Below are 72,089 nucleotides of genomic sequence, written 5' to 3'. Positions count from 1 at the left end.
TGTGTCTTGCAAAAATTATAATAAAACGAGATTTCAGAATTTTGGCATAAAGTTTATATAATCGGAAATTAGACATCTGGGGCTTTACGTGCATATAAATTATGTCTCAATCGGAGATCTGTAGCCCCAGAAACAGAACTCGCAAGTTGCTCGCTAAATCAGTTTCAAAAATCCGAATTTAAAGACAGACAAAAATTGTTTTCGCAAACGAGTCCAAAATTTCGCAATTTGCAAATAGTACTAAAGTCCCAAAATACAGCAAGATAAAATATGTCCCAACATTTTTCCAATCTTCCTAAATATTACATCAACGTCAAATAATTCATGCGCATTCAACAGAATCAGCAAACACACAGCATAATTTCCAAATAGCAGCATGTAAACAGAATATCTCCAATACAAGTACATCATCAAATGTCTTTTCGTCCTCCTGCAATTTATAAAAATTGAGCCCCAAAATGGGGTGAGAGAAATCCCAATAGTGTGATAGTAAAACCAGTATTGCCACAATATTAGTCTAGGTACAAAATTCTAAAACAGTCGCATCAACATTTAAATTCAGAATAGATGCTACAACAGAATCAGAATACGGATGTAACGTCAGAATACTAATCAGAATGCGTATATAATGCCAGAGTACTAATCAGAGTGCGTATATAACGCCAGAATATTGTACGTTCATAGCACTGCAGTGCACGTACTACTAACTAACACAGTGGATATTCCATTTTTGGCTCCATCAGAGGGGAATTCCAACTGTGACCTATGCAGACTGAAGCCAAGTGTCCCATACCCTGGTACCTGAGGGATGCCTATATGATGCGTGCTCAGACAAATGTTTCTTTTATCAAATATTTCAGTTTCCAAACTGCATATTAATGGATGCATGCGATGCTATGTTTTGCTTCACACACAGATGACAGAATGTGATTTAATGATGTTCATGAGTATATATATATATATATATATATATATATATATATATATATCTAAAACCAAAATCAGAATCATAGCTAAAATCAGAATTAGAAATATAGCTAAAATCAGAATCAGAATATAGCTAGAATCAAAATCAGAATATAGTTAAAATCAGAATCAGAGTTCCATATATCTCAAGGGTTTTTAATACCAATATATCGAATAACAAATACTTTCAAAACAGAAATTCCATCATGTCAAGTCCAAAGTAGATTGCAAATACTATTTAACAGAGTTCGAATCCAAGGCACATGTGAGCAACAGATCAAAATTCTATACACTAGCTAATAGTCACAATAGGTCTCACCACCAAACACATACCTCGCGTGCCACAAATATTAATTAAACAGCAGCCATAATCAGTCCACACTCAAGGGTTATGCACACCTAAGCAAGAATATACACGTTAGAATTATACGTCACATAAAATCCCATATGCAGCATATGTTTTCACTCATTTATACCCTTAGTTCCCAATTGGATTACATGGGTCTTTTTCTAATAATTTTTTGACTTCAAATATATATATTATCCACTTGTTAACAGTGACAAAATCCTAGGTTTCTCAAGTCACCAATTCGGATTTCATACAAAAAGGTCTCATGATTTTTATTCATATATTTTCCACTTTCCTAGGCCTATTGTGCGCTAAGGGGAAAATATATCATGCTCTCCTATTAATTTAATTCGAGCAAAACTTGATACAGCAGCATATAGCAATTATACCAACACCTCATTCTAGTCTAATACATGCAAACACCTAATTAATTTGGTTAGTCAAAGGGGCAGTCCAACAAAATGTAAAGAGAACCATTTTCCAATTTCACAAAAATTCAGCTTAGACCCACAATCAATAAATTCTAGGCTGTTCATAAGAACCGAACTGAAGGAAGAGCAAGGACCAAAATAAGTTATTCTCCTAACATGCAAGTAAGGGCCGAACATGTAAAGAACGAGGGGTTTTTTTATGCTAGACTTACATCTATTTGTAGGACACCCAAGGTGTACAATTCGGCTGAAGAAAACAGTGGCCCAATGATGCTCAAATTTTCTCCTATTCTACTCTTCCAGGTACGATTTTTAGGCTGCATGCAAGGGGAAAACCCCAATTAGAATCAATTCATGAACAAGGGGACAAGGAGATAAAGAAATACCCCCCTCCTTGCCGATTACTTCACGATAGAACAAGAGAGGAAGAAGGATGAGCAGTCGTTAAACTCTGCATGCAAGAGAGGATCTCCACCAATTCGTATGAAGCACAACGAGCAAGAACATGGAGAGCACAATACCTCCTCTGGTTGCAACTCGGTCGAATAATAAAGGGGAGGAGGAAGGAAGCTTGGATGTTGATTTCCTCTCTTAGGGAAAGCTCACGGTATTTTGTGTAGAGAGAGGAGACTGAGATGGGATTTGTTTCTTGGTGCTCTTCCCCTCAGGATGACGGTGTAGGAAGAATGATAGTGGCAAGCACACAGCTTTGGGGGTTCCACCACCACACTGTTATTAGATAAACTTAAATGTACGGTTTTTAGATTAATGGGTCTCTAGAAGTTTTATGTTTAGGAATTAATGTTGGTTAAGTGTTATGGGGGTTTGGTTTTGATATTTGTTAAATGGCTGTAAGTTTTCTACGGTTTATGTTTTATTGCGTTTAATAGCTTTTAATAGGTGTTTAAGTTATTTTTAGCAAGCTACCATATAAGGAGATGTAATCGTCATAGAAAGTACAGAGCAAGAAAAGAGAGTTTGATAATAAAGAAAAACTTTCGTAGATTATTCGTTTGGTTGTCTCTTGCATCTGTGTGTTGATACCTTAACAAATTGGTATCAGAGCTATGGAAAGGGGGAGTGATATGGCACTACCTAAGTTGACAAAGGAGAACTACGAGAATTGGTGCATCCAGATGAAGGCTCTTCTCGGATCCCAGGACGCTTGGGAGAATGTTCAAGCAGGTTTTGTAGAACCACAGGACACTGGAGGCTATTCGGCGGCTCAAACTAAAACGTTGAAAGAGACGCGTGCAAAGGACAAGCTGGCGTTATTCATGTTCTTCCGAGCTGTGGACGAATCCGGGTTCGAGAAGATAGCAAATTGTGAGACCTCAAAGGCAGCCTGGGACACCTTGGCAAATGTCTATAGAGGAGCTGACCGGGTTAAACAAGTCCGGCTTCAAACCCTTCGTGCCGAGTTGGAGGGAATAAAGATGAAGGACACGGAAGGAGTATCCGGGTTCGTTTCCCGGGTTCAGGGAGTTGTGAACCAGTTGAAACGGAATGGAGAAGTTATACCTGACACCAGAGTGGTGGAGAAAATCCTGAGATCTTTGACAGACCAGTTCGAAAACGTGGTTTGTGCGATAGAGGAGTCCAAGGATCTGTCTACACTCACTATTGATGAGTTGGCGGGTTCTCTTGAAGCGCATGAACAAAGAAAGAAGAAGAAGGAGGAGACTCTTGAACAAGCGCTTCAGACCAAAGCAACAATTAAAGATGAGAAGGTTCTCTATTCTCAAAACTTTCGAGGTAGAGGACGTGGCCGCGGTGGACGAGGTACTAGCCGTGGTGGTAGGGGCCGAGGCCGAAGTCAAGAAGGTTGTAATGATGAGGTAGGACAATCAAGTCAACAGAACTGGCGTGGAAGAGGACGGGGTCGTCGAGGAGGTCGGTCACATTATTCAAACATTGAATGCTACAAGTGTGGCAAGTATGGTCACTATTCAAAAGATTGTAACTCGGACAAATGTTACAATTGTGGCAAGGTTGGACATTTTGCAAGAGAATGCAGAGAAGAGAAAAGGGTGGAGGAAACATCTAACCTAGCCACAGAAGGCGAGATGAAGGATGGTGTCTTGTTAATGACACACAGTGAAGGAAGGTCAGACGATGACATGGAGTGGTATCTTGACACGGGTGCGAGCAACCACATGTGCGGACATAAGCACTTATTCAAGGAGATGAGAAAGGTGGAAACCGGACATGTTTCATTCGGGGATGCCTCGAAGGTTGAGGTAAAAGGCCGAGGTACGATCTGTTTTTTACAAAAGGACGGGTTAATTGGCTCAATTCGAGATGTGTACTATGTACCCGACCTAAAAAGCAATATTTTAAGCATGGGTCAATTGATGGAGAAAGGTTACTCGGTTATTATGAAAGACCGGGTATTGTATTTGAAAGATGAGCGAGGTCGGGTGATAGTCCGAGTTCAAATGGGTAAGAATCGTATGTATAAACTGAATTTGAAATGTGTACAGGTTGAATGTTTACAAGCCGAGGTAGAAGATAAGGCGTCACTGTGGCATCTCCGGTTTGGTCACCTACATTATGGTGGTCTAACCGAGTTGGCAAAGAAGAAGATGGTGGACGGGTTACCTGACATAAACTTTGAAGGAAAATTTTGTGAGAGTTGTGTACTTGGCAAGCATGCCAGGACTACGTTTCAGAAGACGGCAAGGTTTCGGGCTAAGCAACCTCTGGAATTAATACATACCGACTTGTGTGGACCCATCAATCCGGGTTCTTTTAGCGGTAAGAAGTATTTTCTCTCTTTTATTGATGATTTCTCACGGAAAACTTGGGTCTATTTTCTGAAGGAGAAGTCCGAGGTGTTTGATGTGTTCAAAAAGTTCAAGGTGATGATTGAGAAGGCAACATGAAGCTATATCAAATCGGTGCGTTCTGACCGAGGTGGGGAATATACCTCGACAGAATTTCTGACATTTTGTGAGGAACAGGGGATAAGGAGGTTTCTAACAGCACCATACTCACCACAACAGAACGGTGTGGCTGAAAGGAAGAACCGAACTATTCTTGACATGGTTCGGTCAATGCTCAAAAACAAGAAGATGCCGAAGGAGTTTTGGGCGGAAGCTGTGCAGTGTGCTGTGTATGTGCAGAACCGATGTCCACATTCGAGTTTAGATGACAAAACACCACAAGAAGCTTGGAGCGGTCAAAAGCCATCAGTGGAACATCTTAGAGTATTTGGTAGTGTGGCCTATGCACACGTACCAGACCAACTCAGAACTAAGCTCGAGGACAAAAGCAGGAAATATGTTTTTGTGGGATATGATGAAAAAACAAAGGGGTATAAGCTGTTTGACCCCGTCAACGAGAAGGTTGTAGTGAGCCGAGATGTAAGGTTTAATGAAGCAAATGAGTGGGACTGGAGCAATTCATCCGAGGTGAATTTTGAAGGCAGAATCTCAACACAAATTATCAACCCGGCAAGCCCTGAAGTTTCTGATGATGAAGACGAGGTACGACAACCCAGGATGCGGAGCATACAGGACATATATGAGTCAACAAGTGAGGTACATTTTGTTTGTCTTCTTGCAGACTCTGAAAACATAAGTTTTGAAGAAGCCATCCGAGATAAGAAATGGCAAGATGCCATGGATGAGGAGATAGAAGCCATTGACCGAAATAACACATGGGAGTTAGCCGAGCTACCAAACGGAAGTCGGCCCATTGGAGTGAAGTGGGTGTTCAAGAAGAAGATGAATGCTAAAGGGGAGATAGAACGAAATAAAGCTCGGCTAGTTGCAAAAGGTTATAAGCAGAAGGCTGGAATTGACTATGACGAGGTGTTTGCCCCTGTTACAAGGATGGAGACAATTCGGCTACTCATCTCACAGGCTGCTCAATACAGGTGGCCAATACATCAAATGGATGTAAAGTCGGCATTTCTGAATGGTGTTCTTGAAGAAGAAGTCTATGTGGAACAACCGCCGGGCTACATGAAGGCAGGAGAAGAGAAGAAGGTGCTGAGATTGAAGAAAGCACTTTACGGGTTGAAGCAAGCACCACGGGCATGGAATGCTCGTATTGACAAATATTTCAAGGAGAATGGACTTGAACAATGTCCATATGAACACGCTGTTTATGTTAAGAAAAATATAGGAGACTTGTTAATTGTAGCTCTTTATGTTGACGATCTCATTTTTATGGGAAACAATGCCAAGATGATACAAGAGTTCAAGAGCACAATGACAAGAGAATTCGAAATGACAGATCTTGGTCTGATGAAATATTTTCTTGGTCTGGAAGTCAGACAAGACAACTCGGGTATCTTTGTCTCTCAAGAGGCATATGCAAAGGAGATTCTCAAAAGATTTAAGATGGCAGATTGCAAGCCGGTTTCAACTCCTATGGAACCCGGTTCAAAACTCTCAAAGTATGATGGTGGAGATCTAGTTGATGCAAGCAAATACAGAAGCTTGGTGGGAAGCCTACGCTATCTCACATGCACGAGGCCGGATATCTCGTTGAGTGTCGGCGTAGTAAGTCGGTTCATGGAGGAGCCAAGATACACACATTGGAAGGCGGTAAAGAGAATTTTGAGGTATGTTCAAGGTACAATTTCACACGGGTTACACTACCCGAGTTCAGCAAAACACAAGTTGATTGGATACTCTGACAGTGATTGGTGTGGAGACGTAGATGATCGAAAGAGCACGGCTGGTTATGTGTTTTTCATGGGCAACACGACATTCACTTGGATTTCGAAGAAGCAACCCATTGTAACCTTGTCTACCTGTGAAGCTGAATATGTAGCAGCATCTTGGTGTGTTTGTCATGCAGTATGGCTTAGGAATTTACTAAGCAAGTTGGAGGAAAAACAAGTCGGCCCAACCGAGATTCGAGTTGATAACAAGTCGGCTATAGAGTTAGCCAAGAACCCGGTGAATCATGAGAGAAGCAAGCATATTGACGTCCGATTTCACTTCATCCGGGATCAAGTAAAGGAAGGAAATGTGGAGTTAACACACGTGACCAGTCAAGAGCAAGTCGGGGACATTTTCACAAAGCCACTGCCGACGTTGCTGCTCAACAATTGCAAGAAGATGCTTGGGATGAAAGATGGAAGAAGCATTTAAGTTTATGGAGGAGTGTTATTAGATAAACTTAAATGTACGGTTTTTAGATTAATGGGTCTCTAGAAGTTTTATGTTTAGGAATTAATGTTGGTTAAGTGTTATGGGGGTTTGGTTTTGATATTTGTTAAATGGTTGTAAGTTTTCTACGGTTTATGTTTTATTGCGTTTAATAGCTTTTAATAGGTGTTTAAGTTATTTTTAGCAAGCTACCATATAAGGAGATGTAATCGTCATAGAAAGTACAGAGCAAGAAAAGAGAGTTTGATAATAAAGAAAAACTTTCGTAGATTATTCGTTTGGTTGTCTCTTGCATCTGTGTGTTGATACCTTAACACACACGCATAGGAAGGAGAAGGAAGACTAAGGTGAGGCTGAGTTTGAGTCAAGGATAAGCACCCAGCTTTGAGCTCCACCACAAAACGTATAGGGAAAGGAGAGTGCGATGAAGACAAAATGATATTCTGAATAAAAAATACAAACAGATTGTCTATACCCCTATTAGGCGCACCAGGGGAGAAATAAGGAGGAAGTGTGTGTATAGTTTTTGGACCAGTAAAAAGACATGCAAGTAGATTACTTTTCCCCCCATTGGTTGCATGTGGCGGCTGGGGCAGATTTGAGTGTTGCTACTAAAGCAAGGGATCTGAATTTCTCCTCTACTCATGCGCATGAAAAGTGACAAAGGGTAGATGAGGATTACCAAATGGTACTACTTGACCAAGGTGGAGTGGGCATGAAATTTTCTCAAAATAAAGCGAGGCTTAGCTAAAAAGATCATGTGTAGGAATTCTAGGACTAACTTACCTCACTTGAGAGGCTTGGGTCGACGCCCTTAATGGTCTTATGGCCCACAAATTAGCTTCCTAAAGATCACCTATTACATGTAATATTCTACTACTTGTTATGTCATGCACCCTCTAGGTATTATCTAAGATTTGTACACGTAATAAGTAAATTAATCATATCCTTTAACTAGTGTTTCACACTCCTAACACATTCTCACCCAAAATCATAATTAACATGGTTTCCATGATTTAATTTAAGTCCGTTCTATATATATATATATATATATATATATATATATTTCGAGTTCAAAGCAAGCTTCTAAGTCCCTAGGCAACATTTATATAACTTCCTAAATTTGCGGGATGTTACATAGGGTCCATGTTTTATTTTTCTATTTTTTCTTTTCATATGGAATCCTCACACTTTTATATATATGTAGAAGATAAATTCTTGAAAAATTTTCGGGGCATAGGTAAACCGCCTCGAAGAGGGATTAGTCTCACTTTTCTTCCAATAACAGTGGTCCAATTCACCCTATGTTTCAATGAGAAGTTAGCCTTAGGACAATATTCCGAGAACAAGATGGCTGAAGGAGATTGTGTGGGAATACCTCCATGTTATCTTAAAAAAAGTATCTAGAGAAACATTAATACCTAAAACTTGTCAGGAGAATTTACTGTTGAAATGTTTTGTCAATTGATAAAATTGCTTATGCTGACTAAATTAACGGTTCAAGATTTTATGACCCTAAACCCTAAACATAAGAGCATAGAGTCACAAAAGGCCAATGATTTGGTGCATGAATCAGCGAACGTAGAAGGGCAACAGGAAAGCAACCTGAAAGAAGGAGGGTCAGAGACAAAAGTGAACAATGAGGTGTTTGCTGCATGGATGGTAGTTTAGAGATGGGAAAGGAATCGACGGTAGAGGACAGCTCCGGCGAGCCATTGAGGGGTTCAACATCCCAATCGAAAAACATGACCCGCCAAGGTCAACGGGCGACAGACAGATCTAGGGAAGCCCTAACAAAGCCTAGCATGAAGACTCAGAAGCCTAAGGTTAATGAATCGAAGGAAACAACTGCCTCGAAGAAGATATCCTCATATATTCAGAATGAAGGAACGAGTCTTATGTTAGTGTCAAATGTGAAAACAACAAACCAGCCTCAACAAAACTTGATGTCAGAAGGAACATGGAAAAAGAATGGAGGGGAAAATAAAGGAAAGGACAAATATGGAGTTACAAGCTCCAACACTGTCCAAGTGGTCCCAACCGAATGCAAAAGGAAGGAAAGAGGAACCGTGGTGACAAAAGTTCAACATGTTGCATCTCAACGTAAAGAGTTGCATAGGAAAGTGCAACACTTCATTCTAAAACCAGTTTGTTAGCATTGTTTATGATATTAAGCGCGGTTTCAATCATAATGTTCAATTACAATTAATGAATAATTTTTTTTCTTTTTATACTTCCATCATTATCTAATTACATCATGTGATTATGTATCCTTTGCTACAATATGTTATTGCAATATCTTAAAGATGCGAAATTACTTGATAATAGCTTAATACCATACTCTAAACAATTCCAAAACTCAATTAATTTTATTAATTCCAAAAACCTAAGTCTGGTACTGCTTGCTAACCAGCTCGCTATAGCGAGCGACATCAGTGAGCTATTTTTCCCTCGCTGACCAGCTCGCTCAAGCTAGGAGGTATGTAACACCTCGTTCTAGAACCAATTTGATAGCATTGTTTATGATATTTAGCCCGGTTATAATCACAATGTTCAATTACAATTAACAGATATTTTTTTTTTCTTTTTAAACTTCCATCATTATCTAATTACATCATGTTATTATGTTTCCTTTGCTACACCATTCACATTTGTGATTGCAACATCTTAACGATGCAGAATTACTTGATAATAGCTTAATACCATACTCTAAACGATTCTCAAACTCAATTAATTTAATTAAATCCAAAAACCTAAGTCTGGCACTGCTCGGTAACCAGCTCGTTGTAGCGAGCGGGATCAGTGAGTTATTGTTCCCTCCCTGACCGGCTCGCTCAAGCTAGGAGGAATGTAACGCCCTATTCTAGAATCGGTTTGTTAGCATTGGTTATGATATTAAGCGCGGTTGCAATTACAATGTTAAATTACAATAAACAGATAATTTTTTTTTAAAACTTCCATCATTATCTAATTACATCATATTATTATGTTTCCTTTGCTACACCATTGACATATGTGATTGCAACGTCTTAACGATGCAGAATTACTTGATAATAGCTTAATACGATACTCTAAATGATTCCCAAACTCAATTAATGTAATTAATTCCCATGTGGACCAAGTTACGACGTGATTTGGAAGTGGGATAAACCTAACCGTATTAGGTTCTTCCTCTGGCAAGCTAAAAATGAGATTCTTAACGAATGCTACGAGAATAGAGCATAAGTTGTCTACTTTAGATAAATGTCCCAAATGCCAAAATCACATGGAAAACTGCTTGCATGTCCTCAGTGACTGCAGTTGGAGTAAGGGATTATAGGAAAGGCTTCTCCACTATGCCTTGTATCCCAATTTCTTCACCCATCCATTCCAGGTATGGCTGAAAGATATTCTCACAAAATGAACGAACTCGCATTTAGTTCAGAACTAGCACCTAATATTTGGGGTTGCTTCCTGGTACATATGGAAAGCAATGAATGGGCTGATTTTAATGGCAAGAGCCTGCACGAAAGAGGGACTAGCTTAGCAATAGAAAACTATGTGTGCAACATCCTAACTGTCGAAAAGCTCCTCTCCTCAGATGGTCTTTCAAATGCGCAAAAGACAATTCAAGATATAACATGGAAACACCAAAGATAAGGCTGGATTAAAGTGAATGTCAACAGTTCAAGTACTAATAGAAGGTTAAGCTCCAATTTTGGAGGAGTCTTGGGGGATGATACGAGAAAATGGACCATTGGCTTCTGTGGGAGATTAGGACATGGAAACTTATTAACTGCAGAAACTTATTTCTCAAGGGGGTGCGCAAGCTAGAAAGGAAGGATACAAGAATGTTTGGGTTGAGGGGGACTTATTGGTTGCGGTTAACCTGATATATTGAGAGGTTAACATGTTTGCTGATTGGTTAGCCTGCTATGCTCACCAGTTTGATCTCCTTTAGGATGTAAAAGTTTAACAGGTAGATATTATATGTATACAAGTTGCCCAAGACTTTATAGATTGTAGTTGTTTTATTTTCGCGAGACCAGTGACAGAAGTAGGGGCAGGAGTCTTGACCAGTGGAGTAGAGGCAAGAGTACCCTTGTCAGCGACCAAAACTTGAGAATAGGTATGGCACCCTTATTAGCCGGGGTTCCCTTGACCTTGTCGCCAGCAACAAGCTTCTTGGCCTTCGGGTCAGGAGCTTTTTTTTTTTTTTTTTGATAACAAGGAGCTTTTCTTTTCTTGGTAGTCAAGTTGACAACCACGTCCTTTTTACCCTGGCTAAGGACAGTCAGGAAGCTGGATTGTTCATTCTGCTAATTCTCCATACCTGGAACTGCAAATTAAAGATATGGAACCGGGTTATAAAGGCACATTATAACAAAATATATGTAAATGCCCAAACAAAATTCATACTTATTTCAGAGTCAAGTTTCTCTTGAGACTTGAAAATAAAGGATGCAACACTGGCATTGCCATATAACTTGATATATTCGCCCATGGCAATAATAGTGTCGACATCAGTAGAACTCAACTCGATTTCTTTAAAATGGTAACACGAGGAAGCAAAATTATAATGGTCAGACGACCAATCCAAGGGAAACTTCCCTTTCACATCTTCAGAATGAGAAGCTTTGAGAAACCAAGCTTCTTTTTCGAGTTGTGCAGAAACCTTAAAGAACTCCTCCTTAAAGTTCTTAAACAACTCAGAATAAACATGAAAATGCTTTTGACCAGCGATACCCCGGAGAGTGACCCAACCCTTCAGTTCCAGTGGTTTGCGGCCAGTTCAGGGTGTAATGGCTTGGAAAAAGAAAAAGAAGACAGAAACAGAAAAAGGTAAGGTGAGATAGGCACAAAAACGTTCAAAGGCTTTAACGAAACCCCACCCATTAGGGATGAAATTGGTAAGGAGCTATATGGAGATTGTTTAAAACAAAAATCTAGAACTCGGTCAAGGGAAACCTAATGCAAAGTTGAGTAACCAGATTCCGGTAGAAAAAGAAAAAGCAAGGTTCGTCCGAGTTCCTCCCAGAACAAACTGGCTCATCTTCACGCGGAGGAACTATATCATAATTCTCCAACTTCTCGACAGGGAGCCCAGACACATCATCCACACTTATCTCGGAGGTAGTGCTCAAAACCTCATAAGTTACCCAGGAAAACTGAGCTATTAAGGTGGCAGGAAGAGACTAAGAATCTGACTCAGCAGAATGAGACTCTTCTACAATTTTTGGTGGAGATGAAGCCATAAATACCTAAAATAAGAAAAAACTTAATCAGAAGGACAGAATGGGCATACCTGAATTAATAAAGCTACTAGAGGTAGAATAGCTAGAGGATGAAGAAGTGGGTTTGTCCGAGATTGCAATCGGATCATCTGCCTCACCAGAAGCTGAGGTGGATCCCGGAACATCTCCATGATGGCAACTAGCCAAAGTGGACTCGGCTAAGGTGTCACATCCCTTCTTAAAGAGTTTAGAACTCAGAAAGACACAAGAATAACATGGACCAACTTGCTTAGGCAGGGAGGACTTTGAAAGAACTCGGGTGGCTGATGACACATTGAGATCCGGGGTGGAAACGACACTGGAAGGGTCCAAACCAGTTTGGGGAAAATACTAGGGAACACGTCTGTTTGCAGAAGGATGACCCTTCCCTCGCTTGGAAGAACCACGACCCCGACCAGTAAGATTCTCATTTAAACCACGACTTGACAACCCGAATCTCTTTTTAGATCTCCCACCACATAACCACGAAGCATGACTTCGCGTTCCTCTTCTTCAATTCTCAGAATCCCCCAAAACCAAAATTGAACCCTAAAAGGGGCCTTCCTCAACAAGTCGGATTCATCCTCTTTCTCTCCCTCACAACGCAAAACTGAAGAAGGAGGTTTTTTCTCTCTCATTACGATAAAATACTGGAAACGACACCAAATTCAAAATAATGATGAAAGAAACGACGGATAGTGGAGAACAATGCAACTTAAATATCAAAGGTCAAACAACATGCATTCCTCTAGAAAGACAAATCACTGACGAAACTAAAAAACGCAACCAGCAAATGATTTACCAGAATGACATATCAAGAACAAAAATTCAAAGGAAAAATATTTAGAAATAAAATAGCCAAATGCAAACTACTGAAGAGGAGAAGAAAAGAAGTTGGAAGATAAAAAATGATACCTGAGTAGAAGAAATGAAGTTGAAGAGTGTATGAAAGCATGTTTGCAAATGCTAGCACTCAAGAAATTGCGCAAAAAAGAACTTATGCAGAATGACTAAGGTAAAAGAGAAAGAATGAAAACCAGGCACGTTTATATGCTGGTAGTGGTAACCGCAACAGTTACAAATTGCAAAGGTCAGAGGCATTGCAGTTATTACATCCTAAAAAGTAATGATTAGATGACTGAAATGACTCGTTCAATAAATGCGCACGAAATGCAAAAACGGCACAAAACGACTGCAACACCTTAATGCAGACGACAAGTAGCACGTGTCAAAATGAAATGATTGCCGACATAAAAGTTGCCAGAATCTTGAAAGGATCATCACATATGTAACGGGGATAATAAGAACTAGTAATAGGGATCCAGGAAATGGACACCCAGACATAAGGATGCCAAGCCGGGTTGCAGGAGCGATGTGCTTGGGGGCAACTTGCCAGTTGGATCCTAACAACTCAAGTCCATCCATAACTCGGTCAAAATAAATATGTATAGTATCTCATTGGTTGCATACTCAACCCGACGAGATAAGGGGCAATGAAGTACTATTCCCCGTTCCAGAAATTTCGAAGCTCATAACATATGCGAAAGGAGATCACAAGAACCCGAGCATTCTCGACAAAAACTCGGATTAATGCAAAAAGAAATTCACCCCGGCAGCCCGGACATCCAGGCAGCCTGGCTGAGGGGCAACTGTTATGGACCCATATAAGGGGCCCATTGGTTGACAGGCCCAACAAGGGACAATCTAAGATTTAAATCAAGCATAACTACGGAAGGATATCCATGAAGGATACCACTCCTAATATGAAAAAAATGATATATGGGCCTGGGCCACCATCAGAGGCACTAAAGGTCCAGAATCTACTCACCACAGGTAAACTCTATAAATAAGAGGTAAAATCTACAGGTACGTTATGCTTTCTCTCTAACTGTTATGCTATCACTGTGGGCACACACCCTCCCCTTGTCAAAGTCGTTATCGTTTTTTTATGTACAGTGATCTGCTTGACTCAAGGGTATATCCTCCATAGATATCTTAGAGAGGGCGCTAGATCCAAGATCAACATACTAGTCCACTGACAAGATCAATGGTCATAATTATATGTCAAAATTTATAGAAAAAGTAACATTCAAAATTAATTTCTAATTGTTGACTATTAATTGCTAACTCTTAATTTGTCATTGAAAGATTAAGATTCATATGACCTACATGTTAAAGGTAAACATGAGAGAATTGATACTTTTTTAAATCTTTTTCTTTTTTATTAAATAAAATAACAAATAATAAACTCTCGAAATTTGTTTTTAAGCCTTTATAATTAGGTAACTTTTTTAATTTTTATAATTTAATTAAATTTTAAACAGTCTAATATAATTTAAAAACTTTTAAAAGGATTTTTTTGTTTCTAGTTTTTTTTTTAATTCAACTAAGTTTTCAATTAAATATTACTAATTATAAACTTATAATTAAGTTTTAAAAACCAACAATAACAATACAAAATAGCTTCTATAATTATAAATATCCCTTATACTTTTTATGCAACTATCATTCTTTCCTTTGACGGTTACATGTTGCTTATCCGTTCCATTAGTTTTATTTTCTACAGAAAACTAGAAAAATAGGAATGTCACTTATGTGAGCATTGTATATATAAAAAAGGTTACATTTCTGTTATTGCTATATAATTTAAGCCAACAAAATGTCAAACAATTAAGCAACAACTTCTAGAGTTCTGGTTTTTTTTGTTATGAGATTATTGAGAGAATCAAGCAAAATGATTATGTTAGAAACATTTACATGTAGCTAAAGCAATTATTTCACCAGAAATGACAACATTTACAAAAAATTTATCATCTTAGGAATTTTTTTTATTTTTATATTAAAAACAGATGTTATATTTTTAACGATCATTTACACACTTATTAATATAAACTGATATTCATTACAATATGAATATGTCATAAAATAAGAAACATTTGGTAATTATCAAAACACGAATTTGGATTGAAATCAACAATTTTAAACATGATACAAATTCTAATATTATGGAGTAATACAAAAAAAATCATCAAATTATCATCTTCTCCACCTTCATGATGTTTAAATGAAAGTAAGCAAGCACCTAGCTAGGATTACAAGGTTTATTCATAACAGTTGGGAGACATGGTTTCATAATATTTTGGGAGACATATATTTAACCAAATTAAATAGATTAGAAAGCATCACATAATTTTACAATCAACAATACACAAAGGAACACAGATTGCACGACTCACATAAGGATTACATAGTTTCGTAACAATTGGGAGACAAACGCGGTTTAACCATAATCTCAAGTGGAGAAGCTTTGACATTGCTCAATCCAAAGGATTCAGTCATGTCAATAGGTTCAGAAGATGGGTTCAAGATTTCAAAGGAATGCAAAAAACTGGCCAGAGTTAAATGAACAATGTGTAGGCCAAAGGATATTCCAGGACACATCCTTCTACCACTTCCAAATGGTAACAACTCAAAATGATGACCCCTAACATCAATATCTTTATGAGTTGTAAGGAACCTTTCTGGTTTAAATTCCATTGGATCTGACCACACATTAGGGTCAGTGTGAATCTTCCAAAGATTTGTGATTAATCGAGTTCCCTTTTTAACATCATAGCCACCCAATGTGCAATTGTTTATGAATTCACGAGGTCCCGATAGAGGAGCTGGTGGATACAATCTTAGTGTTTCTTTGACTATAGCTTGGAGATATACTAGTTTACTTATATCTGACTCACTAACACTTCTCTCTTTCCCAACTTGTGTGTCAAGTTCTGCTTTTGCCTTTTCCAATATAAGAGGATTTCTCAATATCAAAGATAATGCCCATGTAAGAGTAACACTGCTTGTGTCAGTTCCTCCCACAATTAATGTCTGCAAATTAAGTACAAATTTCGTAAGAAAAATATTCCAATTATCTTCGGGAAACTTTATATTAATGTAGGTTTAACTAGAAATAATAGACTCAGCTTTTGTAAAGCAAGAAATAAAGCAAACAAACATGTTATTTGCACGTTAAAATAATTTGTTGTAATTTTCACACCGCTTGAATCTCTCTCATTTTTTTCTTTATTAGTTTAGTATTAACACTTGAGTTTAAAATGTTTGGAGGTGAACAAAGAATATTTAACTGGGAAGCAAGTAATTGTATCTACGGAATGAAGACTGAAATAGCTGGCAATGAGAAGTGGACTATCTTAAACCAATGGTCCAATGGTATGAATATTAGGAGTGTGTGTACATTTGGAGATGATAAATGCTCTAGGGCTCAGATATGCAATATGATGAAGATGGTCTCCCGTTGATCACTATTAATAAATCTTTAATTCACTATGTATTAAGGGCTAAATTAAGCAATTAATTAATTTAAATTCAGTCAAAACACATGAAAATTATAATTTATTTATTGATTTATTCTCAGGAATACTTTTATAAAATTATTGTATTTTGTAGGAATTTTTCTAATTAAAAAATACCTAGACTAAAGACCAAAGGAAGTAACAAGAAGAGGAATTGGTGTTGGAGCTTTTAGCGCTAATCTCTCTCACAAGATGACGCTAGAAGCACCAAATTCTTTTTATTTGTTCATGCTGTGAGTAAAGTCAATTCCAGCGACACCTTTTGAACCAAATTCACTCACAAGATGGCACTTTAAATGCCAAGAGTCTACTTTTAGTTATTTTGCGCCACTGTTGCCACGTCCTCAAGCTTGAATTTTGAATCAAATAATTGGATCACAAATCTTGTTGAAAATTTAATTGGAGATTTTAAAGGGAATTTTCTCTTCAATATAAAAGGGAAATATTTTGAAAACAAAAGCATTATTCTGGAAAGAGAGATATTCGAGCACAGAGGCAGAGAGCAAAGAGCAACAAACGGAACTCAGAGATTAGAGATAGTGAACGAATTGAAAGAGGATCGAAGCGAAAACGTGGAGATTCAACATCGTTTTTCATCCAGGAATTTAGTTTAATTGTCCTTTATTTTCTTTTGACACTTTGTTAAAGCCAGATATGTTTATGTTTGGCTAATTTTTTTGGTAGTTAGGGATATGGATCCAATGATTACTCTTATGATGATTTAAAATATTTTTCAATAAAACTTTGTCTCAATTGTTATATATTTATCCTGATTTATTTGTTCAAATTTCTTATATAACTTGATTAACCATATAGGAATAAAGAAGGTAAAATTCTAAATAGAAATATTTAGAATTTTAATCGAACTAGGATAAATATCAATTTTTGCTTGTTCTAGACATAAACTGGTGAGAGTTGGAGACATGTGAAATTCATCGCGTTTAAGGCTTAATCTAAAAAAGGTCTATAAGAAATTAGGATTCTAATTAAGTTAAAGGGTTAAATAACTAAGACATTAGAAATTTAACTAATTAATAATTAGATGATGAATCATTTGATAACAAGAGGGTTAGAATTTTCTTGAATTAATTTATTTCACTTAAGGGGAATAAGAGGTGAAGTATACCCTAGCTGCCTTTTTCTTCTCGATCTTAAAACTCAATTCTTGATTTCAAACTTGTCTTTTAATTAATTTCTTCTACTGTCACTATTCTGTTATTTATAAGGCCCCGAGAGGGACGATTGTAGAGATGGAAAGTGACCCTAAAGCAGTTATCTTACTGATGGCTATATAGGATCATGGGTTGCAAACCCATGTTATGGGTTTGCAGGATCATGATATGGCCGGTGGTGGCTTCCTTAGACAGAAGCTCCAACCTAGTGCCGGGTTGGACTAAAGAGCCCTAATGTCACCTGGGATTCTCCGCAAACAAAAAAACACTATGACATTAGGGCATTTGGTAGAGGAGATATATATTTTTTATCGAAAAAAAAAATATTTTCGGAAATATGGTGGGAATTTTTTTCTCGGGTAAGTTATAAAAAGATGTTTGGTAGGCCAAAATTTTTTCAAAAAATTGGGTTAAGTTTACTGATGCTATATTTGATTGATAGTAAAATATTGATAGAAATATGAACTGAAAGGACAAAATTATCTATTTTTCACATATATTGATATATTGTATGAAGACATTTTTGTCTCAAAAAGTGAAAATGTGTTTCCTAGTTGGTGGGAAAAAAATAATACCATGGGTGGGATGAGATTATTTTTTTTCCAAGTGTAGTTAAAAACGTAAATGATAGGGAAAAAAAACTATCTTGGGATAATTTTACTATTATTCATACCAAAGAAGATAAAAAAAAAAATCCTTACTCCACTTTAGCAGGATTTCCCCCAAAATATTCGTATCAAACACCCCTAAAAAAATTATAATTTTGGTAAGGGTTTTAACATGTGAATACTATAGGAAAAGCTCTGCATATATGTTTTGAGGAAATAACATTTTTTAATAGGGAACTAAGTCTATATATACATACCCATATTGTGGCTTTGATTACGGTATTAGTATCAAACTCATCAATTGTTGTTCCATCAAACACTGAAAGCATCACGTCCATCAAATCTTGATCACGATCAACCTTTTCATCCAAAGTCCTGTTCTTGCAGTGTTCCTCTAACCACTCACCTAAAATTCTATCGAATTCCTTTGCAGTTTCCTTCATAGCCTTCTCATGGCCACCGAAATCAAACCATCTCAGATAAGGAATAGCATCTCCCACAGTGAATTCCCCCGTCAAACGCATGAACTCTCTCAAAGCCTTTATACATCTCTGTCCTTCATTCTCATCAACACCAGTCTCATCACCAAAATATCTCTTCCTAACGGCCATTCGAAGAACCATGTTGAAAGTTAACTGAAAAAACCACTGCTTCATATCCACCAACACATAGTTACATTCGTTCCTTCTTTTGCACCAAACATTGAAAAGCTCTTTAATCGATGTTTGAACTTCCAACACACGAAAATCTCGTAGTTGATCAACTCTGCGACTTGAGAAGATCTCTAGAGTTGCAACCTTACGCAGTTCACGCCAATAAGGACCATAGGGTGCAAAACTAAACACGGCTTGGTTGTAACTCATGTGTTCAACTGCAACAAGTTTTGGTCGAGATGAAACGGCCATGTCGTTTGTGGTGAAGCATTCTTTAGCCATTTCCCAATTGCTGAGTACCAAAGTTGGTGTGGAACCAAGCTTTATGGTGAATAGTGGTCCACATTTGTCAGCCATGGCACCCAATGTTCTATGGGGTGTCGTTGAATTTGAACCACTCAACATTAATGGAAGATGACCAAATATAGGCCATGCACCTTCCACTATTGGAGCCTCTCTACTATGATCAACTTTGGAAGGACGACATAGTATGAACAAACGCAAGATGATTAGAGAAAGGAGTCCAATTATTGTAGTGTTTAGGTAATTTAGAACTAAATCCATTTGAATTGGTTTGAGGATAAAGAATAAGGTTGTGTATATATTGCTGGGTCTGGAGAGAGATAAATATCTGAAAGGCTTTGATACATGGTTTTGAGTATAGCTCTTCCAAGTATATCGACATATGTTTTTTGTGGCCAAAATGAATTTGTCTGGTAGTGTCCATTTTTTTTATTTATAAATTACATGTTAGGAGATAATTTTATTCGAGGCAAAAATATCTACATCATCATAGTATGACTAACTCTTCCAATTTTTTGTTTTCGACATTCACCTTACTTAAATGAAATATACCACTTGAACTAGCTCCATTTGATCTAATGACTAATGGTGTCTATTGACTATTATATAACCTGACTTTTTTTATTGAATAAATATAATTTAAAGACTTTTATTATTATTATATGTCAAATTTAAGGAAATATTTTCAGTATTCGCGAAGTACTCGATACTCTTTTTATCGAATATAACAAAAAAAAAAAAAAATTGTTACATTATGCTTGGTTTTATATTTATTTCCGTTCATATCCCACTTTTTTTTTCTGTATTTGGGGGGACCATGTGGGAAAACTGAAAAGTTCTCCAATTTTTTTTTTTTTTGGAAATATCTCTTTACCCGTTCAAATAAGCATATGTAAAGTATTTTTATTATTATTTAAAGCTAGTGGGGAAATTTACTGTTGAAATGCATTATCAATTGATAAAACCTCTTATGCTGAGAAATCCAACAGGTATGTTTATTTGGAAAGAAAAGAAGATCAGATGGTAGCTATGAGGGTAGAAGATCGGGTGACGGCGGCTGTGGTATTTGGGTAGAAAAGGAAAGATAGGGTAACAGGCGAATTCAGTTTAGGTTGTTTCTTAGGTGGTGTTTGGTTGGGGATAAGTAAAAAATTTGATGGGTAAGTGTATGTGGGTATCTGTCTTCACCATGTTTGGTTGAGGATTTTCAATAGATTTTCCCATCTAACTCACTTGGCTAGGAAACGAGAAAGAGGACCAAAAACTGGAGAAATGCACTGTTCAGAATCCTTTTGAAGATGTGGAATTGTTGTTCAAAATCGGATAAATGAAAAAGGTGATGAAATGTTGGTCAAGTTTACCCCTGCTTCAGTTTACTGCGTTTACTGCATAAGAAAAAAAAATAGGTTCTGAACCGTATAACACGGAGGTGTTTTTTCGAGGATATTTTTGTAAATTTCATTAAATTTTCTCATCAATATTTTATCTTCAACCAAACACACATTCAGAAATTTAATTCAATTTTCCTGGTAAAATTTTGCCCAACCAAACAACTTTTTTACAACTTTCCTATCTAACTCACTTTTCCTCGAGATCCCTAGTATTTACATTTCCCTAGTATTAAAAAATTTATCCCCAACCAAACACTACCTTAGTCTTTCACATAGAGATGTGTAAATTAACCAAAAAAAAAATTGAATTCAACTATGAAATCAAATTGAACTGGATTTAAAATTGATTTTTAAAGAATTAGAACCAAATTGATTTTTAAAATTAATTTAAAATCGAACTGTTTTCGAACCGAACCAAATTGATTTTTATAACTTATTTTTAAAATTTTTAATTTTCTTTTCTTTTCAAAGGTCAACCCGAATTGATTCCGAACCGAATCATTTCTAACCGAATCGAATCAGTTTTGAATCGAATCGAATCATTTTCAAACCAAATCATTTAAACCAATTCGATTCATTTTTTTTAAAAATTCAATTCGATTCGACTCATGAACATTCCACCTGTAAGTGAATTGGTGTCTTCACATTTTTGCCCCACTACAGAGTTCTTGAAATATTTTATTTGGTGTCTTCACATTCCTCCTGGGGCATGTAATGTTTTGCCCCACTACAAAGTTCTTGAAATATTTTATTAAATATTTGATCAGTAAAATAGTTTATATAAGCCAATAAGTTAGCTATCAAAGAAAGAGAAATACGCTGTACAAATTGAGAACAACTCTTAAAAAAAATGTATTTATATTATGAAATTTAAATATTTGATTAACCATATAATTTATTATGAATTGTTATATGTATTAAATGTAAATTATATTAATAATATTTAATATTAAAATGTGTCCTAACGTATTAAAATTTGACATTTTTCTGGGTAATGAAATTTAACATTTTTTAAGATTAATGTCCCGTCATTTGTGTCGTGTCCTATATCAGTATCGGTGCAACATAGACTATTAGTCACTCACTATATATCTGGCTAAAGCACCCTTCTAAAACTGTTGGATAAAAGAATTGTTCAGTTAGAGCTGATTAGATAAGTTTTTTCAAACTAATGCAGCCAAACACGTCACTGTTACTGATGGGACTAGTCTCGTCAATGATCCCCACGGGACTGATGACATGTCAGTGCCACGTTGGCAGTCCTATCATCATAAAATTTCGGAAGGCAATAACTCTTAACTCGGGTATCCCAATCAGGTTTTTTTTATTTATTTCACTTAACTTTTCGAGGTCTACGCAATGACACTTCATTTGACATATAATATCTCCCACAAACATAGTTCAAATTTGCAACAATAGTTCCACAATCATAAGAGCATTTAAACCTAGAAGCTCATAAGTTCTTTCCAAACCGACACCTTGAGCTGGAGCACGTGCAATCAATTTCTTGGCCTAGTTTTCCCACAACTAGCCTCTGAGGCAACGATTTTTTTAGCAACAAGATTAATATTTTAGGGCTTTTCATACGAAGAAACATTGTTATCTGTTGTTGCCTATGCACATTGATGGAAAGGAAACCACTGTTATTATTTGTTATTGTTGAATAGTTGATAAATAAGAAAAAGGATTAAATAACATCATTCACATAGATAAAACGTGTCAATCGATGACATGTGTTGTAGCTCATGACGTTGGTTCAAAAAGAACTCTGGATTTTCTGGATTTAAACGCTCTTGTGATTGTGGTACCATTATTACAAATTCAAACTATGCTTGTGAAAGATAAAATATTTCAAATGATGTGTCATTACGTGGGACTCAAAAAATTATGTGAAATAAAAAAATTCATTTGATTTGGACACCTAAGTCAAAAATTATCGTCTTCCAAAGTTTTATAGTAATGGCATTGCCTACATGGCGCTGACATGACATTATTCCCGTTAGGATCATTGACGAGACTATTTTCATCAATACCAATGACATGTTTGACTACATTAATTTGAAAAAACTTATACAATCAATTTTAATTGGACAATTCTTTCATCTAACAATCTTAGAAGGGTGCTTTTGCCCTATATATCTACATGACAAATATGCAAAAGCATCTAAGCAATTTTAGCATCCTCTTCTACCACACAGGAAAAAAACTATCATCATAAAGATTTGAAAATTTGAATGGCAAAGTTAACAAGTTCGGAATCATTTGACATTTGATCTTTGCCAATCATTTCATTTACAATGATTTTTTCTTTTTCTTTTTCTTTTTACTTTTTTAAGAGTAGAAAAGGGAGTTATGATGTTCCTCAAACAACCAAATGATGTCCTTTAACACCTCGTGTTAACCCGGTTTGTTAACATGTCATTGTATTAAGCCACACTTAATTAAAAAATGCGGAATAACTTTCTACTTTCATTTATGACGTCATTATACTTAGCCAAGTTGATTACTTAATCAATTTTCATAAAACATCGCCTGTATGTAAATTGCGAAAGACAGCTAACTGAAATACCTCATAAATAAATAAGTGAGTATCTAAGTCACAGATCTACAACACGTAGTCCGGACATAATCCTGATACAATTATGCAACTCGAAACAAGTAAAAACATAAAGTCAAGTCATGGTGGCATGGACAATCCCTATGCTCACCAAATAAGGCAACAAAGCCCAACCAGATTCTCAAATCAAATAGCATAAGCATGATAGAAAACATAAACAACATCCAATATCCAGTCATGTCAGCATACAGCATAAAATAATCAACTAAGCTCTGGCCTCCTACCGCCAGAGGCATCTGCCCCCAAATTACCTGAACCTGAAATAAGTGTCCCCAAACATGGGGTGAGATCTCTAAACAAGAAATCTCAGTAAGACAAGGGGTCCTCAAGGATCTTCCACCCCAAGCTCACTTACATGTGCAATATAAGTTCTAAAAGCAGTTAATCAATATAAGTTCCAAAATAGTGCAATGCAGCAGATAATCATGTCATGTGTGTTCTAACAATTCTAGTGATCAGATAAGTGCAGGAATACGTCTATTACCCACACAGTATCAGCATGTTGTACCCGCCCACAGGACCACCCCATGGCCTCTTGTTTAGGCGTAACACCACATACATATCATAAGCAAATTGCACTTAACAACTCAATAGCATTTCAATAAAATAATACATGAAAACAACATCATGCATATAAACCATCCCCCATAGGACATGGTAGAACAAACAATGGCTAAACCGAGGACACGAAAGCTTACCTTGCATGCTAGCTATCCAAGCCAAGAGTCCACACAATCTCAAAGTCCAAACACAGCAGGATCACAATCTGTTTCGGACTAACAATATATCAATAATCATACTTAACAATCATATAGAACAAAGAAAGCGCCTTTCCTTTACGTTTTACGTCTTTAGGCTCCTCACAAAGCGACAAGCCCTTAATCACTTAGATTCTGACTTAGATTAGTTATAACAGAAGTCCCCTTGGACCAAACATGGGTCCACAAACTTAGAATATCATTCTGTATGAACAGTACCTTCACTGTCCACGAAAACCCAGAATATCCGGATATTCCTCGGGGACATATTCGGATATCCATATCCAGATATTTCCATACCCCATATCCGGATATCCAGAAGCCCATATCCGGATATCGATATTTGGATCTCCATATCCGGATATCAATATCCGGATATTTCTATCCAAATATTTGGATATTTCGCGACAGATTTTTCATTTTCGCAAAGATATCCCTTCAAGGTTCCATTTTTAACACTTTAAAACGTTATAGCATGCATCTCTAAGTCCATTTAGGTTCACATATCAGTTGGTTACTTAAACCATTCATTAGACATGCCAAGACACATCTTTTAAGCATTAAAACTCAAGTTCAAGGGTGGTAAGACTTACCCAAGCTTAAAACAGAGCAATGGATGCTCTTGGAGCTCACCAGACTGCCTCTACAGTTCTGACCTTGCCAAGCCACGAAAAAGGAGATCAAAGGTAATTTCTTTGCACAAAAGATGACTCCTTGGCACCACAAATGCCAAGCAAATGGTTCACACACTCTCCCAACACAAATTCAGCACCCAACTCTCACCCAAGCTGACTCTCTAGCTCAGAAGTAAGATCACAACACACTTCCAATGACAACTCTCACTCACACCAAGTGTATAGGTGAAGATTTCATGGAAGAAAGGACCTCTATGCTCAAGAAATGGAGAAGAGGCAATAGAATAGTGCCAAGGGAAGCTGGTCATCCCCCAAGGTCACGTAGAGCATAGAGAATGCCTAGGGTTTAGTGCTATAATGCATATATATAGTCACTTAAGAATTAAACACACAGTATTCTCATTAATTGCTACGCTTAGCATTTTAATCCCAAACTTTGGAATCTGAACCTACTCATTTTTCTATGATTTATTATATTTTTATTTTATTTTTCGCAGCACCTTTCCGGTACGCGCTGTTCCATAGCCAGTATCAGTTCTGGCACCAGTTCTCATTATTTTAACTTGAAACTTGTTTTACAAGTCCTATATATTATTCTAGGAATATTCCCACACTTATTATAATTTTCCGGGTTACTTCATCGGTACGCATTTATACCGAGTAGCAGAATCGGTATCTGCACTTTTCGTCAGGAAAGCGACTTTCAGCATTATTACTCACTTACTATAATTATTAAAGCCTCAAAATAATTATTAGGGTCAATTATGAAATTATTTCATAATTCTCACGTTTAATTAATTACTTTCCTTAATTAACGATGGTTCTTACATGTCCCACCACCATCCCCTCAGGTAGAATAAGTCTCTTGTGCGAAACAAGAAGGAAATAGTCACAAATATAATTCAAATACATTATTAATATTGCTTGGTCAAGCTTAATTTTGTTATTTTGTTTTTTCAGCTATTACATCAAAGGAGCGATATTTCTGTGGTCCTAGAGCAAAAAAGATTTGGTGTGGCAGAGACGAGAGAAAGAGAAAAAAAGTTGAGGAGAGAGGTGAGAGAAGATAGAAAAAAAAGTTATTCAGATGTCAAATTTTAAAAAATTCTAAAACATTTTAAAAAATTCCACATCAAAAAGAAAGAAAGAGAAGACAAAACTAAGAGGATCAAGGCAGATACAAGGATAACATATAAGGTGGAGATCTAACCACCCAAGCAGACTTGTACATGCAATTCATCCGTAGCAGTAAGCCAAAGCACCCTTATAAATGCTTATGTCCTACTTCTTTCGTGATTTATTTATTTACTTTTGCTAAATTTAAAAACAATACATCGTTAAAATAAATTCATAACAGGATTACATGGTTTCAAGACACTTCAATGAAACCTTAGACCACAAGTATCACTTGCTTTCATAACATTTTGTGAGACAAATATCATTTATCATCATTAATGCATTTTTATATAGTTATAATTTAGTAGCAGGAGATAAAATTATTTCAAATAACTTGAGAAACGAAAACCTATATATATATATATATATATATATATATATATATATATATATGAAAAATCTTATATTTATTACTTTTTTTTTGTTTCTTAGGCATTGATATATGTTAATCTGATAGTTATAATTTATATGAAATTAATAATTAATTAATAAATGGGATATAATAAATTATAACCGTCAGATTGATTAAAATCAACGATTAAGATTTGATTATAAAAATTTGTAAACGAACACAGTTGTAAATTTAAGTCCTATATGTATGTACAAACAGTTAAAGAAAAGTTAAAATATATAATTAAATTAATTCATCGCATACAATAAGTGTTAAATTAAAGTATTTGAACCTTTTTTTTTAATTTAAATTGCGTTTGACATATATTGATTTGTGGAACATCAGAAATAAAAGAGTATAATATAATATCTGTAATTGAGTCATATACTACCTTTTTTTTTAGTTGTTTGATGATGAGTATACAGAACTAAAAATTTTGTAATATCGCATACAATAAAGCAAAATTTGTTATAATGTCATTTTGTCATGCATTGTTTTATGTGTAAGAATTGAGATGATAAAGTGTAGAGGTTATCAATTATTTCCTCATTTTGTGCTAGATGAAATTTTATTGCATAATTTAATAAATAAAAATATTTAAAAATTTATCTCATACAATAATTTTTTTAAAAAAGGGTAAATACTCATAAAAAAGTTCACATAAAAATTACATAATATATTTGGATACTATCTTTTCTAAAGTAGTGTTATGTTTTTTATTAATTAATTATCATTTATTTAGTTACATTCAGTTCCGAATTAAATTATTTATTTATTTTTTACCAAAAAAATAAAAAATTATCTATTGATTCATTAAAATGATAAATAAATGAAAAAAATAAAAAAGTAATAATTATTTGTTTGGCCAGAAGATTCAGAAGCGAGTATCATATCATATAGGGGATTGTTTAGTTGTGAGTAGCTGTGAATATCAGAAGTAATAAGTGGCAAAATAATGAATGTCAAAAAAGTAATAATTATTTATCGTAGTTGTGACTTGTTAGTGTTAGAAAAAAGATTCAGAGCAATCAGTATTATATCATATCAGATCCAAATTGAACGGTGAATTTTCGCTGGACGTTTATGCTTGATTTTTGGCATGATTAGTCCTTCCCAAAATGAGATGCGACCCAACCCCTTAATGCACCTAATTTTTTTGCACGACTATTTACTATATATTCGTAAATAAGTTTCAAATTACAATATTTTTATAATTATTTAATAGAAAAGTAATATTTTAATTTATCTGCCCAAATTGACCATATAAAACTAGGATTACAAAGTTTATTCATAACAGTTGGGAGAAATGGGGTTTCATAATAGTTTTGGAGACATAGACTTGACCAAAATATATTGCAAAGGATCACATGGTTTTACAATCACTTATACACCAAGGAACACTCAGATTACATAGTTTCGTAACAGTTGGGAGACAAACGTGGTTTAACCCAAATCTCAAGTGGGGTGGCTTTGGTGTTGGTCAATCCAAAGGATTCAGTCATATCAATAGGTTCAGAAGATGAGTTCAGGGTTTCAAAGGAATGCAAAAAACTAGCCAGAGTATAATGAACCATTTGAAGGCCAAAGTATATTCCAGGACACATCCTTCTACCACTTCCAAATGGTAACAACTCAAAATGCTGACCCCTAATATCAACATCTTTATGAGTTGTAAGGAACCTTTCTGGTTTGAATTCCAATGGATCTGACCAAACATTAGAGTCAGTGTGAATCTTCCAAAGGTTTGTGATTAGTCGAGTACCTTTTTTGACATCATAGCCACCCAAAGTGCAATTGTTTATGAATTCACGAGGGGCTGATAGAGAAGCTGGTGGATACAATCTTAGAGTTTCTTTGACTATAGCTTGAAGATATACTAGTTTACTTATATCTGACTCACTAACACTTCTCTCTTTCCCAACCTCTGTGTCAAGTTCTGTTTTTGCCTTTTCAAGTATAATAGGATTCCTCAATATCAAAGATAATGCCCATATAAGAGTAACACTGCTTGTGTCAGTTCCTCCTGCAAATAATGTCTGCAAATTAAGTACAAATTTCGTAAGAAAAATATTCCAATTATCTTCAGAAAACTGTATATTAATGCAGGTTTAACTAGAAATAATAGTCTCAGCTTTTGTAAAGCAAGAAATAAAGCAAACAGACATGTTATTTGCATGTTAAAATAATTTGTTGTAATTTTCACACTGTTTGAATCTCTCTCAGTTCATTCTTTATTATTTTAGTATTAACACTTGAATTTAAAATGTTCAAAGGTGAACAAAGAATGTCTAGCTAATTAAGGAGCAAGTAATTGTATGTTAATTTTGAGGAAATATCATTTTTTAATAGGGAACTCAATAAGTCTATATATACATACCAATATTGTGGCTTTGATCACGGTATTGCCATCAAACCCATCAATTGTTGTTCCATCAAACACTGAAAGCATCACGTTCATCAAATCTTGATCACGATCAACCTTTTCACCCGAAGTCCTGTTCTTGCGATGCTCCTCTAACCACTCACCTAAAATTCTATCGAGTTCCTTTGCAGTTTCCTTCATAGCCTTCTCATGGCCACCGAAATCAAACCATCTCAGATAAGGAATAGCATCTCCCACAGTGAATTCCCCCGTCAAACGCATGAACTCACTCCAAGCCTTTATACATCTCTGTCCTTCATTCTCCTCAACCACAGTCTCATCACCGAAATATCTCTTCCTAACGGCCATTCTAAGAACCATGTTGAAAGATAACTGAGAAAACCACTGCTTCATATCCACCAACACATAGCTACCCTCGTTCCTTCTTTTGCACCAAACATTGAAAAGCTCTTTAATCGATGTTTGAACTTCCAACACACGAAAATTTCGTAGTTGATCAACTCTGCGACTTGAGAGAATCTCTAGAGTTGCAACCTTACGCAGTTCACGCCAATAAGGACCATAGGGTGCAAAAGCAAACACGGCTTGGTTGTAACTCATGTGTTCAACTGCAACAAGTTTTGGTCGAGATGAAACGGCCATGTCGTTTGTGGTGAAACATTCTTTAGCCATTTCCCAATTGCTGATTACCAAAGTTGGTGTGGAACCAAGCTTGATGGTGAATAGTGGTCCATATTTATCAGCCATGGCACCCAATGTTCTATGGGGTGTCGTTGAATTTGAACCACTCAACATTAATGGAAGATGACCAAGTATAGGCCATGCACCTTCCACTATCGGAGCCTCTCTACTATGATCAACTTTGGAAGTACGACATAGTATGAACAAACGCAAGATGATTAGAGAAAGGAGTCCAATTATTGTAGTGTTTAGGTAATTTAGAACTAAATCCATTTGAATTGGTTTGAGGATAAAGAATAAGGTTGTGTATATATTGCTGGGTATGGTGGAGAGAGATAAATATCTGAAAGGCTTGATATATGATTTTGATTGTAGCTCTTCTATGTATATCGAACTTGAAAAAGGGTATTCTAATATATTATATAATTGTAAATAATCTGTACAAAAGGTTCTCTATTTATAGAGAATATTTGATCTACTTTTAACCTAATGGGCTTGGCCCAATACAACAAAGTGCTTGGCCCAATACAACAATAAATGAAATCAGTAATTTTTACCCAATATTCCCGGTAATATTTTGGCGAACCAAACACCTCTTTCGTAAGATTCCAAGTAAACTCAATTTCTACTGAATTCCCATTAATCATGATTCCCGGTCACCAAAAAATTTCTCTTGTACCAAACACACCCTAAGGGGGTGTTTGGTAGGAGTTTTTTAAGGAGATAGATGGGTAAGTGTAGGAGGGGATTTGTGATGGACATGTTTGGTAGAGGAGTCTGAGAAATAAAACTGGGCAATGGGTTTCCCCATGAATCTCTAAAAGCAGTGTTAAATTGGCTCCAAAACACTGTTCTAGAACACCACTTTGGAGGTGGTATAAGAAGAAAACTAGGGAAATGATCTTTTAGGAGCCAAAAATGTTACGTTATTGCTCCAAACATAGTCTCAGTAAATTTTATACAATTTTCCTGGTATTATTTCGGTCTACCAAACAACATTTTTAAAAATTCCCCACTTATCTAAGTTTACAACTATTTCCCCACTATTTACATTTACCTGGTTAAAAAAAATTTCTCCCCTACCAAACACCCCCTAAGGCTTTGTTTGGAGTTGGTTTTAAGAGGGGAAAAAAAGGAAAGTGAGGGTTTTAGTAAGCCCTTCCCTTGTTTGGGAGTTTAAAAAAAAAGGGAAAAAATTGGGAATTTTTACTAAACCTTCCAAACCCCTCATTCTTCTTAAAATTAAAGTTACCCCAATTTAGGGGGTTTGAGAGGGGAAATATTAAAAATTACTTATCTACCCTTATCATCAAAATGTGAAAACTACATAAATGTGAATCATTTTTAAATGTAAAATTATTAGAAAAATCTCAAATACCTTCAAAATTTATCGACGAAAAATATTTCATCAAAAAAAGTCATGAAATTTTTGATGAAAATCATATACGTCAAAAAATTTCCGTCAAAACTAAAGACGAAATTAGAGACGGAACCAGATTTTGCCATAATCACTGACAAATTTTTTACGGAAAAAAATTCATTCAAAATTATTAATAGAATCTAAATTCCATCAAAACTTTCAATGAAAATATTTCCGTCCAAAATTTTGACGAAAAATATTTCCATCGAAAAGTTTCGACGTAAGTCAATTACATCAAAAATTTTTACGGAAACTATTTTCATAAAAAAATTTCGCAAAAATTTTCTACGAAAAATTTTTCCATAAAAAATTTGTGATTAAAAACATTTCTAAAAAAAATTTGACGGAAAATTAATTTTGTCAAAATTCTTTACGGAATCTAAATTTCGTCAAAATATCTCACAAAAAAACATATTTATCGAAATTTTTGACGAAAAATATTTCCATCAAAATTTTAAACAAAGCACATTTCCATAAAAATCTTTGACGAAAAAAAATTTCATCAAAATTCGTTAGAGAATTTAAATTTTGTCAAAAAATTTCGACGAAAACATTTTGTCAAAAAAATATCCGTCGAAATTTTAACAAAACACATTTCTATTGAAAATTTTCGACGGAAAATATTTCTTTCAAAATTTTTGATAAAAAAATCATTTCCACCAGAATTTTCAACAGAACACATTTCTGTCAAAAAATTTTGACAGAAGTTATTTTCGTAAAAACTTTTGAAGAAAAATATTTTCGTTAAAAAATTTTGACAGGAAAAATATTCTGTCAAAATTCTTTACAGAATGTAAATTTCGTCGAAAGTTTTGAATGAAACATTTCCCACAAAAATTTTGACAACAATTTCCTTCGAAATTTTTTTAAAATATATTTCCATCGAAATTTTGAACCAAAAATATTTTGTCAAAATTTTTGACGAATTTCTTTTTTCGTTTAAAACATTTGATGGAGGGAATCATTTTCGACAAAACTTTTGACGAAAACTAAATTTCGTAGAAAATTTACTTTTGTTAAAATTTTCATCTGAGAAAAAATTTTGTCACTTTTCGACGAAAAATATTCCGACGAAAAAATAATTTTGTGATAAAATTTTCGTCGTTTGCAACGTTGGAATTTCGTAAAAAATATGGTCTTTTTTAGTAGTGTGAAAAGTATATAAATAATTTTGTTAGAAATTTTAAATTTAATTTAATTTGTAAAATGTAATAATTATATTAATTTTTAAAAAAGGTTAAAATAGTAAAAATATGTCATTAACCCTTCACTCTTCTCCCTTACCATTTGTTTAACTCTCAAACAAAGGGAGAGAATATCCTCCAATTTCCTTCCATTCTTTCCCTTCCCTCCCCCTTTGTTCTCCTTCTTTCCACTCCCCTCCAAACTCCCACAAAAAGCCTAAAGTGGAGCATGTCCCAACCCCATTTATGCTTGATTTTTGGCACGATTGGTCCTGCCCAAAATGAGATACGACCCAACCCCCTAATGCTTGTTTTGTGCGACTATTTGCTACATATTCATAAATAAGTTTTAAATTGCAATATTTTTGTAATTATTTAATAAAAAAGCAATATTTTAATTTATCTGCCGAAATTGACCATATAAAACTAGGATTACAAAGTTTATTCATAACAGTTGGGAGACATGGGGTTTCATAATAGTTTTGGAGACATAGACTTAACCAAAATATATTGCAAAGGATCACATGGTTTTTACAATCACTTATACACCAAGGAACACTCAGATTACATAGTTTCGTAACAGTTGGGAGACAAACGTGGTTTAACCAAAATCTCAAGTGGGATGGCTTTGGTGGTGGTCAATCCAAAGGATTCAGTCATATCAATAGATTTAGTAGATGGGTTCAAGATTTCAAAGGAATGCAAAAAACTAGCCAGAATAAAATGAACCATTTGTAGGCCAAAGTATATTCCAGGACAAATCCTTCTACCACTTCCAAATGGTAACAACTCAAAATGCTGACCCCTAATATCAACATCTTTATGAGTTGTAAGGAACCTTTCTGGTTTGAATTCCAATGGATCTGACCAAACATTAGAGTCGGTGTGAATCTTCCAAAGGTTTGTGATTAGTCGAGTACCTTTTTTGACATCATAGCCACCCAAAGTGCAATTGTTTATGAATTCACGAGGGGCTGATAGAGAAGCTGGTGGATACAATCTTAGAGTTTCTTTGACTATAGCTTGAAGATATACTAGTTTACTTATATCTGACTCACTAACACTTCTCTCTTTCCCAACCTCTGTGTCAAGTTCTGTTTTTGCCTTTTCAAGTATAATAGGATTCCTCAATATCAAAGATAATGCCCATATAAGAGTAACACTGCTTGTGTCAGTTCCTCCTGCAAATAATGTCTGCAAATTAAGTACAAATTTCGTAAGAAAAATATTCCAATTATCTTCAGAAAACTGTATATTAATGCAGGTTTAACTAGAAATAATAGTCTCAGCTTTTGTAAAGCAAGAAATAAAGCAAACAGACATGTTATTTGCATGTTAAAATAATTTGTTGTAATTTTCACACTGTTTGAATCTCTCTCAGTTCATTCTTTATTATTTTAATATTAACACTTGAATTTAAAATGTTCAAAGGTGAACAAAGAATGTCTAGCTAATTAAGGAGCAAGTAATTGTATGTTAATTTTGAGGAAATATCATTTTTTAATAGGGAACTCAATAAGTCTATATATACATACCAATATTGTGGCTTTGATCACGGTATTGCCATCAAACCCATCAATTGTTGTTCCATCAAACACTGAAAGCATCACGTCCATCAAATCTTGATCACGATCAACCTTTTCACCCGAAGTCCTGTTCTTGCGATGCTCCTCTAACCACTCACCTAAAAATCTATCGAGTTCCTTTGCAGTTTCCTTCATAGCCTTCTCATGGCCACCGAAATCAAACCATCTCAGATAAGGAATAGCATCTCCCACAGGGAATTCCCCCATCAAACGCATGAACTCTCTCAAAGCATTTATACATCTCTGTCCTTCATTCTGATCAACCCCAGTCTCGTCACCGAAATATCTCTTCCCAACGGCCATTCTAAGAACCATGTTGAAAGTTAACTGAGAAAACCACTGCTTCATATCCACCAACACATAATCACCCTCGTTCCTTCTTTTGCACCAAACATTGAAAAGCTCTTTAATCGATGTTTGAACTTCCAACACACGAAAATCTCGAAGTTGATCAACTCTGCGACTTGAGAAGATCTCTAGAGTTGCAACCTTACGCAGTTCACGCCAATAAGGACCATAGGGTGCAAAAGCAATCATGGATTGGTTGTAAGTCATGTGTTCAATTGCAACAAGTTTTGGTCGAGATGAAACGGCCATGTCGTTTGTGGTGAAGCATTCTTTAGCCATTTCCCAATTGCTGAGTACCAAAGTTGGTGTGGAACCAAGCTTGATGGTGAATAGTGGTCCATATTTATCAGCCATGGCACCTAATGTTCTATGGGGTGTCTTTGAACCACTCAACAATGGAAGGTGACCAAGTATAGGCCATCCACCTTCCACTGTTGGAGCCTCTTTAGTATTAGCAACTTTGGAGGGACGATAAAATATGAACAAACACAAGATCATTAGGGAAAGGAGTCCAATTACTGTAGTGTTTAGGTAATTTAGAACTGAATCCATTTGAATTGGTTAAAGGATTAAGAATAAGGTTGTGTATATATTGAAGGGTATGCTGGGTGTGTGTGTGTGGGGGTGTGTGTGTATATATATATATATATATATATATATATATATATATATATATATATATATATATATATATATATATATATATATATAGATCTTTTGATTCTAGTATAAGACTTAGAAATCTTACATCGTATCTTAACTGTTGATTTTTTTTTTCATCTAACGATTATAGTTTATTGAGTTATGTGAATTAATTAATTATTAATTTTAAATAAACTATAATCGTTAAATAGACAAAATAAAAAATAAGACTTTTAAGTTTTACACCGAATTCAAAAGATCTCTTCTTTAATATATGGTTTTGATTGTAGGTCTTTTTTTTTGTGAGCTGTTTTAAGTGATATATATATATATATATATATATATATATATATATATATATATATATATATATATATAAATCATGACCATACAAAGATGAAAATAAATATAACCGTTGTATAAACATAATCGATCAAATGGTGAGATTGATTGGTTGTAACACAACTTGATTGTTATAATATCGTTCCCCTATATATATATATATATATATATATATATATATATATATATATATATATATATATATAGGATCAACTTACACCGGTGTAAGAATAATAAATCTTACATCAAATCTTAACCGTTGATTCCCGTGCATGTAACGGTTGAGATTTATTGGGAATTAAAAAATTAATGAATGAGTGAGACCTAATAAATCTTAACCGTTAGATGCAGAAAATCAATGATTAAGATTTGGTGTAAGACTTATTATTCTTACACCGGTGTCAGATGATCCTCCCCATATATATATATATGTGTGTGTGGTTTTGAATGCAGCTCTTTTTTTTTTTTTTGAGCTCTTTCAAGTATATAGAAATATGTTTATGGAATTACTGAAAATGAAAAAAATATGTTTATGAGAAATTATACTTTCATGTTGGATGATATTTATCTCTTATGTTATAGTCATATAAAAATGTGTGTTTCCCTTTTTTTTATTTTTATAAATTGGTGTGGAATCTATTTTATTTATCTTATAATATAGAATAATTTTCGTCCTACTATACGAGTGGAGTAAAACCTAGGTTTATATGCAACTTTGGATAAGTACAAAGTTCGAAGAATTTGCTTTTTTGGACTATTGCATCAAAACTGTACCGAGTCTCGTACTGTCTATTTTGGAAATTTTCTGTGGCTGAGATTATAGTGTCTTTTGTTTAGTATATATCCTGACTTTTTTTATTAAAAAATTAAATTTAAAGACTTCTTTTTTACTATTATATGTAAATTTTAGATTATTTAAAAAGCTCTTTAAATTTAGCTGATTTGTTTAAATAAAGTTTTTGATATTTCTTATATTATAGGAGATAATTTTATCTTCTACGTATATATAAAAATATACGAAGCCATGTAAAGAGAAGAAAGAAAAAATATGGATTCCATACACTTTTATGTGCGTATAGGAAATAATTTTATCTCCTACAATATAACCAACTTTAAACCCTTAAATATTTCATATGTTATAGGAGATAATTTTATCTCCTACAAACATATAAAAAAATACGAGGCCATGTAAAGAGAAGAAAAAAAATATGGGTTCCATACACTTTTATGTGTGTATAGAAAATAATTTTATCTCCCACAATATAACAGACACTAAACCCTTAAATAAATATATTATAATTGTTATTATTATATTAAAACTCAGGGATCAATGTTTTTGTTGTTGTAAGAAATAATTTTATATTCTATACACATATTAAAGTATATAGGGTCTGATAAGTGTCCAAGACACTATATTTTTAATGTTAAATATAGTTCAAATAAAAATTAATATAATTAACAATATAGTGTTAATTAATAAAAATTTAAAGTAAGTAAAATGCCAACAACTAGATAAGATCCTAATCCTTTTTATTGTTTCAGGTTGTTTTATACTAAGAATAACAAATTACTAACCTGATGAGAATGAGATAGCAGTTGGCATCGACTGAATACCAAAGAAAAATGGAAAAATAAATATTTATAAAAAAAATTCGATCACGCTCGCTCTGCTGCTCACTTCAGTGACCAAGTGAGCGAGAAATCCAATTAAGCGCACTCTGCTGCTCGCTTCAGTGAGCAAGTGAGCGAGAAATCCAATTAAGCTCGCTCTGCTGCTCGCTTCAGCGAGCAAGCGAGCGAGGAGAAGAAAAATTCTTGTTGAGCAGCTCGCTTCAGCGAGCTGGTCCAGAAACAAAGCCCAATTTAACTCTTTAAATACAACGCAACGAAGCCCTTGAAAAGAATTCTGGAGACGCGAAGAAAAAGAGAACTCAAAGATGAAGACGAAGGCAGTAGCGGAGGAGGAATACTGGAGCGGTGCAGAGGAGAAAGAGAAGATCAAATCCGCATCATTGATCATCAGCATTAATCAAGTTTTACCATGAACCCTAATTATTTTGCAGTATCTTTTAATTCTATTTTTATGAGTATGGATAGCTAAATTCCTTAAGTAGTTAGGGTTAGGCGGAACCAATGGGTTCTTAAACGCTGTTTGCCTTTCTTATGATTTACATTCTTGATTTAAAGTTATGCAATTAATCTATTCTTTATGATTAGATTTATTTATGAACTGATCACTCGTAGATAAACATGAGTCGTGCATGACAATAGGGATGTTGGTGTATGATTCAGATTGGTTGATTGGTGGAATTTGCATGATCTAGGGATAGATTTATGAATTCTATAACTGTATGTTCTCGCGTTAATGCTTCCTTTATGAAAAAGTACTAAAGGATTAGGCTTTTGAGTAGAGTAAAGGATTGGATTACCAAGGGATTGAGGTTTAATCGAATATAGAAAGAACTATTAATAACTGGATCTTGAATGTAATTATAAGAATAGGTAAACTAGTTTGAAAATCAGTAGGGAAGTTAAGTCTTATCTTTATGTTCTTGAATATTAATAACTGTATGTTCTTGCGTTAATGCTTCCTTTATGAAAAAGTACTAAAGGATTAGGCTTTTGAGTGGAGTAAAGGATTGGATTACCAAGGGATTGGGGTTTAATCGAATATAGAAAGAACTATTAATAACTGGATCTTGAATGTAATTATAAGAATAGGTAAACTAGTTTGAAAATCAGTAGGGAAGTTAAGTCTTATCTACATCTTTTATAAAAACTTAAAACCATTTTCTAGCATTATAAATTCTGAATTTAATTTCTTGAATATTGAAAACTAAAAATAAGTAGTTAAAATTCTATTTTAATTTAATTAAAATATCTCAAGAAACCCGTTCACGATTGATCCAACTTTAATTAAATAGATAAATTACTGTTTGGTCACCAGTCCTCGTGGGATCGACAACTTATTCTTATCACTTTATTACTTGTACGACTGGTGCACTTGCCGAAGTCGCAACGGGGTCCATGTTTTATTTTTCTTTTTCTTTTTTCATATGGACTCACACTTTTTTATATATAGATAGATAGATATATATAAGACAACTTCTTGGAATTCTTTGGGGCCAGAGGGAAACTGCCTCGAAGGGGGATTAATCTCACCTTTCTTCTACTAATAGTGGTCCAATGCACCCTATGTTTCAATGAGGAGTTAGCCTTAGGACCGTACTCCGAGAATAAGATGACTGAAGGAGATTGTGTGGGAATACCTCCATGTTATCTTAAAAAAATATCTAGAGAAACATTAATACCTAAAACTTGTCAGGAGAGTTTACTGTTGAAATGCTTTGTCAATTAATAAAATCACTTATGTTGAGTAAATTAACGGTTCAAGAATTTATGACTTTAAGCCCTAAACAGAAGAACACAGAGTCACAAAGGGTCAATGATTTGGTGTAGGAATCAGCTAACGTAGAAGGGCAGCAGGAAAGCAACCTAAAAGAAGGAGGGTCAGAGACAAAAGAGAACAATGAGGTGTTTGGTGCGTGGATGGTAGTCCAAAGACAAGCAAGGAATCGATGGCAGAGGACAGCTCCAGCGAGACATGGAGGGGGTCAGCATCCCAATCGAAAAACATGATCAGCCAAGGTCAACGGGCAACAGACAGACATGGGGCAGCCTAACAAAGCCTAGCGTTAAGACTCAGAAGCCTAAGGTCAGCAAATCAGGAAATCAACTGCCTCAAAGAAGATATCCTCAGATATTCAGAATGAAGGAACGACTCCTATGTTAGTGTCGAATGCGAAAACAACAAACCAACCTTAGAAAAAGTTGATGTCAGAAGGAACAGGGAAAAAGAAAGGAGGGGAAAATAAAGGAAAGGACAAATATGGAATTACGGCCCCCAACACAGTCCAAGAGGTTCTAACTGAAAGCAAAAGGAAGGAAAAAGGACCCATGGTGCAAAAAGTTCAACATGCATCATCTCAACGTAAAGAGTTACATCAAAACGTGTAACACCTCATTCTAGAACCGATTTGTTAGCATTATTTATAATATTAAGCGCGGTTACAATCACAATGTTCATTTACAATTAACTGATAATTTTTTTTTAAAACTTCCATCCTTATCTAATTGCATCATGTGATTATGTTTCCTTTGCTACACTATTCACATATGTGATTGCAACGTCTTAACGATGCAGAATTACTTGATAATAGCTTAATACCATACTCTAAATGATTCCCAAACTCAATTAATTGAATTAAATCCAAAATCCTAAGTCTTGCACTGCTCGCGAACCAGCTCGCTGTAGCGAGCGGGATCAGTGAGCTATTATTCCCTCGCTGACTAGTTCGCTCAAGCTAGGAGGTAGGTAACACCTCGTTCTAGAACCGATTTGTTAGCATTGTTTATGATATTAAGCGCGGTTACAATCACAATGCTCAATTACAATAAACAAATAATTTTTTTCCTTTTAAACTTCCATCATTATCTAATTGCATCATGTTATTATATTTCCTTTGCTACATTATTCACATATGTGATTACAACATCTTAACGATGCGGAATTACTTGATAATAGCTTAATACCATACTCTAAATGATTTCCAAACTCAATTAATTTAATTAATTCCTATGTGGACCAAGGTTGCGACGTGGTTTGGAAGTGGGATGGACCTAACCGTATTAGGTTCTTCTTGTTGGAAGCTAAAAATGAGATTCTTAACGAACGCTAGGAGAATGAAGCGTAAGTTCACTACCTCAGATACATGTCCCAGATGCCAAAATCACGTGGAAGACTGCTTGCATAGCCTGAGAGACTACAGTTGGAGTGAGGGAGTATGGGAAAGGCTTCTCCACCATTCCTTGCATCCCAGTTTCTTCACCCAACCGTTCCAGATATGGCTGAAAGATAATCTCACAAAACGAACAAACTTACATTCAGTTCAGAACTCGCACCTAATCTTTGGGGTTGCTTGCTAGCACATATGAAAAGCAAGGAATGAGATGATTTTAATGGCAAGAACCTGCATGAAAGAGGGACTAGCTTGGCAATAAAGAACTATCTGTGCAACATCCTAATTGCCTAAAAGATCCTTTCCTCTGATGGTCTTTCTAATGTGCAAAAGACAATTCAAGATATAAGATGGAAACTATAATATCCCTAACCTAATTAAATAGTAAATTACATGTATTTAAGTAAATTATCATGTATTAGTGAGTTGAAATAATTTTGGATCAAAAAGTGCAGTTAGTGATAATTAAGGGATAAAAATGGGTGTAGGCAAAAGTACCAAAAATATAAAATTATTAGTAAAAATATTACTAGAAAAATATTCGAGACCTTTGGGTAAAGTTTGGAAGTGAGTGGAGTTAACTAGATAGATGAGCTGATACCCGGTTGAGATAACTTAACCTTTTATAAGTGACAAAACACCAACCCAATCTCATTTCTTCTTCTTCTTCCAGCGACCAACCCGTGGAGGGGAGGGTGAGAAGCCATGGAAGTTGAGCTCTAAACCATAACTCTCTTATTTCTCATCCAAATCAACTCATTCCAAAGCCAAAACCACTCCAAATCTCTTCCTCTTTCATAAGCCTAACTTAGTTTTGAGTGGGAACCATGGTGGAGTGAGATATTCCTTGTGGAAGGGGGCGAAAATCTTGAAGTGGAGGACCTTGAGGTGAAACATTGTCTCCTTATTGCTTGGTTATCCTTCCTTGAACCTTTGTGGTTGGATTGTGGTAAGCTTTCCATCCATTTTGGTTAATTTGATTAAGATGCATGTTTAAGGTTTTGGTTTATGAAAATGCATGAATAATAGGGTATGTTGGAGAGAGATTGAGACTAACTTTCTTTGTAAAAGTTGTTAGGAATGGTAAATAAATGGTAGAAGTGAAGTTAATTTGTGATTGGAGTTAGTTTTAATAATCTTGGAAAATTATGCTTGAAAGTGTGGATTTTCTATGTTGTTGATAAAGATAGATGTATTCATGGATATATGTTGATTGATTTCACACTCTTGAATAGGGTGTATTGGTGATTGGAAGGAATTTCCAAGTGGACATACCAAGAAACGTTGGTGTGGATAAGGGAGTTAGAAGAAAGCTTGCAAAAGGAGAGGAAACATCAAGAGGTAAACCTTTGGATCTTGGAGGTTAATCCCTCTTGTGGTTCCACCATTGCTTTTACGGAAGTAATGGTTAATGAATGGATGATTGAGTGGTAATGTTAGTATTTTGGTATGTTTGCATTCATATAGTATTGTTGTTTCATAAGAGAAAAGGCCAATGGACAAGCACTAGGGGCTAGGTTGTATGCTTAGTGGAAAGGACTAAGATGCAACTGAAGCGTGTGTGATGATTTGATTGTTTAATTCTTTGGCCATTTGAATACACGAGTATGCTGTGATTAAATCATTACTGTTATTGCCTCTGGATATATGATGTAGTTCATGCCATGGGTATACTAACCCTTCAAGCAGGAAGTGAACTCTGGGGTTGGAGCAATTCTCCAAGAACCCTAGGTTTATTGAGTTTTATCTCACCCCATTTGGGGACTTCTATTTCAGGTGTAAGCAGAGATGATACTGGGCGAGACAAAGGGCGCGAGTAGCTTGCATATGATAGATGATATTTGAGATATTTTGATGCATTAGTAATAGATGAATGCATTTAGGACTTAGAAGTCGATCATTGATGTTGTATTGCCTTGATGGGACTTTGGTCACTTGTTATTTCTAAGTCTTTGGTGTGTAATCATTTTGAAGTACATTTATGTAATTAAGCCCTTTGGATACCATGTGAGCCTTGAAATGGCAAGAATCATGTATTGAAATGGTTGTACAATAACTATTAGGTGCAAGAAAACCTTTGAGGTTGAGAATTAATGTAAAAATAAAGATGTCATGTCTTTTTGTCCATTTTTTATATACTATATGATAGATTTGGACCCTTGTGTCTTAATGGAAGTTATAGATCTTTTTCTTAGCTTTCCAACGAGACCAAGATTGTGTCAAACAGATAAGTATAACTCAAGTTATGGGTAAAATACCAAAATATAGTGAAATCTCCAGAACCGTGGCGCTTTTGGTGCCAAATTGGCGCTATTGGCTCCACCAAATAGTGGGTTAGTGCTATCAGCGCCAAGTTGGCGCTGTCGGCGCCGTAAGACGCAAAAAAGTCAGTAAGTTTGGCGCTATCAGCACTTTTTCTTCTATGAAATTCAGCACTTTTTCTTCGAAAATTCATAACTTGAGCTACGGTGCTCCGATTTGAGCGCGGTTGAACCCACGCGTAGCTAACGAAGAATTCTATAACATATTGGAAGATGGGGACCATAAAAGTAGTATATAAATTTCTTAAATAAATAAAGAGTGGAGATGTTTAGTGTTAAATAACAATAAAAATGAGTTTATAAGTCTTGTTGGTCCAAGGGGACTACTTGGCACACTATGGTAGCTACATATGGTCTACACAGAATTACATTAGGTGTTCCACACATAGTTTAAGTTATGATTACAACTATTGAAATTGTTTTAATTACGAATTTGATTTTAAATATAAACGTTTATAAATAAAAAGGAAAAAGTTTATTCGTACCTTAATTCAATTATTGTGATTGTCACTGCGCCTAATGTCATACGTGATGTTAACAAACCGGTTCTAGAACGGGGTGTTACAGAAACACCCAAGACAAGGCTGGATTAAAGTGAATGTCAATTGTTCAAGTACTAACAGAAGGTTGAGCTCCAGCTTTGTAGGAGTATTAAAGGATGATAGGAGAAAATAGATTATTGGCTTCTGTGGGAGATTAGAACATGGAAACTCCTTAACTGCAGAAACTGATAGGCTTTCTCGAGGGGGTGCAACAAGCTAGAAAGGCAGGATACAATAATGTTTGGGTTGAGGGGGACTTATTGGTTGCAATTAACGTGATAAATAGAGGGTGCCAGGAATACCGTCCTCTTGCTCCCATTGTTAGCAGAATTCAAAACCTTATAGAGAGGGTAACATGTTAGCTGATTGGTTAGCCTGCTATGCTCACCAGTTTGATGATTAGGACGTCCATCTTTTTGTAGAACTTCCGTTAGGATGTAGAAGTAATTTAATAGGTAGAGATTATATGGGTATTAGTTGCCCAACACTTTATAGATTGTAATTGTTGTTTTTTTTCCTATATCCAAAAATAAAATTAAAATTATGACACAAAATTGTCACAAAATTATTTCTGCTTTTACTGCCGCACACAATGTATTCTCGGGAATTCATTGGGTAATGACTTTTTTTTTTTAATTAGTGGGTCTCACCTTTTCTTAAAAAGAATGTCTTTACGGCAGACATAACTTCTCTGACGCTGCTGCAAAAAATTAAACCCCCAAAATTATGGTATAGATGTTTATAAACTTTTCTTTTCCTGCTATAAACAACAAGTGAATCCTTATGTCATGCCTTAGCTTTAATTTATTTGAAAATGCCAAAAGTATATGCTGAATTTTTTCAAAATACATTAATGGGCTGTGAATCTAAATAATTTAGTTTCTAATTTTAATAATGATTACCAAAAAAAAAATTACAAAAATGGAGCTATCTACTATTAGTCACTCACTATATATATCTACTTGTCGAATATGCAAAGCATCAAAACAATTTTTAGCATCCTCTCGTATCACACAAGAATAAAAATAACATAATAAAGATTTAAAAATTTGAATGGAAAAACAAGTTTTGTGGGCATCATTTGGTCTTCGCCATTCATTTTATTTGCAATGAATTTTTTTCCCTTTTTTAAGAGTAGAAAAGGGAATTATGATTTTCCACTAACGACCAAATGATGCTCCACCACCACCATCTCATCAGGTAGAACAAGTCTTTTTGCCAAACAAGAAGGAAATAGTCACAAATATAATTGAAAAGCATTATTAATATTGCTTGGTCAAGCTTAATTTTGTCCAATCAGCTATTACATCAAAGAGGAAGAAATAGAAGACAATACTAAGAGGATCAAGATAGAGAGAAGGATAATAGATAAGGTGGAGATCTAACCACCCAATAAGACTTATACATGCAATTCATCCGTAGCATTAAGCCAAAGCACCCATATAAATGCTTATGCCCTACTTCTTCTTTCATGATTTATTTATTTATTTTTGCTAAATTTAAAAACAATGCATCATTGAAATAAATTCATAACAGGATTACATGGTTTCAAAGACACTTCAATGAAACCTTAGACCACAAGTATCACCTGGTTTCATAACATTTTGTGAGACAAACACCATTTAACTAAGGATCACATAGTTTCATAACAGTTGGGAGACAAACATGGTTTAACTATAATCTCAAGTGGGGTAGCTTTGGTGTTGGTAAATTCAAAGGATTCAGTCATATCAATAGGTTCGATAGATGGATTTAAGATATCAAAGGAATGCAAAAAACTGGCCAAAGTGAAATGAACAATACTCAAGCCAAGGGACATTCCAGCACAAATCCTTCTGCCACTTTAAATGGTAACAACTCAAAATGATGACCCTTAACATCAACCTCTTTGTGAGTGGTAAGGAACCTTTCTGGTTTGAACTCCAATAGATCTGACCAAACACTAGGGTCTCTGTGGATCTTCCATAGGTTTGGCATTAGTCGAGTTCCCTTTCTAACATGGTAGCCACCTATAGTGCAATTCTCTGTGAATTCACGGGGTGATGAGATAGTGGCTGGTGGATACAATCTTAGAGTCTCTTTAACTATAGCTTGAAGATATACTAGTTTATTTATATCTGATTCACTAACACATCTCTCTTTCCCAAGATGTGTGTTAAGTTCTTCTTTAGCTTTTTCCAATGTAAGAGGATTTCTCAATAGCAAACACATTGCCCATGTAAGGGTAACCGCGGTTGTGTCAGTTCTGTAGGATCGCTCAAATACAGAATCAACAAATAAAACAATTAATAAAACAATTATTCAACAATGTCACGAGGACTTGTGGAGAAAGATAACAATTTTACTAAACTTTGTTGCTACTTCTAAATTCTACATTACATGAAGCCTGTTAATAGGCAACACAAAAAACTGAAAGTACCAATGAAGAGACTCATTACAAGGCTAATCAAGAGTCTCATAACATCACTAATTAACTACTCATAACTCACATAAGAAAATCAAGAGACATGACTCTTCAATATTTTAACTGACACAAGAAACTAGAGAGACACTTCAACATTAATAACAAAAATAATGACTGACTCTTAACCTTTCAAAACTCCTAAAATAAATGCTAACCTCATGACTCATAAACTATCCAAATTTAAACCCATTAAGAATGGCATTTAACGTTTACTTAACAAAACTCCCCCGTAAACTTAAATGCTTCTCCCATCCTTCATGCTGATCAATTTCTTACAGTTGTCGAGAAGTACCGTCGGTAGCGGTTTTGTGAAGATATCTGAAGGTGAGGTGAATGTAAGAACCCGCACCGTTAATTTAGGAAAGTAATTATAAAATATGAGAATTAGGAAATAATTCCATAACTGACCCTAATAATTATAAGCAAGCTTAAATAATTATAGTAAGTGATTAGAAATGCTGAAAGTTGTTTTTCTAACGAAAAGTGCAGATACCGGTTCTGTTACTCGGTATAAATGCGTACTGATGGAGTATCCCAAAAAATTATGAAAAGTATGTATATGTCACTAGAAAAATATATAGGATTGACATAACAAGTTTCAGGTCAAAATAATGAGAACTGGTGCCAGAACTGATACTGGCTATGTAAAAGCGCGTACCAGAAATGTGCTGCGAAAAATAAAATAAAAATATGAAAAATCTTAGAAAAATGAGTAGGTTCAGAATCCTAAGTTTGAGATTAAAATTCTAAGCGTAGCTATTAGTGCTAATACTGCGTGATTAATTAAATGGACCTATATAAGCTGAAGGGCATAATGCCCTAGGCTGATACTTAGCCATTTCCCTATGTGAGTGCATCGAGATAGGTGGAGTTACCTTTGAACCTTCTCTAGTGAAAACCTATCGGATATACTTGGTCAATCGGTGGTCTGGCCGACTTGAATCGTCAACCTTTAGTGTATAGCTAGACAATAGGAGTCACACAATTGCTTCTCTAGCATTGTTGGTCCTTTGTTTTGCCCATTTTGGCTGTGGGACACCTGTCTGGTTCTGTGAGTGTTTTTAGAGAATCGGCCTTTGAAAAATTCTCGTAGAAGCGGCTCTCACTTCTCACTCACATAGGTGATTTCTTGTGATGTAACTCACTATACATCATCTGAACACAACATATTAAGAAATCATTAAAAGTCTAAGTGCTTACCCTCATAAATACACTGTCTTGTCATAGGAATGAGTATGAGTTTAAAAACTCCGCAGTGTTTGAACAGTTGACCATCACTTAGGTGTCTCTTTGAACCTAGTTCATGGGATCTCCACTCTTCTAGGTAGAGTTACTGCAATGCTCAACAATTGATAGGGCTTAAACCCATTCCTTTTGACAAATTTTCAACCAACTCTCTAGGAATCCCTTTGGTTAACGGATCTGCTATGTTCTCCTTAGACTTAACATAGTCAATTGTAATGATTCCATTCGAGAGTAATTGTCTTAGGGTATCATGTCTACGACGTATATGTCTAGACTTACAGTTATACATAACGTTCTTGGCCCTTCCAATAGCTGTTTGGCTATCACAATGTATGCATATGGCTGGTACCGGTTTTGGCCAATTAGGAACATCCTCAATAAAATTACAAAGCCATTCGGCTTCTTCACCGGCCTTATCTAAAGTAATAAATTATGCTTCCATGGTTGACCTTGCAATGCAAGTCTGTTTGGACGATTTTCAAGATACAACACCTCCAACAAGGGTGAACACATATCCACTTGTGGATCTAGTGTCGTTAGAACCGGTGATCCAATTTGCATCACAATACCCTTCTATAACTGCAGGGTATTTCTCGTAATGCAAAGCAAAATTTTGAGTATTCTTCAAGTATCCCAAAACTCTTACCATAGCTTTCCAATGATTTTCATTCGGATTACTAGTAAAGCGACTTAACAGACTTACTGCATAAGCAATATCAGGTCTGGTGCAGTTCATAACATACATAAGGCTCCCCAACACTTGAGCATATACCTTTTGTGTTGTAGCTTTACCAGTGTTCTGTAATAAACTAAGATTAGAATCTACAGGGTTCCTCATAGGGGTTATATTCAAATTTTTGGATTTCTCAAGAACCTTAGCTATATAGTGAGCCTGTGATAAGGCCAACCCTGTAGATGTTCTATGGATTTTAATACCTGCTATCCCCATATCTTTCATATCAAACTTACTCTTAAGTAACTGTTTAGTAGCTTTAATCATTTGATTATTACTACCCATGATCAACATGTCGTCTACATAAAGACAAACAATGGCAAATCCTTTTTCAGTATTTCGAACATAGACACATTTTTCACATTCATTAATTCGAAATACATTTGATAACATAACTTTGTCAAATTTTGCATCCATTGTTTTGGAGCTTGCTTTAACCCGTAAAAGGGAATTTATTAAGTGACAAACTTTTCGTTCTTGTCCTGGAACAACGAAACCTTCAGGTTGTTCTCAATATATCTCTTCTTCTAGGTCGCCGTTTAAGAAGGCGGTTTTAACATCCATTTGATGTATTTCTAATCCATTTAATGCAGCTACCGCGATCAACATCCAAATGGATGTGATCCTTGTAATAGGTGAATAAGTATCGAAATAGTTGAGACCTTCACATTGCCTGTAGCCTTTTACCACAAGTCTAGCTTTATATTTATTAATAGTGCCATTCTCTTTCATTTTTCTTTTGAACACCCACTTACTTCCTAAAGGCTTATTTCTAGGAGGAAGGTTTATCAATTCCCAAGTGTGGTTGGACAAGATAGACTCTATCTCACTATTGATAGCCTCTTCCCAGAATGGTCCTTCCGGGGACGTTATAGCTTCCTTATACGTCCGAGGTTCATTTTCTAATAAATACGTCATAAAATCAGGTCCAAAGGATGTGGCTGTCCTTTGCCGCTTGCTACGTCTAGGTTCATCTTCTACATCCTCTACAGGATCAATATTAGTTGTAGGATCCAAAGGTATCATAATGTTGTCATCATTATTGCCACTTGATTCATGTACTTTATTATACGGAAATACGTCTTCAAAGAAAGTAACTTCCCTTGACTCAATAACCGTATTAACTTGTATATCTGAAACATCAGATTTGTAAACTAGAAACCGATAAGCACTACTATTAAGTGCATAATCGATGAATACACAATCCACGATTTTAGGTCCGATTTTCAAACTCTTAGGTTTAGGAACCGCAACCTTAGCCAAGCACCCCCACACTCTAAAGTATTTCAAGGATGGCTTCTTTTCTTTCCATATGTCATATGGTATGCTATTTGTCTTTTTGTGAGGCATTCTATTAATAATGTAGTTAGCCGTCAAAATGGCTTCTCCCCACAAATTATGTGATAAATCGAACGTAATCAACATGGCATTCATCATCTCTTTCAATGTCTGATTTTTCCTTTATGCAATTCCATTTGATTGAGTGAATATGGAGCTGTTGTCTGGTGTATAATACCAGACTCTATACAGAATTCCTCGAAGGGGCCATCATAGTCTCCCCCATGATCGCTCCTTACCATTTTAATTTTCTTGTTAAGTTGATTTTCAACTTCACTCTTATATTGCTTAAAAGCAACAATAGCTCCATCTTTACTATTAAGTAAGTACACATAACAATATCTACTGCAGTCATCAATAAATGTAATAAAGTATTTCTTATTACCCCTAGATGGTGTAGATTTCATGTCACATATGTCAGTATGTATTAAATCTAACAATTCGGTTGATCTTTCAACTGATTTAAAAGGTAATTTCAAAAATTTTGATTCAACACATACATCACATTTTTTATTAACACATTCAAATTTAGGTAATAAATCTAAATGAATTAAATTCTTAGTTGATCTTAAATTAACATGTCCTAATCTATTATGCCATAAATTAGAAGACTCAAGCAAGTAAACAGAAGTAGTAGTTTTATTAATATTATTGGAATTGTTTACAGTCATCACATTCAGTTTGAAAAGGCCCTCACTAAGGTAACCCTTTCCTACATACACATCATTCTTAGTAAGTAAAAAAACTTATCAGAAACAAATACAAGTTTAAAGCCATTCTTGCTTAACAGAGATCCAGAAACTAAGTTCTTGCGAATATCAGGCACATGCAACACATCATTCAGTGTCACTATCTTGCCAGATGTCATCTTCAAAGCCACTTTACCCACACCTTCAACTTTTGAAGTAGATGAGTTACCCATATAGAGCTTCTCGTTATTATCAGTAGGAGTATAGGAGGAGAACATCCACTTATTTGAACAGACATGTCTGGTGGCACCAGTGTCCACCCACCATTCCTTAGAGTCTCCCATCAGATTGCAATCCATCACTACTGCTGTCAGATTAAGTTCTTCAACCTGATCAGCAATATCAACCATATTGGCTTGAGTGCTCTTCTTCTTCTTATTGAACTTTTTTGGCTTCCTCTGATCTTTCTTTTGTTCCTTCTTACAATCCCTTGCACGGTGGCCAGGATTCCCACAATTATAACAGTTGCCTTTGAACTTTTTACCCTTTCCTTGCTTAGCATTTCCATCTTCAGAATATTTCCTCTTCTTTGACTTTGATCCCTCTTCAACTACATTAGCCTTGGAGATCACAGGATTGTTTCCATTCCTCTTGTCAGACATCTTATTGTCTTATTCTATTCTCAATGTCATAACCAGATCTTCAAGTGACAATTCCTTGTGCTTATGCTTCAGATAATTCTTGAAGTCTCTCCAAGAATTCAGTAATTTTTCTATGAAAGCAGCAACTTGGAAAGACTCACTAAGAGACATTCCTTCTGCATGAATTTCATGCACAATCACTTGAAGTTCCTCAACTTGACTCACAACAGATTTGGAGTCTTGCATCTTGAAGTCCAAGAATCTGCCAACTATGAATTTCTTTAAGGCAGCATCCTCAGTTTTATACTTCTTATCCAGACTATCCCAAAGTTCCTTACTAGTCTTTAGGGTACAGTACACATTATACAATGTGTTGTCCAGAGCATTGAGAATATAGTTTCTGCAAAGGAAGTCAGAATGCTTTCAAGCATCAATGGCAGCAACTTTTTCCTTGTCAGATTCTTCTCCCTCATTCAGTTTAGGAGCATCTTCCTTGAGGAAACGGTCTAGACTCAAAGTTGTCAAATAGAACAACATCTTCTGTTGCCAACATTTGAAATTTGTTCCATTCAGTTTTTCAGGCTTGTCAGCATGCATTGGAACAGAGGCAGTAAGATTGGCAGCGTTTGTACTTACACCAGCCATTTCTGTTACACAAACAAAATCTGAAATTAATCAAACAGATTAATTAATCACACAGATTAATCACACAGTAAATAAAACAGAAACAATATATAAAATAAGAAACATAATATATACTGATCACAGGTTCAAAACACCAAAATTGTCTTAAGATTGTTATTAAAGACAGTGGGTGATATTAAATCACTAAGAGGTTTGAACCCATGTATAAAGCAGAGGAGTAGATGATCAGAATTATCACTGTGCAATTATAAAAAAATTAAAGAACAGACTTCCTTGTCAGATATTTGAGACAGATAGAATGATGAATCAGATATGCAAAATCAGAAGGATAAAATCCGAGCCCACAGAATGTGTCTCCTTAAGACTTTGCCCCCTCACTGATGTCTAAGGTAGATGGACACTTGTCTCCCAGGACCACATAATGAATCTTGGATTAGATGTGTATGATAAGCTTGAATTTGATGGACTAAAGCATTGGAATCATGAAATTAGCATGGTTTTCTTTATGTTCCTTTTAGCCATTTACAAAGGAAGTATGTTTTTAGAGTGACTGTTTATGCTAATGAGCACTTCTACGGTCTAAGGACTATATGATAAGATGTTTAAACCTTTGGTTGGGTTAGATAAAAAGAAAAATGAATAAGTTCCTTCTTTGGGCCTGATATGTGAATCTAACCATTTTGAAAGGAGGTATGTGCTAGGAGTTACTGTTTTGGAAAGCGAGCACACTTTCATGCGTAGAATAATATTCTAAGGTGTGTGAACCTTCACTTTAGTGAAAGACAAAAGAAAATAAGGTAGCTCCTTTGTATGACCTTAAAATGAGTTTTGGCCATTTTCGAAGGAGGTATATGTTCAGAGATACTATTTCACAAAGCGAGAACATTTTTATGCGTAAAATAATTTATATAGTTGTCTAAGCTTGGGTTTAGACACTAGACAAATAGAAACCCTATATCTCTTTTGTAATGGGCACTCTGTCTTATATTGGGAAAATAGGCTTTAAGGTGCTAAGAGGAATAACGAGTGTTCTGAAATCCTTTTGAGACTATCCTAAAACTAGGTAAATGTGTGGAATTATGTGGGGATCTGTTGAACAAAGAACCACCCACCCATGGTCTAATATGGTTAAGTTAAAAGAAAATTGGTTATGACTTGTGTGTATGGCATAATATTGGCATAAGAATTTATAAGTAAAAGTTGAAATCAATAAATGGTGTGTCTGGTTAATTACTTGACTTTGAACCATTTTATTGATATTTGTGCGGATTCCCTATTCTAGGTGCGCCTAGGAGTCTTGTTGAGGATCCTACATCAGAGAAGACTAGGTAACTCGTACTTCGGGTAGGCCATTTATACAGCTTCGAGAGGTAAGCTCTTTGTTTAAGGGATTCGCTTCTACTTTGTGTTCCGCCATAGTGTACGGACTATGGTCGGGTTGTATGATATGTATGAGATATATCATATAGATGCATTCATATAGAGATATATGATGATGTGATATGACATGTTTTATGTGATATGTATAATGATTCTTGGCCATTGAATCTGTGTGCATCAACTCCATGTAGGGGAGAGATCCTTAGGAATAACGGTGTACACCAATGAGATATGAGATATTCCATGTAGGGGAGAGACCCTTGGGAATAAGTGCGTTGATTTCCACTTGGAGAGGGGTCCTTGGGGAATGACTGCATACTTCAGAGATGTTATATGAGATATATTCAGTACAATATGATATATGATGTATATGATATTTTGTATATTATGTATCTGACTATCATGCAGGAAGTGGGCCCAGGGCATAAAGAGTTCTCTATAAATCTGGAGCTTATTGGAGATTAGTCTCTTACCCCATTTGGGAATATGATTTCAGGTACACAGTTAGTTGGAGAGCCCTCACGGGGCAAGGACCCTACCCGTGGCTTGAGATGCTAGCATGAGGATATGGATTTTTAGGTAGCCAGAGGCTACTATTTATTATAGATGTTATTTTTGGAGAGCATGTACTGTTGTATTTGTACTCTATTTATTTAGGGACCATGATGTCTGATCTAGAGTTATGTATATGGCTTGTTGTTATGCAATTTGCAATCAATTAAATAAATCACACAAATATGCAAGTGCACGTGTCACAAGTAATAAAGGGATGTGTTAGTCCAAGATCATTCCAATGGAGATAGTTTATAAAGTGTGGTTTACTTAAGTAAAGAAATTAGGAAAAATGATTAATTTTTATGATTGGATTTATAAAATAAAAGACAATTAAAGGAATGAAAACAGTAAACTAATTCAAAGGTATTAAGGTTATGGATGAGATAAAGGTCAGGTTTAATTTCTCTGATACAGTAATACTGAAATGATGCTTTAATGATGCTCTATCAATGCTTAATGTAAAACCCCGTGTATATCCGGTAATGTTATCATACTATCGTATTAAGCAGCGCTTAATTAAAAATGCGGAATATCTTTTTCTTTCCAATTATGATGTCCTTATCATTACCAACTTGCTTATTAATCAATTAATAAAACATCGCCTGTATGTAATTGCAATAAAACAACTAACTGAAATACCTCATAATCATAGATAATAAAAGTGTGGCTCTAGTCACGAAACTACAACAACGTAGGCCGGACCATCTAACAGTTTATACAACTCCAAATCAAAAGCATTAATCATAAAGTGTCATGTACAATCCCCATGCTCACTCAAATAAGACAACATGCCCAACATCAGTCTCAATAACAACATAAACATAAATAGCGAAAAACATAAACAGCATCCATATCCAGTCATGGCAGCAAACAACATACTATCATCAACTAAGCTCTGGCCTCCTGCCACCAGAGGCATCAGTCACCAAACTACCAGAACCTGAAATAAGCGTTCCCCAAACGTGGGGTGAGATCTCTAAACAAGAAATCTCAGTAAGACAAGGGGTCCTCAAGGATCTTCCTCCCCAAGCTCACTTACATGTGCAATATAAGTTTAAAAGCAGATATCATCATCAGTTCTAAAACAGTGCAATGCAGCAGATAATCATGCCATGTGTGTCAATTCTATTCTACTGGCTAGAGAAATGCAGGATTTACATACGCTAAATACCCACACTAGTGCAAGACACTACTTGCATTCACCCCGGATCCCCATTTCGTATGACGCTACATACTTAGGTTACCGTCAAGATGAAACAACACATGCATATTAAAAGCCATTACACATAAAGCTCAACAGCATTTCAAATATTCAAAGCATGTAACACAGCATGCATACAACCATACCCCCATGGGACATGGTGGAACCACAACATGGCTAAACCGAGGACACGAAAGCTTACCTTGCAAGCTAACTCCAAAAGCCAAGAGTCCACAGCTCAAAGTCCAAACACAGCAGATTCACAATCTGTTATGGACCAATACTATATCAATAATAATGCAACACAAGCATATAAATTAAAGACAACGCCTTTCCTTACGTTTTACATCTTAAGGCTCTATACCAAGCCATAAGTCCTTAATCACAACGATTCTGACTTAGTTCATTAATTACCGAAGTTCAACTTCATCAATCTAGGGTCCACAAACCCCCAATAGCCTACTGTACACACAACACAGCTACTGTTCTACGAAATCCCAGAATATCCGGATATTCCTCGGGACCATATCCGGATATGCCATATCCGGATATCTCACTGAACATATCCGGATATGCAATATCTGGATATCCAGAATCCCATATCCGGATATCTAATATCCGGATGTCCAAATCCCATATCCGGATATTCCATGGGTAGATATCTGGATATTTCACGACAGAATGCAGAAACTGCATTTCGTGAAGATATCCTTCCAAGGTTGGGTTTTTACCGATTTTAAACACCTAAACATGCATTTTTAGGTGTGTTCAACATTACCCAACAACAAGTTATCATCTTTTAGTCATTAGATGCATCAAGGTACCATTTTTAAGCCTTAAAACTCAAGTTAAAGGTTGGTACAACATACCAAGGCTCAAAACTCAGAATGGATATGCTCTTGGAGCTCAACACAGCCCCTCAAGTCTGACTCAAGGAAGATGCACGAAAATGGCTTCACAAAGGTTGGTTCTTCTCACCAAAGGTCACCACTTGAACCTCAAAATGCCATGACTATGGCTTTCAGCACCCAAAACCAGCACCCTCACCCACACACAGAGGATGGAAACTCGGAATACACCCTCACACTTCCTCACCATGCATGTTCTTAAGTGTATACAAGCTCAAAGAGGGAAGAAATCAAGTAAAGGTGACAACTTGAGTTCAAAAATGGTGAAAGGAGGCAATAGAATAGTAAACCACCCTCAGCCCACCAAGTGCTTCACGTAGGAATTCTGGTATGCCTAGAGTTATGTGCTAAAATGCATATATATAACCACTTAGCCATAAAACACACAGTATTAACTTTAATTTCTACGCTTAGCATTTTAATCCCAAACTTTGGATTCTGAAACTACATAATTTTCTAAGAATTATCATATTTTTCTTATAATTTTCTAAGCGACTTTCCGGTACGCGCTTTTCCAAGCCAGTACCGGTTTCTAGCACCAGTTCTCATTACTTGGACTTGAAACTCGTTTTACAAGTCCTACATATTATTCTAGTAATTATCATGCACTTACATTAATTTTCCGGGATACTTTTTCGGTACGCATTTATACTGACTAGCAGAACCGGTATCTGCACTTTTCTTCCGAAAAGCGGCTTTCAGCATTATTACTCACTTACTATAATTATTAAAGCCTCATAATAATTATTAGGGTTAATTATGGAATCATTTCCTATTTTCTCATAATTTATTAATTAAATTCCTTAATTAACGGTGCGGGTTCTTACATTCACCCCACCTTTTTAGGATTTTGACCTCAAAATCAGAAACATACCTGGTCGAAAGTCGGGGTACTGCCGGAGAAGCTCGTCCTCACGCTCCCAAGTACACTCCTCAGGAGTCCTTCCGGTCCACTGCACTTTGATCATCGGAATGATCTTGCTCCTCAGCTGCTTCTCGCCACGATCGAGAATCTTTAGTGGTCCGACAGGAGTCTTTAGGTTCTCCCGAACCTCCACATCATCCGGTTGCACCATATGCGACGGATCTGCTATATACCTCCGAAGCTGAGACACGTGAAACACGTCATGGATGTTAGCCAGGTTCGGAGGCAAGGCAACAGGTCCTACTCTACCAAGAATCTGGTATGACCCAATAAATCGCGGGCTCAGCTTCCTCACTCCGAGTGCCCGTCCAACACCGGTGATAGGTGAAAGTCTCACAAACACGTGCTCACCCTCACTGAACTCCAGTGGTCGATGCTTGACATCGTAGTAGCTCTTCTGACGATTCTACGCCTGCTTCAGCTTTTCCCTGATCATTTGGATCTGCATGGTGGTATCTTGGACAAAGTCCAAGCCAAACAACTCACGATCCCCAACCTCAGACCAGCAGGTAGGTGTACGACACCTCCTACCGTAGAGCGCCTCGTAGGGTGCCATGCCCAGGCTAGCATGGAAACTGTTGTTATACGAAAACTCCACCAATGGAAGGTACCTATCCCATGACGAGCCCTGCTCCAACGTGCAAGCCCGCAACATGTCCTCCAAGGTCTGGATAGTCCGCTCAGTCTGTCCATCAGTCTGAGGGTGATAGGCTGTACTCAGTCTCAACTGCGTACCAAAAGATCCCTGCAGCGCCTCCCAGAACCGAGATGTGAACTTCGGGTCTCTATCACTAATGATACTCTCGGGCACCCCGTGAAGCCTCACGATCTCGCGAACATAAAGCTTGGCCAGCTGCTCTGTAGTGAAGCTCACCTTCACTGGAAGAAAATGGGCAGACTTTGTCAATCTGTCCACAATGAGCCATATCGAGTCACAGCCAACCTGAGTCTTCGGCAAACCCACAACGAAGTCCATGGAAATGCTCTCCCATTTCCACTCTGGAATCTCAAGAGGTTGAAGTTTACCAGACGGCTTCTGGTGTTCAATCTTCACCTTCTGGCAGATCAAACACTTGGACACAAACACAGCTATGTCCTTCTTCATTCCCGGCCACCAGAAATTTCTCTTCAAGTCTTGGTACATCTTTGTAGCACTAGGACGAACAGAAAACTGACCCTTATGGCCTTCTGCCATAACCTCTTCTGTCAACGGACCTCGAGGAACTACAATCCTCTGCTGAAACAAAATCACTCCATCGTCATTCCAAGACACACCGTCTTGGTTCTTCACATAATCCAGACACTCTCTCTGAACTTGTGCCTCTTTGATCTTTTCTAGCAGCTCATTCACAACATCTGCTGCTTCCAACTCGAGAAGTACACTCTTACACGGAGCGGTCACTGCCAAGTTTTGGAACTTCTCAACCACATCAAAGTTACCAAGTAACAAACTGGATGAACTACTGGATTTCCGACTCAAAGCATCAGCTACCACATTGGCCTTGCCAGGATGATACCTTAGCTCGAAGTCGTAGTCCTTAATGAACTCCATCCATCTCCTCTGCCTCATGTTCAACTCCTTCTGGTCGAACAGGTACTTCAAACTCTTGTGGTCACTGAACACCACAAACCTCAAACCAAAAAGATAATGCCTCCAAATCCTGAAAGCAAACACAATCGCAGCCAACTCCAAATCATGAGTCGGGTAGTTCTCCTCATGAGGCTTCAACTGCCTCGAAGCAAAAGCAACAGCTCTACCAGACTGCATCAACACAAAGCCCAGCCCCTTTCCAGAAGCATCACAGTAAAGCTCAAACTGCTCCTCAGGATCAGGAAGGATCAACACAGGTGAAGAAGTCAATCTCTCCTTCAACTCCTGAAAGCACGCCTCACACTCGTGAGTCCACATAAATGGAGTCTCCTTTTGGGTAAGGCGAGTCAAAGGGAGAACCATCGTGGAGAAACCCTTGATGAACCTCCGATAGTAACCTGCCAAACCTAAGAAGCTCCTCACCTCCGTGACTGTCTTGGGCCTCTCCCAATCCAGTACAGCCTCAATCTTGTTGGGATCCACTACAACTCCATATGCTGAAATCACATGCCCCAGAAACTTGACTGATTTTAGCCAAAACTCACACTTAGAAGGCTTAGCATAAAGCTTTTTCTCCTTCAGCACTTGCAGAACTATCCTCAAATGCTCTGCATGCTCCTCCTCAGTCTTGGAGTAGATCAGAATATCATCAATGAAGACAATCACAAACTGATCCAGATACGGCTGGAAAATCCTGTTCATGTAATCCATGAACACTGCCGGCGCATTGGTGAGTCCAAACGGGATCACCAAATACTCAAAGTGACCGTATCTCGAACGAAACGCTGTCTTAGGGACATCCTCTGGCTTCACCCGAATCTGATGGTATCCGGACCAGAGATCAATCTTGGAATACACACAAGCACCCCTGAGCTGATCCAACAGATCATCAATCCGAGGAAGAAGATATTTGTTCTTGATTGTCACCTTGTTCAACTGCCTGTAGTCGGTGCACAATCGCATTGTCCCATCCTTTTCTTCACAAAGATAATCGGTGCTCCCCAAGGAGACACACTCGGTCTAATGAAATCTTTCGCCAAAAGATCCTCAATATGTTTCTTAAGCTCAGCCAACTCCGGTGGCGACATCCAGTATGGAGCTAAAGAGATCGGCCCCACACCAGGCAACAAGTCAATGGAGAACTCTATCTCCCGCTGTGGCGGAAAATCAGGAATCTCCTCAGGAAACACCTCGAGGAACTCCCCCACCACAGGAATGCCAGTGATATCCTTCTATGTCCCACTCACCAAAGCTCCCAACATGACATAACCAAATGCCCCTGCTCTCAAGGCCTTCCTAGCCTGCAACAATGAAATATATGGCGAGGAACTAGCTGTGGAATCACACAGAGACATCACCACGCGCTTTGCACAAAAATCAATCAAAGCACAGTTTCTAGACAACCAATCCATGCCCAGAATAATCTCATGGTTGGCCATCAGCAATCCTATCAGATCTACCAAGAACTCACGGCCATTCCACTGAAACGCTACATCGCGATGAACAGTGGTAGAATCACAAACTTCTCCAGTGGCGGTAGTCACCCGCAATGGTGGAGAAAGCACAGACATGGGCAACTCAAGCCCCAAAGCAATCGGGGTAGCAACAAACGAATGCGTAGCCCCGGAGTCAAACAATGCATCAACAACAATACCACCAATAGACACAATACCTCTAACAAGGTTCGGAGCGCGGTCCGACTGCTGCCTATCCAAGGTGTACACACGCCCAACAGAAGGTGGCACTGCAGGTGCCGAAGTAGAAGCCATCGGAACCATCTGCAAAGGAACTGCCTGAACAGCTGCAGCTCTCGCCGTCGACGACAGACAGTCTCTAGAGAAGTGGCCCTCCTTGCCACACTGGAAACAAACCAACTGCCCCGAAGAACAACGTCCCACATGCTCCTTTTCGCACCCCGCACATCTCGGAGTGGAAGGAGGCCTAGCAAAACTCCCCTGCTGCGAAGCAGTCCTCTTGAACTGACCAGGCGCCTGCCTAGTCGTCAACTGTTTACCCTTGCCCTTCCTAGCAAACCTCTTGTCCTTCCAGGACGTAGAAACAGGAGTGGAACCAACAGTCCCCTTGGTCTCGTCGACCTTGGCCTCTTGGCCTTACTCGCTATGCAGACATCCTCAATGTCCTTACACTGCTGAACCAGTGTACCAAAGTCTCTCGAAGCAGCTACAGATAAATGCTCAGCAATCACCTTACTAAGTCCTCTGCGGAACTTAGCAGCCAGAAACATAGGAGTAGGAGGAACCATCCTGAAGTGTGCAAACTTCACCAGCTCATTAAACTTGGCCAAGTACTCGTCAACAGTCATCGAGCCCTGAACCAATCTGTCAAACTCCCCCTGCTTCCTCTCCTGCGCATCATAGGGAAAGTATCTGCCCAAGAAACACTCCTCGAAGAATGGCCATGTCAAAACACGACCCTGCATCTCATAAGCATGAGAGGTGTTCGTCCACCACTCATGGGCATCTCCCTCCAGTATATAAGTCGAGAACATCAGCTTCTACGGATCTGTACACTACATGACCCGAAATATCTTGTCCAGCGACTCCAGCCATCTAGCAGCAGCAATAGGATCCAAAGACCCCTCAAACACAGGTGGCTTATGCTTCCTGAAAGCATTCATCCGGCGGTCTATCACATCACGATCCTCAGCAGGCTCTACAAGAGTTTCCCTCGTCTCAGCGACATGAGCAGCACTGCCAATGTGACTCAGGCTCTCATCCTGAACACTAGGAGGTGGCGGCGGCGGTGGCGGTGGTGCATGGCCTACAGCAGGACCAGCCCTCATCTCCTCCAACATGACTCTCATCATCGTCATGTTCGCCATCCTGTTCGCCTCGAGGACATCCTCAGTGGTCCTCCGGTTCGCTTCACGAACCTCCTCTGCGGCTATCTGGTTCGCCTCGCGAACAACATCCATCATTGCCGCGTTGGCCAATCTAGTGGCCTCCTGATCGACTAACCTAGCCGCCTGCATCTCAGCCAATGCAGTCAGGATAGGATCGGATTGATCCTCAGAAGTCTCCCGTGTTCTCCCGGACCTTACCATGACTCTTCACAAGTTACACAAATTATGAGTTGATCAGGCCCACGCAGTGTGATTGCATATGCATTATCATAATAAAATTCGACGGAGTAAACACACAAGACAGACACAACCAAACATCCTAGCTATTGCAATACATACAGGCTTTTCCCTCGAACCAGGCTCTAATACCATAAATGTAACACCTCGTGTATATCCGGTAATGTTATCATACTATCATATTAAGCAGCGCTTAATTAAAAATGCGGAATATCTTTTTTTTTCCAATTATGATGTCCTTATCATTACCAACTTGCTTATTAATCAATTAATAAAACATCGCCTGTATGTAATTGCAATAAAACAGCTAACTGAAATACCTCATAATCATAGATAATAAAAGTGTGGCTCTAGTCACGGAACTACAACAACGTAGGCCGAACCATCTAACAGTTTATACAACTTCAAATCAAAAGCATTAATCATAAAGTGTCATGGACAATCCCCATGCTCACTCAAATAAGGCAACATGCCCAACATCAGTCTCAATAACAAAATAAACATAAATAGCGAAAAACATAAACAACATCCATATCCAGTCATGGCAGCAAACAACATACTATCATCAACTAAGCTCTGGCCTCCTACCACCAGAGGCATCAGTCACCAAACTACCAGAACCTGAAATAAGCGTTCCCCAAACGTGGGGTGAGATCTCTAAACAAGAAATCTCAGTAAGACAAGGGGTCCTCAAGGATCTTCCACCCCAAGCTCACTTACATGTGCAATATAAGTTTAAAAGTAGATATCATCATCAGTTCTAAAACAGTGCAATGCAGCAGATAATCATGCCATGTGTGTCAATTCTATTCTACTGGCCAGAGAAATGCAGGATTTACATACGCTAAATACCCACACTAGTGCAAGACGCTACTTGCATTCACCCCGGATCACCATCTCGTATGACGCTACATACTTAGGTTACCGTCAAGATGAAACAACACATGCATATTAAAAGCCATTACACATAAAGCTCAACAGCATTTCAAATATTCAAAGCATGTAACACAGCATGCATACAACCATACCCCCATGGGACATGGTGGAACCACAACATGGCTAAACCGAGGACACGAAAGATTACCTTGCAAGCTAACTCCAAAAGCCAAGAGTCCACAGCTCAAAGTCCAAACACAACAGATTCACAATCTGTTACGGACCAATACTATATTAATAATAATGCAACACAAGCATATAAATTAAAGACAACGTCTTTCCTTACGTTTTACGTCTTAAGGCTCCATACCAATCCATAAGTCCTTAATCCCAACGATTCTGACTTAGTTCATTAATTACCGAAGTTCAACTTCATCAATCTAGGGTCCACAAACCCGCAATAGCCTACTGTACACACAACACAGCTACTGTTCTACGAAATCCCAGAATATCCGGATATTCCTCGGGACCATATCCGGATATGCCATATCCGGATATCTCACTGGACATATCCGGATATGCAATATCCAGATATCCAGAATCCCATATCCGGATGTCCAAATCCCATATCCGGATATCCAATATCCGGATATTCCACGGACAGATATCCGGATATTTCACGACAGAATGCATAAACTGCATTTCGTGAAGATATCATTCCAAGGTTGGGTTTTTACCTATTTTAAACACCTAAACATGCATTTCTAGGTGTGTTCAACATTACCCAACAACAAGTTATCATCTTTTAGTCATTAGATGCATCAAGGTACCATTTTTAAGCCTTAAAACTCAAGTTAAAGGTTGTTACAACATACCACGGCTCAAAACTCAGAATGGAGTTGCTCTTGGAGCTCAACACAGCCCCTCAAGTCTGACTCAAGGAAGATGCACGAAAATGGCTTCACAAAGGTTGGTTCTTCTCACCAAAGGTCACCACTTGAACCTCAAAATGCCATGACTATGGCTTTCTGCACCCAAACCACCCAAAACCAGCACCCTCACCCACACACAGAGGATGGAAACTCAGAATACACCCTCACACTTCCTCGCCATGCATGTTCTTAAGTGTATACAAGCTCAAAGAAGGAAGAAATCAAGTAAAGGTGACAACTTGAGTTCAAAAATGGTGAAAGGAGGCAATGGAACAGTAAACCACCCTCAGCCCACCAAGTGCTTCACGTAGGAATTCTGGTATGCCTAGGGTTATGTGCTAAAATGCATATATATAGCCACTTAGCCATAAAACACACAGTATTAACTTTAATTGCTACGCTTAGCATTTTAATCCCAAACTTTGGATTCTGAAACTACATAATTTTCTAAGAATTATCATATTTTTCTTATAATTTTCTAAGCGACTTTCCGGTACGCGCTTTTCCAAGCCAGTACCGATTTTTAGCACCAGTTCTTATTACTTGGACTTGAAACTCGTTTTGCAAGTCCTACATATTATTCTAGTAATTATCATGCTCTTAAATTAATTTTCCGGGATAGTTTTTCGGTACGCATTTATTCCGACTAGCAGAACCGGTATCTGCACTTTTCTTCCGAAAAGCGGCTTTCAGCATTATTACTCACTTACTATAATTATTAAAGCCTCATAATAATTATTAGGGTCAATTATGGAATCATTTCCTATTTTCTCATAATTTATTAATTAAATTCTTTAATTAACGGTGCGGGTTCTTACACTTAATTAGTAACCAAACACAAAGGTATGCTAGAGCTTTTGGCCAATCTAACATATATACCCAGTAACTAATTCTAACATCTCTATGGCCAAATTACCGAATTATTTTAGTTTAAGTTCAAAGGCTATGTGGTGAGAATGACCTCTCTACCCATAACTTAATTAAGTTACTTTTTTTTTTTGTTTGATAACAACTTAATTAAGTTACTTTTCTTCACCTAATTAATCCACATAATTCAACAAGGGTCTGGATTAGGAAAACTCTCGGCCCCAACCTCCTCAATATCATATATGTATCTCTCGACATGCATACATGATTAAAAATAAGCAAACTCGTTGAAAAACTAATTAAACATTAATAAAAACGAAGTTTAGGCATTCATTATAGTGTTACAACATAGGTACTTTATCACCCAACCTAAGGAGCAATTCAGCTCATAATGGAATAAAAGTAAATAGAAAATAAGATGAAAGAATCCATGGAAAAACAGAAGAGAAGAGTAAAAAAATTTTGTTGTAAAACTCTATCACAGTCTTGCTCCAGCAAAGCTCCAACAGCTCTTCTTCCTCCAAGAATCTACCTTTCTCTCTCTAAATGTGGTGTGGTGTTACCTTCAGTGGTTCCATCTTTTTGAATTCGTAGGGGACTCCTCTTTAAATAGAACAGGTGGTTGGTTAATTGAGCTTCAAGTTTGGGAGTGAAAATTCATGAATTGTGCTACTGCAGCCTTATCTTATCCTTATTTTCCTGGGCTGTTGGCATTTGATTGGATAAGATCTTGATCTTCTTGATTTTATTTTGCCAATATTGTTGCTGATTAGATAAGATTTTGTTATCCTTGATTGTTGGGATTTGAGATAAAATTTGATCTTCAAAAACGTCTTTATCCCTTTCTTGATGATGCTTTATCTGTTTATTGGGGAATAACTAACTTTTGAAATTTCAATTTTAGTTGTTCCCCTATCCTCACTGTCATGTTGTACCCATTGTATAACACCTCACATATTTAATTATGATAATAAATGCTAAATTGAGGGTTTTGGGGTGTAATTAGTGAAAATCCTTAGATTTGGGGGCAAAATACCCATTAAAGGCAAAATAGTAAATTGCCAACGGTGTAACCTGTAGCGTGAAATGATAATCGGAGTTTAATTTGAGAAAAATAATACTGGAAACGGATTCAGTATGAAATTGGAGTTCGTAGGTATATTTTGAGAAATTTTGATGAATAGTGAATTTTATCGAATAAAATATTGCGGTGTAATTTTATCGGTAAATGTGAAAAATGAAATTATGCTATAGGAAATAAAAATATGTGGAGTTTGGATAAAAATTATGGATTGTGAAATTAGTGAATTAAAATGGATGTTTTAAGTGAGTTAAGTGACAAGTGGGACCCACTCCCACTTAAGTGAGTGGATTAAGCACATGTGAGAAAGGATTGTGTCACAAAATCTGCACACACTCTCTCTCTCTCCTCTTTCTCTTTTCCATCGTGGAGCTCTTCTATGGAAGCATAGGGCAAGCTTTTGATTGCTTGATTTCACCCATTTTCACTCCTCAAATCACAAAACCTTAAACATCAAAACCACTCCATATCATCTAGAGAACAACTTTCTTGTTGTAGTTTTCCCTTGAAATTGATTGAGTGAAGAGATCCTTTTGTGTGGGGGAGGACAATTTTGGGCATTGGGAGAGCCATTCGGGGTGCTTTGGCTTGGTTGAACACTTGATTAACAACCCTTGAAGCCTTAGGAAGCTAATGGTGGTAAGTATTCCAACTTTCATAGAATTTTTATGAAGATTGAAAAATGGGTTTATGTTTAGTGATGTGTTGTGGTGGTTAGGAAACTTTGATGTTGCTCCATTGTAAATTGTTGCTTGTAATGATGAATAATGATAATTGAACCAATAAAATTTATAGTGATATGTAAATTTTAACTAAGTGAAATTTATGGTTGAAAAGTGTTGAAATTATGGTTGAAGTCATTAATGTGGTGGATGAACCACATGTGTAGTTGTTAGGGAATTTAATATGGATGTTGGATGGACATGAAACATGTTTGAACCATTGAAATTGTCTTGGACCTTGATGTTGTCACTAGGTAATTGGTTTTCACTTTCATAATTATACTTCGATATGCATAAGTTCTATGAAAATAGAGATTATGGCTAGAAATTGTTGTGAAAATAAAGTGGTGATAAAATAGAATTAACTCAAGGAATTACAAAACAAAAAATGAAGCAATTATAAGATAGAAAGAGTAAGAGAGAAGATACCATAAATTATATTATTCACTGTATTAGAATACAGGCCCTACCACCTCAATATATAGATGAAGGTGGAGGAAGAATACAAACTTTTCCATCTATTTTATTGTTACAATACGCTTAATCTCCCATAAAATGTAGTAAAGTCTAGTAATGTCCATATGTAGTACTCCCGTAGAATGTAGTAATGTCCATTTGAAACACTCCCCCTTGGAACTTACTGCGTTAAGTTCATGCCTGATGAACCCTTAGTTCATCAGGTTTTTAAGCATGAATTAATATCAATTTGTGTGATTAAATGGATGGAAATGAGGTTAATATCCTGGAAATCTCTCAAATACAAGTTCTGAAGCTTATGTTGAAAATTTACATTGTTTTTGTAGGGAAATGAAGCTCAAGAAGCAAAAGAGAGAAGGAAGAAGATTCTGAAGAATGGGAAAATTCTAAGTGTTGGGCGCTAAAACGCCCAAAACTGAGCGTTTTAGCGCCTGAACATTAAAACGCCCAAAACTGAGCATTTTAGCGCCCAAGATAGTTAAAAGCAGTTGGGCATCCGTCAAGGTTGAGCGCTAAAACGTCCAGAAATGAGAGTTTTAGCGCCCATGTCAGTTTTCAGTTGTAATTTGTAAATTATAAAAGGACAAGGGGCCTTCACATTCTGACATATTCCAGATATAAGATCCAATCCTTCATATCTCATTCTGACTTTTCCCATCACACTAGGAGAAAGGAGATCAGATCAGGTCTTTCATAGATCTGATCTGACTCCTCATTTTCTCTGAATTTCCAAATTCTTTAGGATTAGTTCTTGTAATAGTTAGTATTTCCTATGTAATTGTACTTGGAGATTGAAGACTCAACTATCATGACAATGGAGTTTGATCTATCTTTCTTCTCTTGTTTGTGTTTCAATTATGTCTGAGTAGAGTCCTTTGTAGTCTGATTTAATGGAACTCAAGTTTGAATTTATGAATGGTTAATTAGATGTTTTGCTTATCTATTATGTGATTGTATGAAGTTGTCTTGATTAATTCTTCATGTTGAGGAATAGTGTAGAACATACATGTTTACATTGTTTCTCTATTTTTGACAACTTCATCATCAGTGTTCTAGTAGTCAAGGGATTGATGCTAGGATTCTGATGTGTTCTTAAGACCTTAGTAATTAATGCATGTATTAAGAAAGGAATCACCAAGGGATTGAGGTTTCTGATTAATGTGTCTATCAGGGTAGTAAGGGATTACATCTTGAGATGATAAGAAAAAGGTTGATCAACATCACATAGTAGATAATTCATAATGGAAATTGGTTCATCTATAAATTCATGTTTGAGGGAAAATGACATCTGACTACTTGTTTACATTATAATTTACATTTTATTTATTTATCAAGTTTTAATTCAATTCAGTGTAGTTTCTGGTGACAAGAAATCTATGCAATCTATGAACTTTTGTTTGATTCAACTCAAGTACATATGGTTAGTCAGTGCTTGACACAAATCCTCGTGGGAACGATCTTTACTCATCATTTTATTACTTGTACGACTAGTACACTTGCTAGATCCGCAACAATGCCTCGTTAAACACTTGCTAGAAAAACCCAATAGGAAAAATCTAATGATGGAAAAAGAGTACATGGTATACGCTATCAAGTATGCATAATCTTCCTCATTAAAATCTTTAGCTAAGAAAAATACCGTAGGAAAAAAAAGTACAGAACTATACCTTCAGGGCTCCATCTTCCAAGGATGATAATAATTAATTTGCTCCCCCTAAAGAAAGTAACTTATTAAGTTTATGCATACATATTCCATATACAAATTTCTCAAATGTGGACGTACGTAGGAATTTAATGAATAAATCTGCAAGATTATTGATGTGCCTCTCACAGATGTAGTTTTCCAAGCAAAAAATGTTGAGATTAAGTCATAAAAGAGCACTTTTTATACTGATTTGCTGATTATATTGACTTTTCTATCTCAAAGACATTTCTCACCTATTTGTTATGATTATATAGGGAGAAAAGATGGAAATTACAAAAAGCTTGTTGATGTGACTACAAAAGGTGGAAATTCCATGATGTATAAAAATCACTGGGCCAAATTCCAGAGAAGTGGCGCAACTTGGCGCCACTCTGGCACAAGTTAGCGCCACACTCCCCAAGCCAAATTCCAGGAAGTTGGCGCAAGTTGGCGCCACACTGGCGCGGACCCGCACCAGTTTGCGAGAAAAAATCACCGTGCCTTTTTAAAGGGCAATTTTGGAAGACAATGAAAAAAAATATAAAAAGGAGGTTTATGACAGAAACCAGAGACTTTTTTTCGATGGCAGAGAGGAAGGAAACAAGGATTGCAGAAGAAGGAGAGGAACAGAAGATTGTTCTTAGTCTTCTTTTTGTAATCACACTCTTTATCTTTATCTTATATAATTTTAGGTCAGTCATGATAATAGTTGGCTAATTTCTTTTTATTGTAGTTAGGGTCACAAACCCTATGTGAACCCATGTTACAACGAATTAGTTTATAATTATTCGTTTATATAAATTATCTTTATCTCTACCCGGTGCGTATTTTATTTTCTCTTTATTAGAACTGATCAATCTAATAGTTGATAATAATCTGAGGGTTAGAACCCTAGATAGGAAAATTGGGGTTTTTGATCTTGAAAGAGGGTAGGATAACAATTTATATGCATGCTAGGAATACATGTATATTTAACTGCAGATGTTTAAATTATTGGATTCATTGCTTAATGCCATGAGGAACATTGCAAGGAATTGGGGTTCCAATTGAGATTAAAGGGTTAACCTTGCAAGGAATTGAGGGTTAACTATTAAATATTTTTAGATAATAATTTATCTGAGTAATTATATAAATGAGTATTGTAAATCAATCCAAAGTAAGAAGTGGGAATCATTCGGTGAGTGTACTCTAGCTACAATGTTTTCTCATATTTTTGACACGAGCTGTCGAACTCGTGCAAATTAAAAATTATTTTTTTATTAGGTTCAGAAAATTTGTAGTAAAGTGGAAACCCTAAGTTGTCTCTCAAGGAAATTGTTTTGGTAAAAATCGCTTATGATGACAGAAAATTAAATGGGGGGTTTTGGATTTTGATTGAATAATTAAAAAGGTAGAATATAAATTTGGAATAAAAATTCGTAATTAAAAATTAACCAACCTAAGGTTAGGGTTCCATGGACGTACTTCCTCGGATAAAAAGATATCAAAATCGTGATTGATCGTCAATCGAATCAGAATCCTTATTTCCTATTGACAACCTTCTCTAAGCGATCGCTTAGCATTTGATCAAATACAGTGCTTCTACTCATACAATCGCAGAGTATCAGCCCATTTGATTTAAGGTCATAGGGTTAATCAATCTAACCATCAAATCTGATGATTAATCCTTTTCCATAATCGCAATCGCGAACCTCAGATTGAATATCCACGATCGCACGATATCAATCTGAGTTGGGAAGGGAAACGAAACTGATTTAAAATAAAGCGCAGACCCTCAAGAGTAATCCATGGAATTCGTTACCCTTAGGTTGATTAAAAGGTTCTTAGCCTCGCATGGCTAAGGTAAACATTATTAAAATAAAATAAAAAGAAGAAGAAGAAGAAAAAGATGAAGAACGCGAAGAACGCTCCAGAGAAAGTGCTTCGATCCCAAAATACGAAAATTCAGAATGAATCAAATGTTTCCTACTCTGCCGTCATATACCCCTACCCAAAGCGTGTTAGGGTTCAGTTCTGACCGGCCCATCTGTCTAAAATACGAAATAAAATAAAACTAAAACTTGGCTTTGGGCCACTTAAGTAACTGGGTTTTAATTTAAATTACAAGTCCAATAATAAAATAAAACTTCAGCAAAATGTGTCCGAATTGGCGTAAGAAATAGACCAGCTTCCAGTTCTAATTGGGCTTCTAACTCTTCATAAGAATTGTAGCCCTCTGTGTTATCTGAAAAACCCAATAAGAACGGAGTCAATCCGACAACTGTGGACCGAGATATGGCCAAAATACAGAAGTAACGTAAAGTTGAAAAATTCTGACGAAAATAAATTAAACCTAATCAAAAACTAAAAACGTAAATTAACTCAAAACATCATTATTTTATTCAAATAAATCCTAAAAATACTAATCAAGAGTAACAAATAAGTGTAATAAAATATGAGTTATCAATTTTACAAAATCAATTTCTGTTTTCTTTCTCATAAACAAAAACCTTGGAAAAATAAGTCTTTACTTTTAGTTCTTATTTTTACTCAAAATCAACAACAACTTTCACACACCCATATGAATTCCTTCCATCTTAAAAAGGATAATTATTTGATATTTGATCTCAATCCCTGTGGAGACGATAACTTTCTTATCACTGTATTACTTGTGCGATCGGTACACTTGCCGGTGAGCATCAAGTTTTTGGCGCCGTTGCCGGGGATTGGCGTTTCTTATATCATATAATCTTGATTTTTAAGATTGGATTTTGTGAATACTTTTATTTTATTTTATTTATTTTTATTTTAAAAGTGCTACTAATCTCCTTTCTGAGTTGTATGCGAGGCAAAACTGCAGAATTCCCATTTGATTCGGAGATTACAAAGACTGAAAAGAGAAACAGAAAACTCGCTCGGAAGAAACTTGCATTCAACGAGTTAGAGACTCTTCCGGAAGAACCACAGATCATGGCCGGAAATAATGATGCAGACAATCCATTCATGGATACTATCCTCACTCTAGCATTTAACAGGCCCAACTCAAGCATTGTTTAGCCTACTATTGCTAACAACACTTGGGAGCTCAAATCTTCTAACATTCAATTGGTGGAGAGAACTCAGTTTGGAGGAGAGGAGAATGAAGATCCTCACAGATTAATAGACAGATTTCTAATGATCTGTGACTCAACCAAAAATCCTCAACTGTCCAATGATGCAATCCGGTTGCGATTGTTTCCCTTTGCTGTTAAGGGAAAAGCTCTCAGTTGGTTTGAAAGGCAGCCTGCACTCAGCATTCCTACATGGGATGATTTATCTCAGAAGTTCTTTGCTGAGTTCTTCTCGATGGAGAGATACAATCAGATGGTGAATGATATCACCAATTTCACTCAATCAGAGGGTGAATCTATGTGTGCAGCATGGAACAGATTCAAGGATTTAATGAGGAGGTGTCCTCATTATAACTTGTCTGCTGGTAATCAGGTGAGAATTTTCTTTAATGGTTGTAAACCTGAGGTTCGGATGGTGTTGAATGGTGCAGCAGGTGGCACTATTAAATCGTTGAGGGCAAATGAGACTCTTGAGCTGATTGAAAGAATGGCTGCAAATGAAAATGAAGGTTTGTCATCCAAGCCTAAGAGAGATATCCTTCAGCTGGAAGGTAATGATGTGGTGCTAGCTGAAAAAAAATTATTATCTCAGCAAATAGCAAACTTGACTTCAAGGCTTGACAAGATGTAACTTTCTAGTATTCAGGCTCAAGCTGCTGCTGTTGTATGTGAATATTGCAAGGACAACCATGAGTCTAATAAATGTCTTTCTTTGATGGCTTCTGATTCTCCGCAACAAATGCAAGTGAATGGCATCTGGTATGATCAGAAACCTCAGCAGCAAAATGTTCAACGAGGTCAGAATTTTTCTGCTGGAGGTAGTAATTATCAACGGAGGATTCAAGGCACTGGTCTTGATTTCACATCAAACAACTATCTGTAGCCTCCATTAATCCAAACCAAGGAACCTTCTGATTTGGAGAGGTTAGTTGGACAAATGGCTCAACATTCCAACGCCTTCATGGAAGAGACTAGGGCCAATACCGAAAATACAAATGCATCTATAAGAAATTTGGAGAATTAGATTGGCCAACTGGCTAAGCAAATTGCTGATAGAACTCCAGGTACCTTCCCTAGTAATACAATTACTAATCCAAAAGAAGATTGTATGGCTATCACAACTCGAAGTGGTAAAGTGGTGGCAGCTCCAGAAAGGTCACACATAAATGTAGGAGCTGATAAGAAGTTTAAGGAGGTTAAAAGGCCAGAAAAAGAATTGGTAATTCCTTCTACTGTTGAGAAGCCTCTTCAGAAAGGTGAAGAAGAAAAGCAACCATTTGTTGCTGAAAAGAAGAAATTTGAGTTGAGTCCTGAATATGTGAAAGCCATGGCACTTTATCCTGAAAGATTCAAGAAAGATGCTTAGAAGCAGCAATATGCCAGATTTCTTGATATCTTCAAAAAGTTGCATGTTAATATACCCTTTGTTGAAGCCTTGGCTAATATGCCTAATTATGCCAAGTTTATGAATGACCTTTTGACAAGAAAACACAAGTTGTAGGAATGCCAGACAGTAACACTCACTGAGGAGTGTAGTGCCATAATACATAAGAAGTTTCCTCCCAAACTTCATGATCCAGGGAGGTTTAATATTCCTATTTCCATTGGTAACACAAATGTTGGCAAAGCTTTGTGTGATCTTAGGGCAAGTATAAATTTGATGCCCTTGTCCGTGTATAAATTTTGGGGAAATCTAAGCTCAAATCTACTATGGTTTCCTTGCAACTTGCTGACAAATCTTTAAGGAAACCCAGTGGTATAATTGAAGATGTCATTGTGAAAGTGGACAAGTTCATCTTTCCAGCAGGTTTTGTAGTGTTGGACATGGAAGGGGGAACCGAAATGCCTCTTTTGCTGGGTAGACCTTTCTTGGCCACTGCTCGGGCCGTGATTGATGTTGAAAATGGAAAGCTTGAGTTAAGGATGAATGATGAGACCATTACCATCAACGTCTTTGACTCTATGAAACAATCTTCTGGCAAAGGCGATTGTTTTAGTCTTGATGTTCTAGAGCAAGCAGTGAAAGAAGAAATATCTTCTAGTCAAGAGCTTGATGAAGAACTTGAAGCGCGTGATATTGTTCCTTTAAAGGAAGAAAAGAATGTGGCGTTGGAGGTTCTTGAAAAAAAAGATGATGACAAAGAAGATGGTGCCCCTGAAGTGGAGTTGAAGAAGCCTCCTGAAACTCTTAAATACACATTCTTGGGTGATGAGGAGACTTGCCCTGTTATCATTAATAAAGGATCGTCTTCTGAGCAAGAAAGAAGGTTGGTTAAAGCGCTGAAGGAACATAAGACTGCCATAGGGTGGTCTATCTCTGATTTGGAAGGTATAGATCCTTCTTTCTGTACCCACAAAATTGACATGGAGAATGATGTCAAACATGTAAGGAAACCTCAAAGGAGGCGTAATCCTACAATGAAGAAGGTAATGAGAAAGGTAGTGGTGAAACTCTTTGATACTGGTTGGAGGATGTGTGCGGATTACCGGAGGTTGAAGGCCGCCAAAAGGA

General features: G+C 36.6%; 4 protein-coding genes and 1 non-coding gene across 5 annotated transcripts; all 5 read right to left on the bottom strand.

The window, feature by feature from the left end:
- Nucleotides 1–15,137: 15,137 nt before the first annotated feature.
- On the bottom strand, nucleotides 15,138–19,527 carry LOC133308904 (cytochrome P450 82A4-like). Its single transcript, XM_061509639.1, has 2 exons — nucleotides 18,520–19,527; nucleotides 15,138–15,997 (listed from the first exon to the last, which is right to left on the bottom strand). Exons 1-2 carry the CDS (start codon nucleotides 19,477–19,479, stop codon nucleotides 15,368–15,370), a joined length of 1,590 nt encoding a protein of 529 aa, XP_061365623.1. The 5' UTR covers nucleotides 19,480–19,527; the 3' UTR covers nucleotides 15,138–15,367.
- Nucleotides 19,528–27,490: 7,963 nt separating this feature from the next.
- Nucleotides 27,491–29,523, bottom strand: LOC133308905 (cytochrome P450 82A4-like). Its single transcript, XM_061509642.1, has 2 exons — nucleotides 28,564–29,523; nucleotides 27,491–28,222 (listed from the first exon to the last, which is right to left on the bottom strand). The coding sequence occupies exons 1-2, from the start codon at nucleotides 29,521–29,523 to the stop codon at nucleotides 27,593–27,595; spliced, it is 1,590 nt and encodes a 529-aa protein (XP_061365626.1). The 3' UTR covers nucleotides 27,491–27,592.
- A 2,724-nt stretch (nucleotides 29,524–32,247) lies between these two features.
- On the bottom strand, nucleotides 32,248–34,386 carry LOC133308907 (cytochrome P450 82A4-like). The gene is made up of 2 exons (XM_061509644.1): nucleotides 33,390–34,386; nucleotides 32,248–33,048 (listed from the first exon to the last, which is right to left on the bottom strand). Exons 1-2 carry the CDS (start codon nucleotides 34,338–34,340, stop codon nucleotides 32,419–32,421), a joined length of 1,581 nt encoding a protein of 526 aa, XP_061365628.1. The 5' UTR covers nucleotides 34,341–34,386; the 3' UTR covers nucleotides 32,248–32,418.
- Nucleotides 34,387–44,067: 9,681 nt separating this feature from the next.
- Nucleotides 44,068–44,671, bottom strand: LOC133308898 (cytochrome P450 82A1-like). The gene is given in 2 exon segments (XM_061509633.1): nucleotides 44,068–44,279; nucleotides 44,282–44,671. Coding segments are annotated over 2 exon segments (576 nt in total). The 5' UTR covers nucleotides 44,646–44,671.
- Nucleotides 44,672–69,828: 25,157 nt separating this feature from the next.
- On the bottom strand, nucleotides 69,829–69,934 carry LOC133308917 (small nucleolar RNA R71). The gene has a single exon (XR_009751235.1). It is a non-coding gene; the product is annotated as a small nucleolar RNA R71 (small nucleolar RNA).
- Between the last annotated feature and the right edge of the window lie 2,155 nt (nucleotides 69,935–72,089).

Source organism: Gastrolobium bilobum, unplaced genomic scaffold, assembly GCF_033153095.1.
Source record: "Gastrolobium bilobum isolate Gb01-03AN ecotype WA unplaced genomic scaffold, APGP_CSIRO_Gbil_v1 utg5203, whole genome shotgun sequence".
NCBI classification, from domain to species: domain Eukaryota; kingdom Viridiplantae; phylum Streptophyta; class Magnoliopsida; order Fabales; family Fabaceae; genus Gastrolobium; species Gastrolobium bilobum.
Note: the sequence above shows the minus strand (reverse complement) of the source record. Positions and strands in the feature narration are given on the sequence as shown.

What these genes read in the sequence shown, in the direction of transcription:
- LOC133308904 (XM_061509639.1), bottom strand. Translation starts at nt 19,479, where the DNA reads ATGGATTTAGTTCTAAATTACCTAAACACTACAATAATTGGACTCCTT. An exon ending in TAATCAAAGCCACAATATGG is followed by an intron (nt 15,998 to 18,519) that starts GTATGTATATAT and finishes CTTAATTTGCAG; the next exon opens with ACATTAATTGTGGGAGGAAC.
- LOC133308907 (XM_061509644.1), bottom strand. Translation starts at nt 34,340, where the DNA reads ATGGATTCAGTTCTAAATTACCTAAACACTACAGTAATTGGACTCCTT. An exon ending in TGATCAAAGCCACAATATTG is followed by an intron (nt 33,049 to 33,389) that starts GTATGTATATAT and finishes CTTAATTTGCAG; the next exon opens with ACATTATTTGCAGGAGGAAC.
- LOC133308905 (XM_061509642.1), bottom strand. Translation starts at nt 29,523, where the DNA reads ATGGATTTAGTTCTAAATTACCTAAACACTACAATAATTGGACTCCTT. An exon ending in TGATCAAAGCCACAATATTG is followed by an intron (nt 28,223 to 28,563) that starts GTATGTATATAT and finishes CTTAATTTGCAG; the next exon opens with ACATTATTTGCAGGAGGAAC.